This window comes from Pelodiscus sinensis, chromosome 22 (genome assembly GCF_049634645.1).
Source record: "Pelodiscus sinensis isolate JC-2024 chromosome 22, ASM4963464v1, whole genome shotgun sequence".
Taxonomy (NCBI): Eukaryota; Metazoa; Chordata; order Testudines; family Trionychidae; genus Pelodiscus; species Pelodiscus sinensis.
In genome coordinates, this window is record NC_134732.1 from 22565365 (window position 1) to 22626312 (window position 60948).

The 60948-nt window shown below is 48.6% G+C and overlaps 1 protein-coding gene across 2 annotated transcripts; it reads right to left on the reverse strand.

Annotated features, from left to right (window-relative positions):
* Positions 1 to 28858: 28858 nt before the first annotated feature.
* Positions 28859 to 53263, reverse strand: LHX3 (LIM homeobox 3). 2 transcript variants are annotated; one of them, XM_075905848.1, is made up of 6 exons: positions 52851 to 53263; positions 38560 to 38731; positions 35914 to 36116; positions 33594 to 33745; positions 32327 to 32498; positions 28859 to 30476 (listed from the first exon to the last, which is right to left on the reverse strand). In XM_075905848.1, exons 1-6 carry the CDS (start codon positions 52918 to 52920, stop codon positions 30058 to 30060), a joined length of 1188 nt encoding a protein of 395 aa, XP_075761963.1. In that variant the 5' UTR covers positions 52921 to 53263; the 3' UTR covers positions 28859 to 30057. The 2 variants fall into 2 exon arrangements, with proteins under 2 accessions (XP_075761963.1, XP_075761962.1); XM_075905847.1 differs by lacking the exon at positions 52851 to 53263 and adding an exon at positions 45475 to 45698.
* Positions 53264 to 60948: the final 7685 nt, after the last annotated feature.

Consider the following 60948-nt stretch of genomic DNA (forward strand, 5'->3'; position numbering starts at 1 on the left):
CTCCCCTTAGATCGCATTAATAAGTGGAGCATCCACACTACCAAACCCGTTATTTCAAAACAACAAGCCACTTAGGTTAGGTGTAAACTACAGTCCTTTGTAGCGCTAGTATACAGGGCTCCCCAAATGAACGAGTTTGCTCTTCTGCAAAAAAAAAGTGGAAGAGCAAACGCGTTCTCTGGACGTGGCAGAGTTTTTCCAGGATACACACCAGTCTAGATGTATCCTTATTCTGAAATCAGTACTCCTGCTTTCCTCGGGGAATAACGCTAACTTTCAAATAGTTATTTCGAAATGGCGCTAGTGTGGATGCTCCAGTGCCACTATTTCAAAATAACTAGAGTAATTTGAACTAATTACTCCCTGGTGTTTCCTCAGGCTCTAAGTCAAGATAAAGCATCCACATTAATGAAGCCTGCCTCCGACTAATTTTGAGGCTTCCCCATAGTGTGGACATGCTATTTTGATTCTGTTATTTTGGGAGTTATTAAATCGATTTTAGTTATTTCAAAATAGTTTCCTAGTGAGGACATGCCCTTGGAGTGTACTTTAGAGCCTGATCCAAAGCCCATTGAAGTAAAATGAACTCTTTTCATTGATTTCCTTGGAATTTTGATCCTGCCCTCAATCTGTGAATTCATTAGAATGGAGACTTTATTGTTTGATTGTCGGGCTTTTTCTATAGTACAGAAAAGGGCAACAAAATGATTAGGAGGTTGGAATGGCTGCTATATGAAGAGAGATTAAAAGACTAGGATTTTTCAGTTTAGAAAAGAGGAGATTAAGGGGGATATGATAGAGGTCTATGAGATCATGACTGGTCTGGAGAAAGTGAATAAGGAAAAGTGATTTACTTGTTCTCATAACATAAGAAACAAGGGTCACCCAATGAAATTAATAGGTAGCAGGTTTTTTTTTAAAAAGGAGGTATATCTTCACACAATGCACAGTCAACCCGTGGAACTCCTTGCCAGAGGATGTTGTGAAGACCAGGACTTCAACAAAGTTCAAAAAAGAACTAGATAAATTCATGGAGGTTATTTTAAGAGGAATAAGGGATCTTTCGGAAAAGGCTTTATTTTCCGAAAGATCCGCGTCTAGACTGGCGCTTTTTTCCGGCAAAGCTCCGAGCCGGAAAAAAGCAGCAGCCATTTTTATGCAAATGAAGCGGGGGGGATTTAAATCCCCGCTTCATTTGCAATTGCGATGTGTCTAATTCGCATCCCTTTTACGGAAAAGGGATGCAGTCTAGACACAGCCTAAGTGTATTGTTACTACCTATCAAAGTGAATATGGGATGTCACCTGACCTAATGGATTAGACAGGTGTTAAGAGACATGAGGCTACATTTTGGTACTTGGTAAGAAAAGCCAACACATACTAATCTGTCAACAGCCTATGTCTCTGTTTTGTCTCTGAGGCCACATCTCCATTTGCCAGAGGTTGGCCGCTCTGGTGATCGATCCTCCAGGATTTGATTTAGTGGGTCTAGTAAAGACCCGCTAAATCAAATGCTAAGGGCACACCCGTCAGCCCCTGAACTCGTCAGTATCACCAGGCGTAAGGGAAGTCAATGGGAGCATTTCTCTCATGGACCTTTGACTGGGGGGGTCACCTCAGAAAATCAGTGCAAGGTACATCAACTCCAGCTATGCAATTCATGGAGCTGGAGTTGTGTGTCTTGCATCGATTTTCTTTCGGCTCAAAACTCAGAGCTGGAGCTGAACTTTCCCAAACTTTGATTGATAGTTCAGTTAGCCCATTACAGAAATAACTGGGGCAGCCAGTGGGTGTTACCCCAGAGCCAGCAGCATAGAAACCAGCCAGGTACCCCCACTACGTCACACAACCATATATACCAAATAATACAATTTTAAAAAATGAACACATATGAAAAGGACAAATTTTTGTTTCAGCTACACCAGACTAACAACTAGATTAGGTTAATGGTCCCTTCCAGCCTTAAAATGTATGAACTTGTGGTGTCCAGAGGCAATGTAATGGGTTGAGCCTTTGTCTTCCAGCCCTACCCCTGCCGTTTTTTCAGAAATATCAATAGTGGGGAACATTTGCTAAACAGAAAGCACATGGACCCGTGGACGGAGCCCCATGCTAGAAGCCAAGGAAGTGGATTCTATTCCTGCCTTTTCCCTGGCGTGAAGGGTATGGTTGGTCAAATTATCTCAGCTCTGGTCATCGTAGTCTCTGTGCATTTGGAATAGCAGTGCTCAGCATCCCAGCTTTTAGATCTCTAGCTGTAACGAGCTCCATACCTATTTATTGTTGTTTTACAATAGTGTCTGTATTCTCTAGAATCACAGCAGGAACTAGTGTAGATAGTTTAGGGCCATGGATCAGGTACTCAGAAGCGCTGAGGGTGCTGGTGTCTTGCACCCTCTAAGAACCCAAATAGTACTTGCCTTCCTGTTATGCTCTAAAGTGGGTATCCCCTACTCACCATAACTACAGTGCTCAGAAACACCCAGTTAAACACCCAGTTGACACACCCAGTTTGTTATTGGCGCATAGTATGTTTCAAATGCTAGTTGCATAATGTAGCTTAAAAAGTCTGATCATGGGCCTAATTTTGCTCTGTCTTTTTTTTGTTGGGTAGGAGCTGCCTTGTTGACCTGCTAATATTTCTGTTTGGGGCTGATGTCATATTACATGAGAGAATAACCCTAGTATTTAGAATATTCAATATGCCAAGAATCACAATTTATATTTAATAGGTTATGTCAACCCGTATGTGTTAACGCTGTTTCCGTGTCAGTTTTCTTCCAGATTTAAACTTCTGTTGCCAGGGAAACATTTTTAACAAGGCTTAACATAGTCGTCTAAATAATTAACCAACTTTGAAACAAGATATTTCGAATGGGAAGCACAAAATGACCGAGAGGAAAAGAAGTGATACTGGGGAAGTCTGGAAACAAAACTGTTGTCCATTTCATTTAAAAAAACAATGTGCTTCTGCCCTGCTCCAGGCATAAAGTGATTTCTCTCTCAGCACACCATTAAGAGGAGAAAGGAGATACATTTGCATGCTTAGGAAATCCATAACAAGCTCAAGATGTACATGGTAAGATCAAGAATAACCTTGGTGGATTTTCTCCTGCCCTGAGATCTAGCGTGTGCCGAAGAAAGCGGGTTGGTAGTGCTGACCTCTGCCGTCTCACCGCCGCTACAAGTTACAGCACCCACAGGATCATAAAGCAGCTGAGACTTTGTGGAGCACGGTTGCATCCTACTTCAAGTCCCCAACATGCTCCCTCCCGGAGAAGAGATTAATGTAGAAGCCAGGGGGATTGGCTTTACGCCTCCGCTTCTGTCTGGGGAATTTTCATCTGGCCAAAGGAGGCCACAGAAGTTAGCTCAGGATGGGGGCAGAGAATCCAATCCAAGCAACAACATGGCCATTTATTAAACAGGTCATTTTCATGGCATTTAACAATCAGATTTGCAAGATTTGGTTCCTGGAACTTTGTGCAATATGCTTCTTATGGGAGAAAAGGTCTAATCTTCCCCATAAAACTGTCAAAAGGGCCTTATTTTGACTAAATGCCCCAACTATTTAGCTATCGCCCTTGGAGAAGATATCCGATTGACACACACTCACACCCCTTGCTCTCACTGCTCTGTCAATGTGCCTCAACCCTGACAAGGAAGGACCATCTCAAGCAATTGAGGGTTGTTTAAACTACATGGTCCATTCCATCCTGGGGCTCCAAGACTTCCAGCAAATGGGTTTGTTAGTACAGAAGCCATGGTGGTGTATTTGTAATGGGTCAGAGACTTGTGAATTCAGTTAATGGACCCACCATCAGGCCAAACTTGAGCAGATCTAAGCTACCTTTTGAATAGTCCTGGAAATGAATTATGAAATGGTACACATTTTGGAAGCAGAATTGTATGAAACCCCTATAGACAAAAAGAAAACCCCATAGCTATTTAGACTCTAAAGCTGTCTTGCTAGGATTCTTATTAGCATTATTAACTATTTATATTATGCTAATGGCTAGAGGGTTTATCCATGTTGGGGCCCCAAAGTGCTAGATACTGTGCAAACATTAGTCAAAGGAGAATACTCAGAAAGTAAGATCTGCTTTTTATTTCTTTTGCTGTACTGGAGCTTTGAAAAAGTAATTGATGAGGCAGGTCGGTTTCCTAGGTACCTGGCAGGCACACTTTTAATTATTCAATTACATTTTTAAAAAGCCAGCATTGCTGATTAACCGTCTTTCCTTCCAAGAGCCATCTACATTCATTCTGCATTGAAATTTGAGAGTGCTGTCCTATTTTGAAGACTAAACATGTTGGATCAAATTCATCTCAGGTGCAACGCCACTGAAGTAAATACAAATAAATCAGAGCTGTATCTGCTTCCGTTTCATTTTTTACATTCCCTTCTTTTGGCTTCTTTCTTTGTCTTCCTCGTCCCCCCCCCCCCCCCCTTTTCTCTTTCTAAGAGTTTGTCTACACTAGGAAATTATTTTGAAATAACTAAATTTGAAATAATAACTCCTGAAATAACAAAATCAAAATAAACTTAAAAAACAACAAATGGTCTGGTAGCATTTTATAGACTAACAAAACATGTAGATGGCAACATGAACTTTCGTGGGCGCAGCCCACTTCTTCAGATGACCAGAGAAGTGGGCTGTGCTCATGAAATCTCATGTTACCATCTACATGTTTTGTTAGCCTATAAAGTGCTACCAGACCATTTGTTGTTTTTTAAATTTATCCTGTACAGTCTAACTTGGTTACCTCCTGAAGCTTCTGAAAATCAAAATAGTGTGTCCCCACTATGTGGGGGCCTCAAAATTAGTCCGAGGCAGGCCCCAATATTATGGACGCGCTACCTCGAATTAGAGCCCCAGGAAGCACTGGGGAGTAATTACTTTGAATTACTCTGTGGGGTCGTGATTTCAAAACAGCAGCCGCGGAGAGTCCACACTAGATATTTCAAAATAAATATTTCTAAATAAGAGTTGTTCCCCGAGGAAAGCAGGAGTACAGATTTCGAAACAACCAGCCCGCTATTTCGAAATAACAGGCTTGGTAGTGTGGAAGCTCTGCTTATTATTTCAAAATAAGGAGGGTTATTTCAAAATAACTCCCTAGGGTAGACCAGGGCTAAATATCTTCTTCCAGCTAGATCACTAATACACATGGGACCATGACAAATTCCTCTCAAGAAGCCCACAAAACTATCAGAAGTCTTGACCTTGCAGCGTCCTTACTTAAAGCTAGGCTAGGCAAGTGGTCTGCTGGAAAGCCATGTATTTTAATGGCAGTATCAGTGCGAGTTGCTGTGTCTGATTTTAAAAGTCTCAAGTCGTGATCTCATTTGCATATTTTCTGCCGATCCGTTTTTGCACGAGGGGTTTTTGCATCAAAACAAGCAGTGTGGACATTTATTTTTTGCGCAAAACCCCCTTTTTGTGCAAGATCGGTATACCTCCTTGGTGGAGGCATAAGGATCGTGTGTAAAAAGGGGTTTTTGCGCAAAAAGGAAACGTCCACACTGCTTGTTTTGGGGCAAAAACCCCTTGTGCAAAAACGGATCTGCAGAAAATATGCAAATGAGCTCACGAGTTATGCTAACGAGTCCCTTATTAGCATATTTTCTGCCGCAAAAACGTAGATGTAGCCTCAGAGGTGGCTGTGTCAGTCTGTAACTTTAAAAACAATAGTCCTGTGACACCTTAAAGATCATATTCAGTTTCATGAGCTTTTGTGGGCAAAACCCACTTCTTCAGATGAGACGATCTGGTTTTGCCCACGAAAGCTCATGATACTAAATTCTATATATTTGTTAGTCTCTAAGGTGCCATAGAGACTGATTTTGTGCAGGTAAACAGAGTATAAGGCCTGGCCAGCCACTGGGGCACACAAGGGGAACTTCGCCCATCAAGAATGATGACGGATATCTTCAGTATTTCACAGACCAATAAATCAACCCGATTAAAACTTAACGATGTTCTCCCTTTCCCATTTTTGGCAGTGCCTGTTTGTTGTCCCATACCAGCACTGTCTCAGCTCCGTGGCTTCTTATAGAGGCTTGTTTTTTATCCTGCAAAAAATGATGAGCAAAATTCACTTCCCGTTTCATTCCCACTTTAAATCAAAGCGCTCACATGTCATTTATTTAGATTTAATACGAGTGATTGCATGTGAAATAATTACCCATTGAGTATAAGGAACATATTCCTTGAAGACTAAGCATATCTAGTGTATTACATAGCTGTAAATCCTTCACCGGAATGTTTGAAATAATTCTCTGGTGATTATTGAACTTGCTATAGGTGCCATTAAATATGACTAATTAGATTGCATAGAAGTTACTCTTCTGTGTATTGTTCAGAAGGCCATTAAAGACTGAGCATTTGCTCATGTGAGTAACTCTATTGATAGGGTGACCGTACGTCCCTATGCTGAATACGGGACGCCTAGTAAAATTATTCATAGTCAAGTGAGTTTAATAGCAATCAATCTCACCGACATTCAAATTATTATCAAGTCGACTGAGCCCCTGTTAAAAAGAAACAGCGGAGTGGGATTCTTTATGTTGATTGTCTAATCTTGGAAGGGTGACATATGTACACACCCATACACCTCTCTCGTACGGAGGGTGACTGGCTGATTCAACCCTTCCTGCCTGGCATTCTCTGGTCTCCATGCCTGGCTGGGCCCCCAGGACAGACCCACCTCTCCTCAGGTTCGTTTAGACAACACCGTATTTCCGAACGCGGATATGCAAATTCCACAGGAATGTCGTCTTCTGATCACCCTTTTGAAAGCGGAGCTTTCGAAAGTGAACGTAGTCGGGATGCAGGTTTTGTTCGGCAACCTCCCCCCGCCCTTTTTCGAAAAGCCGCTCTTCCTCAAAAAATGAGGTTTACGTGGCTTTTCGAAAAAGGGAGGGGTTGCCGAAAAAAACACGTCCCGACTACGTTCACTTTCGAAAGCTTTGCTTTCGAAAGGGAGATCGGAAGAAGATATGCAAATTCCCGTGGAATTTGCATATCCTCTTTCGGAACTTTGGCGTAGTCTAGACATAGCCCCAGTGCCTGGCACTGCATCTTCCAGTGGTAACGCGTGTGCGGGGGAGGGGGGGCATCCAGGATCACATGCCTCCCCCCCCCAGATTTCTGCCAGGTTCACACCAGAAGGTGGCTAGCAGCAGCCTTTCGGCACTGTTCAGGGAAGGGCTGGCAGCTGCTTCTGGCAGCAGGGGAGGAGGAAGGAGGGAAGAATGATCGTCTGGCAGAGCTCATCTCTTTCCTCCCACCACTGCTCTTGTGTAGCTGGAAGCAGCTTGTCCCTTCCTGCCTGCACAGCGTCCAACGGCAGCTGCTGCTGGCCCCCGGCCTCACCCCATCATCCCCTGTCCCCTGGCTACAATGTGAGAAAGACAGGGTCAAGCCTGAGAATGCATTGTGCACCAACGGCTAAGTAACCTAACTGCTGGGGCCTCAGCAAGCCAAGGCAGAGGGCTGGCTCAACAGAGGAGGGGGTGCAGGACACAGAGCAGCTCCGCGTTTCCTGGGAGCAGGAGTCAGGGCGGAGGGGGGTGGGGATGGGTGAAGTGGGGGGCTAAGTCTCTGCCCTGGAGCCTGCAGGATCGGGGTGCAAACAGGCTGGAAATCACTCCCCTCCGCACACCCTTCTGCGCTTAGCTGAAGGGCAGCCATGCCAGGGCTGTGCGGGGCTTTGGCACAAGCTCTCCCTGGGGCCAGCAGCCAGGCCTGGGCAGCCCAGCCAGCAACACTGGGGGGGAAAAGAGCCTGGCAGCTAGGCTGTGGGTGAGCTCCGTGCTCCAGGCAGGGGCTGGGTGCGGGGATATGGAGGAGCTTGTGTTTTTCAAGAGGGAAAGTTCTAAGTTCAGCTACAAAAAGAGCGACATCAGTTTGGAGCCGGTCGTCTTTAAACTGCTTGCTTTAAAACAGGATTAACAGAGAATGAATAACTGTGTCACATACAGAGAATCTACTTCCAGGAGCCAGAATCATTCCCGCTTCCCCTCCCCACCCCACGGCAAAACTTGGGGGGGGGGAATCTCTTTGAAATCCCCTCATAGTCTGACCCACTCAATCTGTGGCAGAGACTGGCATATCCCCTCCTCTCCTTGCCTCTTCACTGGTTCTGGCCCATGATGCCACATGCGCCTCAACCGATCTCCCTGGCAACGTGACTGGCCGTCTCTGCAGCTGCCCTTGGAACTTCTGATTTCGTGGCAGCTCCTGGGTGTATTATCTGGCCTGCTTAACCTCGCCTGGGCTGGGGGTAGGGGGATATTGTATCCGTCCTCCTCCCCCTCCCCCGTAATGTGATCCCCTGACCCATGCGGCACCCTCTTCCTCCCCTCCCCGCTAATGGATCTGTGGGGAAGGTGGCGGGTTGGTTATTATTTCTGGATAAGTCCACGCTTCCTAGGAGACTTAGATTTCCAGTGTGTGAGGAGAGCTGTTTTGGCCAGTGTAAAGGAGATGTAGAATCGGGACCTTTAAAAAAAAATTCCCCAAGACTCTGAGACAAGGGGTTCAGGATTCAGACAGATTCCAGCCCCAGGAATAATCAAACCCGCAATGGACTTATCACCAGCCCTAACCTATACACACACGAGGGTTGTGTCTACACTGGCAAGTTATTCCGGAAAATCAGCTGCTTTTCTGGAAAAACTTGCCAGCCGTCTACACTGGCCGCTTGAATTTCCAGAAAAGCACTGACGATCTAATGTAAAATCATCAGTGCTTTCCGGAAAAACTATGCTGCTCCTGTTCAGGCAAAAGTATTTTTCTGGAAAACTGTTCCGGAAAAGGGCCAGTGTAGATAACACAGTAGTGATTTCTGGAAAAAAGCCCCGATCGCGAAAATGACGATCGGGGCTTTTTTGTGGAAAACCGCATCTAGATTGGCCACGGACGCTTTTCCGCAAAAAGTGCTTTTCCGGAAAAGCATCCTGCCAATCTAGACGCGCTTTTCTGAAAATGGTTTTAACGGAAAACTTTTCCGTTAAAAGCATTTCCGGAAAATCATGCTAGTGTAGATGTAGCCAAGGACTTGCGAGAGAGAGGCTGCGTTGGGCATATACATGCGTGAACGTACACACACACACACACATACACACAGAGCCATTGCACACCCTTCATGACGTGATCTATTTTAACAAGGCCATTGAACTATTTGCATCCCTCGGGCCTCAGCCCCATCCGTGCATTCGTTTCAGTGCTGTGTGCCTCGCTGACACTGCTGGACAGGCCCAGAGAATTTAAGGGGTGAGACTGTCAGTCAGAGGGTCCCCTTTATACTGTTGCTGCCAGACCTCGCTGACTTGAAAATGCCACATTCTCCGCACACCCGCCGCATGTTTAATAAATCACTTCTGTACTCTGCTTTATTCAAAGGCCCTGACAGTTTAGGATTGACGACATCCAGGGCAACTTAATGTCAAGCACTCCTAATGAAAACTATCCCATTTTGCTCCCGCGCTACCAGCTGCCAACAGACATAATCTACTGGCATATGGAGAAGGCCATGTTAATCCCTACAAGGTCATTAACAAGAGGGTGAAAATTACATGCAAAGCGCCAGCTGTGGCATTCCCCACTACGCTAGCTTATACTTGATGGAGCAGGGGGCGTGGAGATGCCAAACAGGAGCATGTTTCACTACGCCAAGCATTCCTAATAAGAGCAGAGCTCCTTTTCCCAAACGGCTGTCAGAGCTGAGGTTTTGGATGGTTAAAATCCTGGGTCTCTTCTATGCAAAGCAGATGACGGCCTAGGCAAGAATCCAACTTTCCGTCATCATGACAAACAATTGTCATACACGTTCACTTGGGCACAGCTGTAATCCATGTGTCCGGGAATTCTGCTCTGGTGCAGGGAGAGAGTCCGGAGCAATTCAAACTCTTCACTCTTTCACACTTGAGGTAGAAAGATATTGAATCCCTCACCAAAATCTTTGCCCTTGGCAGGAGAAATTGTTTCCCTTTCAGGTGTGTAAAAACGGCCTTCCAAGGAAAGTATGTCAAGCCAAAGTCTGGATTGAAAGTCTTGGGTCTTTCTTTCTTTCTTTCTTTCTTTCTTTCTTTCTTTCTTTCTTTCTTTCTTTCTTTCTTTCTTTCTTTCTTTCTTTCTTTCCCCTTTACAGCAGGAACTGTGTGTCCCACATTTCTGGAAAGCACCTTGCCTATCTCTGTGCTAGATTCAATCAGAAGAGACTCATTAATTGTCCACCACCCTAGGCCACCTGGAAAGCTTCTGAGTCACTGCATTGTGCTGCTCAAAGAGGTGGACTTCACCGGTAAATCCTTTCTGCCTACAAGCCTGTATTTGCAGAGCAATGTTCTAGTCTATTACAGCCACTCCCCGAGTTACGAACAAGTTACGGACCAACGTTTGGTCCGTAACTCGAACTGTTCATAACTCGGGTCCCATAGAGTTACATGGCGACCGCGCTGTTCGTAAGCACGGATCACTGTTCATAACTCGGATCTGCATTTACAACCACTTTGGTCATAAGTGCGGATGGTCGTAAGTGGAGGTGGTCGTAACTCGGGGAGTGGCATATATTTAATGGCCTGGGTTTGGGTGAAAGTCACCCCTGCACAGGGGATGCACAAAACCATCTGCACTAGTACGACACGACACTGCTTGGCCATGTCTACACTAGGAAACTATTTCAAAATTACTAAATGCGACTTAACTCCCAATTTAACACATTCGAAATAGCATGTCCTCACTGTGAGGAGGCCTTGAAATTAGTCCTAGGCAGGCTCTGTTAATACGGACGTGCTACCTCCAACTTAGAGTCTCAGGAAGCCCTGGGGAGTCATTCATTCGAGTTACTCTGGGGAGTAATAATTTCGAAATAGCAATACCGAAGCATCCACACTACCATTCCTTCAAAATAACTATTTTGGAATTAGTGTCATTCCTGATGAAAAGCAGGAGTACAGTTTTTGAATTAAGCAGCCCGTTATTTCAAAATAACGGTCTTGGTAGTATGGACACTCCGCCTATAAATTCGACCTAAGGGGTTTATTTCGAAATCAAGTCCTAGTGTAAACCAGGGCCTTGAGTCTCCTCTAAACACTGTTTAGAAGGGTTGAATGAGATTTCAAAGGTCTTCTCCTGTCTTCTGCACTAGGGCAAATTTTGCCCTCTTAAATAATGTACTGCGTTCCATTTTCAATTTTTCCCCACACCCTGATTAAAAAAAAAATTAAAATCAAGCAAATGGGCAGGAACTCTGCCCCAAATTAGTTCCTCTAAGTTAATACCCCCTAAATTAGGACCCCGGAAATTCAAATATGTACACTCACACCTAACCTGACATAAATCATGACTCCTTGCCCTCCTCTTCTTTGCAAATCACCTGCCGCTTGGAAATGTAACTGGACTTTTTGTCTTTTAATTAGATCATATCAACATTGTTTGATAAGTAGTAAAGCAAAAAATCAAACGGCATTCAAAAAAAGGGAAAAAAATGTCCAGTCTACATCCGAGCCCCTATAATAATCAATTCCTTAAACCCCATAATTGTTAACATTACTTTGGGTAATGTTAAAAAACATTAATTTAAAAAAATGTAATAGGAAAAAAGCTCTTTAAATCGGCAAAGAGATGAATGATATCCCGCCGTATGACCTTTTTCCATACCACCGTGACATTGAATAATTTTAAAGTTATTTACATTTTCATCCTTCCTTGGAAAAATGTTGACAAGGCTTTCACTGTTCATAATGGATACTCCGCAGCATCTATGGAAAATGTAACTGCCTCGAAAGCCCTCCCTCAATTTTTCTTCATCTTCTCATGCAAAAGGGTTTTAATTAATGGCGGAGTGGTGACTTCATGCCAAGAGTTCTCATTAGCTTGACTCGCTGATCTGTGGTAGGTGACACAACTCAACCAAAAGGAGCTAATGGAATCTATGGTTATTTTTTACCCTGGACATATTCCATCTTGACCTGCTGTGTGTCTGCCGCTGCTTTTCAGAGCTGATGGCAGCCTCAAGTTGTGGAGCGATCAGTCAGTGGATGATAAAAAATAAAGTTTGAAAAATCTTCATAAAGCTTCTTGCATGTTTATGTAATTACCTGTTACCTTGTGGTGCATAAACACGGCCAATGTATCGATGAGATGGAGCGGTACAGCTGTAGCATGGTGTGTGTATCATACAATACACACAACAAGGAGTCCGGTGACATTTTAAAAACTAACAAATGTATTTGGATACTAGAGCATAAGCTTTACATGTGTGTTATGTACTCGCAGACTTACCTGGCATTGCCCCGGCCCTTCAGGGAAAGGGGCTGGTGGTGGGGATGGTGCAGGAGTTAGGGCAAGGCCTTGGGGATGTGTGTGGGGGAGGGAGGGATGCAGGAGGCTGGGGGTGAGGCAGAGCTGGATTAAGGGGGGGGCTAGCCGGGCAGCTGGCCCAGGCGCCAACCTATGGGGGGGCGCCTGATGGCAGCTGTAAGGGGTGCTGCACACCAAGGGGCGGGGCTGCACATGCACTGTTTGCCCGGGGCGGAGTCACGCATGCGTCGCACGCCTGCTGCCCGGGACGCAGGAATGGCTCGAGCTGGCCCTGGGGTGAGAGTGTGAAAGTGAGGGGGTGAGGAGGGGGTCAAGGTAGGGGGTCCCATCTAACATGGGCCTTTTCTCAGCCCCCCCCCCCCGACTGCCATGGGTGTTTTCTCCCCCCCCCCCCCCCCCCCCCCACACACAGCGGCCAACGGCTGGGAGGGGGAAAAGGGTTTGAGGCAGGGAGGGCTACTTACCGGTGTGGCAGACAAGATGGCGGAGTCGCAGCTCTGCTGGACACTCCCTTGGTAGCGTGGCTGCCCCCAGTGGCCACTCTGCAGGATAGCTCTCCACTCATATCGCACCCCTCCGAACAACAGCCCCTCCCTTTCCATGGTATGGAAAACAGTCCTTTTCCCAGGGCTTCCAGTTGTCCTAGCGCAACCAAACCCTGGCCTGGCTTTCAGTTAGGAGATGAGGAACATTTGGTGGTCATAGCACTTACCATTTAGGAGGAAATGTTGAACAATGTTCTATCCTCAGAAGTTCAGGAAAACGATTTTTCACCCTCCCCCTTATAACAACTCTTTGCATACTTAAGAATAATTATCATTACCCCTCTCAGTCTTCTCTTTCCCAGAGTAAACAAACCCAGGGTTTGTTTTTTTCAATCTTCTCTCACAGGTCCTTTTTCTAGACCTTTAATCATATTTGTTACTTTTCTCTGGACCTTCTGTTGTCCGTGCACAGCCAACACAGCTACTGGAGAATGAGCTGGATTCCATCCTGGCTCATGTATCGTCGACAGATTTGTTCAAGAATTTCCAATTGCAGAGCCAAACTCTACCTCCATGTACACTGTGTTGTGCGTCCCTCCCCCACTTTTGGCTCATTGTATCACTGTAATAAAAACACAAGGCTGTAGCTAGACTCCATGTGCTGAAATGTGATCTGCCTTTGGCTTAGTATCATATTAACGTCACGCATGGTGCCTATCTGCATAGCCACAAAAGAGATCAGTTTCCAACTGTTTTCCGCTCTGGCTGAATCAAGCTATGTCTGGGCTGGGAGGAACCTTTATAGCTTCAAAAATCTATATGATAAAGCCATATACAATATTGCAGATCTGGTACACAGAGTCCTCTTCATAGGTTTCACCACTACCCCTGCACCATCTCATCTCCCATTGGTGGTGATGATATTAGGCAAATAGGCTAAACTATCATATAATTATAACTATGACACAGGTCGAACAGGAGTGGCCCTAGACGAGCTGCCAGCAACTGGCGCCCTAGACAAAACGCGCAATCGGTGCGTGATGGGCGCGCGATCAGTGCTTCCGCCTCCAAAGCCCTCAACAGCTGTTTATCTTGGCACCTTAGGCGATCGCCTAGGTCACCTGTATTGACAGGCTGCCACTGAGGTTGAACCTCTTTACTCCAGAACTCTCTGGTCCAGAAACGTCTATTGTCCAGTGTGATATAAGTTAGCTGGATGTCCACTTTTCATGGGTGTGGCCAAGTTTCCTGTGGTCCCATAAAGTTTGTTTACAGGCACCAGTCCTGGCTCTCAGTGTTCTGGGCTGTTATTTAGCTCTAATTGTCCCCAAAATGTCTTCTAAGAACCCAGTAAGCAGTGGAAGTGCTGATGATGCGGCTAGACAATTTTGACCTCCCGTGGTTTGGCAAATTCTCTGGTTCAGCACCAGACAGGTCCTGAAGGTGCCGGACTAGAAAGGTTCAACTTATATTATGAAAATAGGCTAAACCTACTGGATTGATGACCAGGAACTCAGGATCATTAATGGAACCTTTCATCAGCTGGGTCCAACATTCAAATCCATCAGAACATAAGAACAGCCATACTGGGTCAGACAAAAGGTCCATCTAGCTCCGTGTCCTGTCTGCCCACAGTGGCCAATACCAGATGCCCCAGAGGGAGGTAACACAACAGGTAATCCTCATGTGATCCCTCCCCTTTAACCCATTTCCAGACAAACTGGCTAGGGACACCATTCCTACCCATCCTGGCTAATAGCCATTGATGGACCTAACCTCCAGGAATCTCTCTCGCTCTTTTTTGAACCCTGTTAAAATCCTGGCCTTCTCCGCATCCTCTGGCAAGGAGTTCCAGAAGTTGACTGTCTAACTTAAATCCAGCCTCTGTTGATCACTCTAAAGGGACCCCTCTAGCTCAGGATTGAGGTACCTGTGTGCAATAAATATGTGTGTGTTTTGGGGAAGCTTATGCTACTCTGCACCTACATTACAATGCCACAAAGGCCTTGTCTATGCTACTGTGGACCATCAACCTAAGTTACACAACTTCATCTACATGAATAACGTAACTGAAGTTGACGTTCTTAGATCTGCTTACCATGGTATTTTCACTGCAGTACGTTGAGAGCTGATGCTCTCTCGTTGACACCGCCTGCTCTTCCCATTTTGGTGAAATACCAGAATCACCAGGAAAGCATTCGGGGGTTGATTTATCACATCTATACTAGACATGATAAATCGACTCCTGCTGGATTGATCGCTGCCTGCCACGTGCCCAGAAAAGAGACAGACGTGTGTTTGCTGGTTAGGGAGTGAGCTGTACCTTTCAGATGAACAGGACTCATTTTTAAATCGTTGTTGGGATCCTGGGCACATACTAGTCCTAGGACTGCCAAGTTTTCAGGGTGCTTTTGGGTGCTTTTGACACTTCAAATTAATATAGTCCACTCTTGTATGTTACATTTACCTCTTAAGTTCTAAACTGAAATGTGTTTTTGCTGAAATATTTTCCCAGTTGTCCATATACACATGCAGCTCTTTCATTTTAGGGTTGCTTATGGACACTCGGCTGGGGGAGGTGGCTTGGTATTTTTATAGGGGTGCTTTTAAACAAATAGGTGGGCACACTGGTTTGTTAGACTTTTGGGCTTGGAAGAATTTGATTTTCTGTTTTAAGCTTTTTTAAATTCAATTGAAATTTTCAGTTGCAGAAAATTGTGAAAGGGCGGATTATAGGTGGGTCAGTCAGTAATGATTTAATAGCCACTAAGATCTAAAATAGTACAACAGACAGACTACAGTTCATCAGTATCACCTGTCAAAATACACAAAGTAAATCAAACTCCAACATGTCTCAAGTAGCGTTTTTCTTATTTTGATTATTTGTAAATTTTTTCATCATCTATGGTAATCTTTTACCATTCCAGTTTTCCATGTTGTGTGTATGGAGAAAGTCGCAATGCCCCACATTTACCAAAAAATCTCTGATCTTCCCTAGCCTCATTATAAATTTGCTCAAGAGCACTAAACTGTCACATGCTGGTTTATTTATTGTAGGGTTGCTTAAGAGCACTGAGCTGTGCATATTGGTTTGTTTACGTAGGGTTGTATATGAATGCAGGCCATTCATTATTGTCCTTTTACAACAGAAAAAAGAGTATTATATCTTTGCGGGGAAATGCATATACTAAGCCCAATGTCTCTATAATATAAGATGCTGAAGACAATTAGAAAAACATTGGAAAGAATAACTCTTTGAAGGCAAATAAGGTAAAAGTCTGGGTTTAGGGGTGTATATGGGGCATAGCAACATTATTATAGTACTATTTGCTGTGGAATTCCGGGAGCACAATTAGTGCCTTGCATTTTAATCCATGTGTAAACAAATGAACCAGAAAAGTGCTTGGGGGAGCAATTCTTTAAAATGTATCTTGATAATTGGATTAGTACAAATTAAAACCATAATCATTTCTAACTTCCCCACAGCCGCAGCTTCACCACCCAGTTCCAATGTGTAGCATAACGAGGGGATGTTTTAACTAGAATCATTAGGAGCATCCAAGGTAATTAATTTGGGAGATCACAGCAGCCTCCCATTAGGGACAGGCCACCATGAGAAGGTTATGTTCAGAAAATGAAAATGATGAGGCTGCATTAAGTGCGTCTGGTGGCAAAGAATGGAAGCAAACTCTGGCTCCAATCCTTCTAAATGAGTCTCAGGAAGCCCTGTTAAATATGGAGCCAATTCAAAATGATAAACTCAACCAGCTGGAACCTTTTTCCCAATCAGGAAGGTCTGCTTTCAAAATCCTCCCTAGTTTAGCCAAAACCGCCCATTGGCTTTGGATCAGACCTGTGCAATATGTTTGCAGCCAAGCAAGTCACTGAAGGATTCAGTTGAATTTTATTTAAATGAATCGGTCAGTTGCAAAAGCTTCACTATTTTATGTTTTTTTCCTTCTTCCTCCTCTTTCTGGCCAAAGCACTCTATAGCCTTCTCACTGCATATATTCTTGTTGTGGTCAATTAGCCTTGACCACATTTGGAAGTCAGTTGGACATAGAGCCCCATGCTGCTCAACTCACTAATACAGTCTCTTTGGTGTCACAATATATGAAATTTCTGTTCTATTTAAAATAGAAAGTGTTTATTTAAAAGAAAAAAAAACTATTGGCACAGACACACACAGGTTTCCACATAGCTTTGAGTTCCTACTTTGTCTCCCATTTTTACCAGGGACCACAACTCCTCTCCAACTGCATACAGCCCACAGTGACTTCTGTCAGCTAATTAATGTTCTCTGCAAGTACACACATTACAGTGGGTATGCCACTGGGAGTATTACTGGGGGCAACATGAGCAGGATTTGACCACCAGCTTGCTGAAAGTTTTACAACCTTGTGAAGGAACCTGGCTCAGTTTTGAACAGAACCTTGGATTGACTTTAGAATAAACAACCAACTAACCAGCTGGAAGCAAATCTGTGCCCACCATGGCACATGCCAAAATGTTTTGTTCATTGAAACCTAAAATCATTAGGTTGGATTCAAGCCCCACACAGATAAACTCCAGGAGCAGTTGGCGCATCAAGTTCTGCAGGGATCAAACCAATATATTCCTTATAAGGAAAGAAAATTCATCCCTGCGATTTTGTCTTGGAAAAACACCCTCCCCTCCCCTCCAACTCCAGTCTATATAACATACATTCAAATTCATTAGGATCTGCGCCTGGGGCTGATCCAAAGCCCACTGAATTCAATGAGTGGTGTCGGATAAGGTCCTTGTTGCATAAGGAAGGCCAGCTGCTGGTAAATTACAGCCACCTGGGAAAAGGTGCACCCAAATCCCATCTATTCAACTGTGGCTGATGGCTCCGTCTTCACCAGGCTGCAGGAAATGAAGATTGGCAGGCTATTGGATGTCTTCATTCACCAGCGATTTCCTCTCTTTGTGGTGGTGTGCCGGTGAGCAGTCCTGGGCACCTTGACAGTTTAATTTACCATTTGCCTCACCTGCTAGAGCTGAGTGTGAGTAAAAGGGGAATCCTCAGCACAGAGGAAGTAGCAAATGTAGGAATGAATGTGGGGCGGAGGGAGGTACCGACCCTGAAAATTGACATAGAATGGAACTCAGCGTAAAGCCCATGACGACACTGAAATACGGATGAAACTTACCGAATCGCTGCTCCATTGGGCAGAGGAGGGAATAAGCCTGCGTTTACCTGAGCATGGTCCCAGCCGTGCAATATGATGTAGTGAGGTTCTTATTGTGATGGTAATTTATCGAAAATAAATACAAATCGGAAAATCAGTTATCTGCCTTGGTAGTTAAACAACAATGCTGCCATAGGCTTAGCTGCTGGCCCCATAGTGCTTTACCAAATACAGGTTGAATCTCTAGTCCAGCAGCCTAGGGACCTGACTGGAGCTGAACCAGAGAATCTGCCGGATCACGGGAGGTCAATATTGTCTAGCAGCATCACCAACACTTCCACTGCTTCCTGGGCTCTTCGAAGACATGTAGGAGTCAATTAGAGCTAAATAACAGCCCAGAACTCTGAAAGCCAGGACTGGCGGCTGTAAACAATTGTATGGGACAATGGGAAACATGGTTGCACCCATGATAAGTGGATATTCGGCTAACTAAAATCATGCCGGACTATGGATGTTGCTGGACTAGAGAGGTCCAACCTGTGCAAACAAGGTGAAGGGCAGGAAGGTGAATAATCTTAGGAAAAGGGTTGTGGAATCTTTGGTGCAGAATGAAGCTTGTTTTGTTTAACATGTCAATCATCTCCCCGTGAAAAACACGGAGCATGACGTTTTCAATCTAATTCATGCGCAGAGTAAGCACCATTCCGTTTTCTTATTTGGATTGTAAATGCAAAAATGTCCCCCAACACCGACTCCCGGTATTTATAGCACCTCATGAATTAATTTTAAAATCGCACTCCAGTCGCTTCGACCCCGAACTGCCTGTTCTTCAAAATGACAGGCAAATGAACCACCACAAACTGGGTATTTACGCGCACTCGTTGGCTATTGGCATGAACTCATGGCCATTTAAACTCACGACTGAACTGTGAGTACAGCCGTGAAGGTGTGATAATTCTACGTGTTAATTATGCACAGAACTAAGGGTGACATTTTGAAAATTAGGCCCACTGGTATTCGACATTGGGTATTTGACTTTGGAGGAATGGCTTCACCCCAGAGAAAGCGCCACTGTATAAAAGGCCCCAATCTGTGATTACCTGAAATTAAGCACCAAAGCGTGTATCCGGACACTGAGATCTGGCTTCAGTTGGCAAACTTTAAGCCCTTGCTTTTAAATAGAAAACCCCTGTATTTGTAAAGTGCTTTCAGTTCACGATAAGACTTTTTGGAACCAGCAGTTGACAGAGGTTTGAGGGGGAGTTTTGCAGGAGTAAGAACTGTAAGATCAAGACTTGTAAGCAGGGTTCCACGATGCACCCCAGAGGTGTCCTTTGTGGAATTACTGGACAGTTTAGTCGGGTCCTTAACTCAATGAATGTTTGTTTCATTTGCATCATTGCTCTGGGGAGGAGGGGTTCAGGGTGCAGGCGGCCCTGGGGGAAGAGAACAACCCCACCCGTTCTCACTGCAGCAGCTTGGGGCCAGGTGAGACCCACCTCGCTATGGCTGCTGCATCCCCAGCAGAGGGGTGCATGTCCCCCAGCTGGGGCAGGTCCAGATTCATCTGCCCCTTGTGCTCCCCAGCCACAGTGAGGAACGGAGCACACTGGGCACTTTTCCTGCACTCCAGCCAGCAATGTACCTGGATGAATGGAGGGAGGTGTGGAGCTGCCGTGCCCACATTATCCATAAAGGATGCCTAGGAATTGGGAGGCTCGTGCTGGGGCAGTTCCAGATGGGGGGCGCCCCCAGTCTTCCCCTCCCCTGCCTGGTGATTCTGTTTCTTTTCTGTATGATTTTGTGCATTCCCATACACCAGGGTTGCCAACCCTCCGAAATTTCCTTTACGGACAAAATGGGGAAAATGTACGGACAATTTTTTTTTATGGACATAATTTTTATACTATGTTAAGACGGCATAAATGGCCAAAAGTGAAAAGCAATCATTGTCATTCAGACATCACAAGAACAATATGCCATTTAACTCACTTTCATTTAGTTAGCCACTGTCCTGGAAGTTTTCCATTTTGTGATCGTACCTCCGAACACTGACGCTGTTAACCATAGCTGCAGTAAAAAACAACTAAAACGTCCAATTTCCGCTGCGCCGCAGTAAGATGGCTGAAGCAGCACAGAAGAAATGTAATTGCTATAGAAGAATAGCTGTTTTTTGAAATGTTACTGCACTTTTACGAAATTTACGGACACCTACTTTTTTTTATGGACTTTACAGACATGTCCAATTTCAGCTAATTTTGTATGGACTGTCCGTAAATTTACTGATGGCTGGCAACCCTGCCATACGTAGTTGGAGCCTCCTCTCCGCAACCCGCACAACCACCTTACTTTAAGTTATGATAAGAGGATTCTCTTTACCAAATCCGGTGGTCCTCGCTCTTCCGGTTTAGCTGGCCTTCCTGTAGTGAGTCCTCATACGAACTGGATGGGGGAGAAGTGGGGTTCAGACTCTTCCCACCCACCCCCCAGCACACCCTGACCTTGCTTTGAGTTATGAAAAGAGGGAGCGTAGCAAATCTGGCGGTCCTCGCTCTGACCGGTTAGAAGGAGCTTTTGAGCAAACAGCCGGACGCTCAGACGGCGTCGCTCGCTTGCTCACAGACAAGCAAACTCTGTGTCTACACTTGCACCCTCTTTTGAGAGAGGGATGCAAATGAAGACATTCGAAATTGCAAATGAAACCAGGATTTAAATATCCCGTGCTTCATTTACATATTCACATTATGGTGCTATTTCGAAATAACAGATGCTGTTAAGACGTGGTTATTTTGAGAGAAAACCCATCTCTTGAAATAACCCTTATTCCTCATACAATGAGGTTTACCAATTATTTTGAGAGAAGGGTTTTCTCTCAAAATAACCATGTCGTAACAGCATCTGTTATTTCAAACTAGTGCCATAATGTGAATATGCAAATGAAGCACGGGATATTTAAATTCCAGCTTCATTTGCAGTTTTGAATGTTTTCATTTGCATCCCTCTCTCGAAAGAGGGTGCACGTGTAGACATACCACATCTATGGTGGACGCCATTAAGTTAATATTTTTCAGCGTGTATTGCTGGCCCACCGGGTGCCGTGTCAGATGCTTGGATGGTTGTATTTACAAAATGGGTCAAAATTCATGTGACTGGACTAGGCGTCACACCTTCAAAAGCAATTTAGGAGCCACCTAAGTCTCCTATTACCTTCACTCGGGAACCTCTGCTCCCTATTTTCACATATCCAGCTCACCAGGACAGGAACTGTCTTTTCCTTTGTGTTTGTACAGCATCTAGCACAATCAAGCCCTTGTACTAATTTAGTCCTTTCAGGGTGCCATCGTCTAGTTGGTATCAACAGGCGCTTTATTCTTGGCTACACTGGCAGCAGAGAAAAGTCTTCATTGTGAGTTACAAGATTACGGGTCGGATTCTCCTAAAATATATGCTAGTTTTACCCCGTTGCAGTGCGACTCTGCTTTCCATGGATTCCCTCCTGATTTGCACCAGTCTACGAGAAGAGAACTGGGGCTGCGTGGATGCCTGTTTTAATGAGCACTTGCCGGAGGTGCTGCTATTGTAATAGGTTAAGGACGACAGTGACCATCCGAAAAACAGAAGCCATTTCTGAATTAATTTAAACACCCTGTTACCTTGTGTACCAGCTGGAGATGGCAAGCATGATCTTATCTGTGAACAGTCCTCAGGTCCCACAGGGACACTTAGCACTTTATAAACCTGTCAGGACCCTACAGCTGATGACCATGCGGCTTTGCAGCTCAGCCCTGTTAGGATACACACACGCCCACAAAAAATCAGCCTTCGTGGTTTTTGCAAGTTTGTTTTGTGCTGCAATTTCATTTGGGAACAAGGGAAAATAGCATGGGCCGTGTGATTTATTTTAAAGCATCCAAGCCGCTGCAAACTGTAACGCTTCGGAAACATAATTGGTACACATGGAAACCAGAATTGTCTCTAGACCCATCTGCGTTTTTCCCTACCGAAAACATTCAGGCTGTGTCTAGACTAGCCAGTTTTTCCGGAAAACCAGGCGCTTTTCCGGAAAAACTTGCCAGCTGTCTGCACTGACCGCTTGAATTTCTGCAAAAGCACTGACTTCATACTATAAGAAATCAGTGCTTTTTGCGAAAATACTATGCTGCTCCCATTTGGGCAAAAGGGCCAGTGTAGACAGCTCAGATTTGTTTTCAGCAAAAAAGCCCCGATCGCGAAAATGGCGATCGGGGCTTTTTTGTGGAAAAGCGCGTCTAGATCGGCACGGACGCTTTTCCACAAAAAGTGCTTTTGCTGAAAAGCGTCCGTGCCAATCTAGATGCTCTGTTCTGAAAATGCTTTTTAACGGAAAACTTTTCCGTTGAAAGCATTTCCAGAAAATCATGGCAGTCTAGATGTAGCCTCAGTGTGTTTACAAGGCCATGTCTGAAAATACCTGCAAATCCTGTGGCAATCAGAGAGTGTCTAGTGGTCAGTTTGTCTTTCATTCTCAAAATATATTACTTTGCAGTTTGTTTGGGGGTTTTTTGGCCTACCCACATAAATATGAAAAGCTTATTTTATTTTCATTACTCTTATGGGGCGCTTCACAAAATATTTTAATGTGAATTATGCGGAGGCTTCATATATTAGAACCAGTGCTCCCTATAAGCTAGGGTTATGTCTACACTGGCACCCTTTTCTGGAAATGCTTAAAACGGAACAGTTTTCCGTTATAAGTATTTCCGGAAAAAGCACGTCTACATTGGCAGGATGCTTTTCTGGAAAAGCACTTTTACTGGAAAAGCATCTGTGCCAATGTAGATGCGCTTTTCCAGAAAAAAGCCCAGATTGTCATTTTCGTGATCAGGGCTTTTTTGCGGAAAAGAAATCTTTGCTGTCTACACTGGCCCTTTTCCGGAACAGTTTTCTGGAAAAGGACTTTTGTCCAAACAGGAGTAGCATAGTTTTTCCGGGAAAGCACTGATGATTTTACAGTAGATCATCAGTGCTTTTCTGGAAATTCAAGGGGCCAGTGTAGACAGCTGGCAAGTTATTCCGGAAAAGCGGCTGATTTTCCGGAATAAGTGGCCAGTGTAGACACAGCCCCTGTGTATATGTGGCTGCTAAAGTGCAGTTCAGATGCTGCCCAGCTGATTAGCAGCGCGCCCACGACACGGTTTTGTTTCTACAGGTGGTGCACATGACTCAGTGCACGTAAAAATTATTCCACACATGGATGGGAAAAAATCTGCAAGTGGATGGAAAAGTTGAGAGGGAACACTGATTAGAACTGTTTTGGTACAAACACCTCCGAGAACCTACAGTGCAGTGCACACAGACTGCAAGCGGCAATGACGTGTTCTGTGATTGTTTGACGACTGACTGTAGGTGACTGTGTTTGAAGGATGCCTCGCACAACGGGGTCTGTAACTGGGTCACCTCAGTCCTGCTGCAATACAGACCATAAAATGAGAATAGGTTTGCACAGCATGAAGCACAATAGTGGGAAGAAGAGCAATAATTGTAGCGCAATAAATGATTAAAGTCAATAATAATAAACACCCAGTGTGCAACAAATAAGACATTCGACGGAGGTTGTATAACCGAAATACGTTTGTAGCCACTGGACTGTTCTCTCTCTCTAGGCTGACACCTCACCTAGTATCTGACACGTCGTATTATGCCATTGATCTTTTTAAACTGAACCCCGCATGGAAATCAATGATCTGGCCCATTACGCTTGTTTCAGCCTAGCTGGGGCCTATTTGTTGTTGGGGTTTTTCCGGCCCACGCGCTGCCGGGTTTCTTGCCACATGGCAATTCTCTCAACCCAACAAGTCACCATCTGATTAAATCTCTGCCGTTTGGGGCCCATGGGGATTCGAACATGACTGCAGCAGGTCTCAGCCATTCTCTGCAGCCCAGCATGTTGCTGCTTCATTAAGCACCAAATTGTTACATTCATTCTAACTGCTCTGTAGAGATGTAACTGTCAGGAATGATTTACTCCCTCCCTGCTGACTGGGAGACTTTTACAAGCTTTTCAGTAAGAGCTGGAAGAGAGGATGGTATGGGCAGGTGTGGTCATTTGTATTAGTGTATTGAGTCTGGTGACAGCAGCAAGTGGCTTTAACCTCCCCTTAGAGATGGGGAACTCTCTAGTCCCCAGGGGAAAAATAATAACTGCTTAGCCAGAAGTTTATCTATGCTGTGGGCGCCGTATTACAAGCCACTATAAGCTGCCGGTTAAAATTCAGAGTGCTTTCTATAACGCTGGGTGAATTGTCCCTCTTGAATTTCACATGCTCTCATCACCTTCGCTGGGGGAGGCAAAATCCTTTTTTGCTAACGCTGCACGGGGAGGAGAATCCATGTAATTGAAGTGTGAGGACACATCCCTGACGAGCCACGATTAGGAGAGCGATTCGTTAGCTCACACATGTTTTTTCTCCAAAATGTATTTTCGTTGGTCACCACTGCCGGGTGAAGCTTTAGACTAGAGAGCCCAGAGATTTTAATGCCACAAACACATCACATTGTTCCACCCACCAGAGAGGACAAAAAATTGCCAGATCCCCTGTCTCTCTTATTGTAAGATTTACCCTCACTAGAAAGCCCATTCTTTTCAAAACAAGTAGTTAATGTAAAGCCTTTGTTTTCATATTCCTGATGTATGCCGCCATCAGAATCATTCCTATACAAGTGCCAAGCCTGGCTAATATGGTCTTTATTTTTCTACTCCTTTGAAAGTGACTCCATTTTAAAAAGAAAATTGAAACAAGAATGTTGATAAACCATCTAAAATGCCTTCCTGGTTAGAATCCAATAACAGGGCCATTAAAATAACAAGTGAGGAATGCATGGTTTGGTGAGGAATGCATGGTTCCATTTCTTAAATGAACTATTGCTACGTAGGACGCAATACATATTTCTATACTATTTCTACAGAAGTATGTGTGTGTAATATGTACCCAGCTGTACATGTATGCTATGAATAAGAGCTAAATTTGGCTCTTATAAAATACTTTTCACCCATAGATTGCAAAGTGCTGATTAGCATAGGTCAGTGAGAAAGAGAGAGCGAGCTCTTCCTGTATCCTAATTCTCTGGCTTTTTAGCCAGGTCTCTACCCCTGCTTATGTATCTATAGACACACACTTAATTTGCAGGCTAAAATTTTGTTTTCCCAACAGGCAATGCAATCCCATCCAAGTCAATATCCATGCAGGTAAGGAAGAGGAGGACTGAATGATAGAGTGGAGAGCCACAGAGTTTACTTACATATTAAAATCAAGGCCCTTCTTTGACTGATTAAAAACAAATACAAGCTAAAAAGTAAAGGATTTTAAAACATTATAAATAATGAAGAATAGCTATTTATATGGAGATCAATGTATTCTGCGTATCATGCACGCACGCATATGTACACGCATGGGTTTGTATGCACATTAAAATTATTTAGCCGAGAGGATGTGTGGTCCAGTGTAGGTATACATAGGACCTTACTTCCACCTCTCTCTATAATATTAATATGCACAAAACTTTGCATGTGCAAGCCTGCTCCAAGCAGAATACATTCATCTCCAGAATGTGGGGATTAAAATCCAAAGTATAAAATCCCAGTCTTATGCTGTTTGCTCAAACCAAACTTCCATGGATGCGTCTCTTGCCAGTGGTGGGTTTGAAAGAGTAAATCCAACAGAGCTGGGTCCTGTGGAGAAAATCTCTGTGTCCGTGGCCAACTTAGTGCCAATCCAAGGCAATGGAAGATATTCTCCTTCTGCAGGCCACAGAGTGCGTGAAGTGCTGATATGGGAGGGCTTCTTTAGCCTTGCTGTTGAAGTAGCCTCCCCCCCAACATTGGATGGAAGGTCACAGCATCCATGGAATGGCTGTCTGCCTGCAGTCTGTACCATGCAGTGCACTTCCTGCAGCGTTTCCCAAATTCTGCCCCCTCGTGCCCCATGGAATGGTGCCCTCCATGTTCCCAGAGTGCAGGAGAGAACAGGGTGTATTCCTATTCCAACCCCATAAAGGCTGGACATCCAGCCATTAGAAAAGAATGTGGCTATTCAGGGTAAACCCAGGATTCTATCCATGCCAGCTGATAAGCTCTGGAGTTCACCTAGGGTGCGTCTACATGGCCCCCGTAACTTGTAAGAAAATCGCGTAGCTTCTTTCCAGGCTATTTTGAAACAGAGCGCTCTTCCGAAACAGCCCTTAATCCTCGTGGAACGAGGTTTACGGGGACGTCGGACGAGCAAGCCCGTTATTTTGAAAGCTATTTCGAAATAACGGGCACGCTGTCAAGACATGGATTAGCTATTGCGGATTGCCGGAAGTATCCCAAAATAGCGCCGCTGTCTAGACGTGCCCCTAGAGATCTGTATTATGTGAGCTGACACCACCCCCTTGCCTGGAATAATTTGTACCGCAGGGATGTTGAGATCCCAAAACTGTAAACCTTGGCTATGATGGAAACCACTTTAAGGCAGGGGGTGCAGCAGCCTCTCCACATCTCTAATTCCAGCACCGATGCCCTGGCCTTTTATTTCCCCCATCTCACGTGGTCCAAAATCTGGACGTCCACATGGAACTGCTTGTGTTGTTTGTTTCCATTTGCTTGGGTTGTCAAGATTTGCCTTCCTTAGAAACTACCTGATGGGAGACTGGGGAGCAGGAGCAGGGAGGAGATTAGCAGCATGCCTGACACATCCGCCACCAGCTTTCTTCAGTCGTTTTCCACGCGCATCAGGTTACCCACCTGCTCCATGGAGCTGCCATTCCAGCCCTTTCAGCTGGAATAAATAGATCACAGGCCTGAACTGACTCTGTTTAGGAACTAAGCAGAAAATGTTTAACTATAAGACACAAGTGCATTTCCCCCATAGGGCTTGGAGAAGAAGATGTGACTTTAAATTGTGAAGGGGGAGCAGATTTTGAAGAAAAGGGTGGGAAATGGGGACCCACTCCTGCCTTTTTACGCACCCAGAACTCCCAGCGAAGGCCGGGTTGGGCAGGAAGCGCGGGATAAGGCCACAAAAGTGAGATATTTTTAAAAGTCAGAGATAAGGTTTTTCCCCCCTTGAAAATCCTTCCTATCTCCTGGTCGACAGATTCCCTCCAAGGTTAACAGGAAAACTCAGGCACCCGGTAGAGTTTGCTGATAGTAGGTTGTCTATTAGAGATGGCTCCGAATTCTGGAGCTGGCCAAAATTTTCAACAAACGTTTCGCCTCGCTCTGGCTTCCGAAACATTTCATTATTGATACAAAATGGACCCGTGCCAACAGGAGACATCGGACGGATCACTCGATAGCTACAGCCCTCTTGATCCAGGGCAGAGACTGGCAGCTGAGTCGCCTGTATCCCACATTAAGGCCGGAGCACCCAAACTTTCTGCTCTCCTGGGAGACTGTGAGTGGGTGGCTAGTGGTTTTTTCATAAAAAATAAAGGTCTTGTTTCCTGCCACATTCAAATGAAAACCAGCGTTGAAAGCTTGAACTTGAAACTTTTCGTGAGGACTGGAATTGTTGTTTCCTGTCCGGTCCAGCTGTGGAAATAAAACCCTTACAGAGTTGAAATGCTACAAGAAATACCTGAAATATTTGCAATTTCCTATCCATCTTTTTGAGGGTGGCTGGAGGAGTCTACTTTACACCATCTAGCCTGCTTAGCACGTCGTTCTGTTCCCCGCAACAGATTTTGCATGAGGACTGAAGTCTAGCTTGAGGGCCTCGTTTGAGTAAGGGCTTCAGTAGAGCTATTCCTGTTTATGCCAGCAATGAATTAGGCCCAGTGTCTGAGGCCAGGTCTATACTACAGTGGAAGGTGAAATTAACATGCAATTCCAGCCGTGTTCATTGTGTAGCTGGGCTTGACATACCTTCATTTGAGTTTCTGTGCCATCTCCACGGCAGGAGATCAACAGGAGCAAACACTCCTGTCAGCTTCCCTTACTCCTCACAAGAGCAGGAGTACGGCACATTGGCAGAGGCGCCCTCTGAGTTCAATTTAGTGAGTCTTAGCTAGACTCTCTAAATCAAACTCTGAAAGATCTGTCACGGCAGTGTCGATCTTCAGCAAAGTGAAGATGTGGCCTTAGTCACGAAGTGAGCGGTTGTAGCCGAGAGTGCTGAGCATACCGCACTTGCTGAAGTCCATCTTTGTAGCACCTCTAAACAGCGAGTCTTATTTATTTGCCTACCTACAGGCGTGGATGCTTTAACTTAGGCATTTGAGTCTGAACACTTTGGGGGAGATTGTCACTGGCACAAAGGGTAGTTAGGAAACAATTCTCGTGGACTTTTGGTGGGAGACGGGCACGCAAATCCCATTTTCACCTTTGAAAATCCCCCCCTTTCAGCCTTAATCTTTATTTAGAAACCTGAATAAAAGGTGCCTTGATCTGCATTGCGGTGCTTATTTGTATCTACATATGAGAACTGTGGCCTAGAGGAGGAGTAAACAGGTTAATTCTCATCCCGTTTTTTCAGTTCACTCCATCAAACATCCTCCTGCCACTTTTGTCATTTATTGTATGGACTTGGCAGTCTCAAGATGCAGAACACATTGCCCCAGACTAATTGGAAATCACAAACCCTCTGCAGGACTAGGTCTTTCTTCCCCCATCTCGGGGGCTAAGAAACAATCCTAGGTCATCAACGATAGCTGTCAGTCATCCGTACTAAGCAATCATTTCACAATTTCAGTTATAAACAGTTACCAAGGAGACCATCATTTTTAGCCTCAGTTCAGCAAAGCACATTTGAAATGAATGGGCTTTCTTGAAGTCTGGTGCTTTGTTGAATGAGGACCTCACGTCTTCAGGGACTTTTCAAAAATTTATTTTAAAGAAATTTACCCCGATGGGTGCTTTTCGTGTGAATTTATTTAAACTGTAGCTGACAAATTTATTTGAAGTCATAAAGTATTTGATCATCAGAGACAGAGAGAGAGAAAGAGAATATAAATAAGACATTGGACATACACAATCTACAATTAATTCGATATTCAATTTTACAGATAACAGTATACATATGGTTTTGCCTTTCTTCACAATCAGCTTTCACTATATCGGCTGTTGAAATACACAAATGCATAGAATGGAGAAAGTGTTGTGGGAGTGAACATAAGAATGCTCATTAGGTTGCCCTTCCAACAACATATGAAGAACAAACGTAGCGAAACCGCGCCTGACAAAACGTTGAGAAGGTATTTGGCAACAAGACATTAGGTGCAACTTTGAAAAGCGTTGCAATAAAGTTGTCACAGAGGAATCAGTAAAGAAAAACATCCGTTTAACAATGCAGAATGACCAATATTCTTGGGCTTTCTTGACCCTGTTGAAAAACAGTGGCTATTTGATAATAAATACATCTATTCACAGTTTGATGCTTATGTGGAAAGAATAAAGCTAGCAATCTACAAATTTGAAAAGGTGGATAGCAAAGTTAACAGAGGGCCCTCATAGTACAAATGAAAATACGATTATTAATAAATCATTGGCATGTGAAAAACCATTTCAATTTAGAAAAGCTAATATTAATTCAAAAATAAAACAAAAAAGTCTTACTGTGTCACTGCTTTTTTTTTCTAACCTGTTGGAAGAACAGAGAAATAGGTATGTGGTTTGCCACCGTGAATTTGTGAAGAGACCATTCATTGTTCACGTTTCTCCTGTAGAAATATAGACATTGCTGCTTCTTTTGCAATGGATGAGATCTTCATTTTTAAAAAAGCTCGAAGGGGGAGATAAGAGAGGAAGCGAGTTCTTCCTTTGGAGAATGAACTGACGACAGAAAACAAACCATGGTCTCAGCTCTGTAAAGCACAAGTCTTGGTGTTTGGTAGCGTTCTATAAAGACACAATGAGAGTTGCACTTGGACTTCTCTTAGCCAGTTGTTCTGACCCAAGTCCTTGGTCAATTGGCTTTTGCTAATCCACAGCTGGCCTCCCTCTTGACACGTTTGCCCACGTCGCTATCTTACTTTCTCCTTGGAAGTCATTTTTGCCCCGGATTTGATTCTCAACAGTATGTAATGCTTAATAGCCTGAAGTCTTTTCCCCGCATTGTGGCGGGTCTTGTATCAAAACTGGGCATGATCGACTTCATCTAGCCAAGAGGCAGGGCTGGCAGGGAAGTCCGGATAGCCTCCACTGCTCCCAGTGGACAGATCAGAACTGGGTCCATTCCCACCCAAGACTCTCATTGGCTGGGGCACGCCTTGTCCACCCTGAACTATGATGCCCAAACCATTGTCTGGATAAACCAAGCTTGAGATTAAAGGCTGGTGGGCTGGCAATGCCTGTAGAGAAGCTGGTGACTGGGGTATCCCGTAGGGGCTGTTGGAGCGGAGGTCGTGATACTGGTCCTGGGCGGGGATGCCACTGTGTTCCAAAGAGAAGCTCCCGTTGGTGCCGGCTTGCCTCCCCAATGCGGGAGAAGCCTCATTGAGGTTGCTGTAAATCCCATTGGAATGACTCATTTCTGACATAGACGGCTCATCTGAAAGGGAAACAGGGGCTTATTTTACTGGGAAAGCAAACTACAGTAAAACCTGTGTTATCCGGCACGCTCAGGGATTAGGGCGTTCCGGTTATCTAAAAATTCCGGTTATCTGAGGGTTCCATCGACCAATGGACAGTAACAGTGAAGCTCAAGTTTTTAATATTGGTAGTTTAGTAGTGTGAGGCAGTGGGTCTCACATTTCTATTTTAAGTTAAAGATGATTAGTACTTCTTACATAAAAAATTGTTAAGCCAATCATGGTAAACCAAGCCAGGCCTTTGTGGCTGGGGGCAATGCTGGTTAACAAAGTTTTCTGGTTAACAGGGTGCCGGATGACAAAGGTTTCACTGTAGTTGGAAACAATCTGATCAGAAATCTTGAATCATAGATAGATAGATAGATAGATAGATAGGTAGAGGAGGTGTATGGTAATAGATAGATATTTCATATTTTTGCACAGCTTATTTATACTATGTTGTCTTGTCACTTTCTAATTCCTTATTAAAACCATTTTCTATCTAGTGATGGATCTCAATCCAGGTCTTGGGATTTTTTTTTTTATCACAGAGTCTGATTCACTTGGGCTTTTAAAACCATGTATGTAATGCAGCTTCTAAGAAATTACCTTAAAAATAATTTAAGGGAGAAGAAAGTCTAGACCCTTGATCTGCCCAAGGCTACATCTACACTGCAACACTATTTCAGGATACCGGAGTATTCTGAAATAGCTACCCTGTGTCTTAACAGCAAGCCTGTTATTTTGGGCGCGCTATTCTGACATCCTTGTAAACCTCATTCCACGAGGAGTAAGGGACATTTCAGAATAGCAGGTTATTTTGAAATTTGGTGCTGTGTAGACAGCGCCAAAATACAAAATAAGCTATTTTGAAATAGCATTGAAATAAGATACACAATTTGTGTAGCTCAAATTGCGTCTCTTATTTCAAACTACAGTGCAGTGTAGATGTAGCCTAAGGTACCACAGGACAACCCATTGTTTTTAAGATGACAGGGTGATATTTCTCCTCGAAAGATGTGTGAAACTCTGAGAGCAACATCCCAAAACAAGGTGAAATAAAAATACCCCCATAATTATTCAGTGGAATAATCCTCTCTACCCTCAAAAACTGTTGAAATAAAAACACTTCCAGAACATCTCATGGGATATGAACACCCCAGAAACAAGTCAATGGGTTGAAGAGTGAATATTTGAATAAACAGTCTGATCAGTCGTTCTGGACTTTTTCGCTTTTAAATCTTTGTTTATAAAGTTCCTCAGAAAAAAAGTTTCTGTGATGTCAGCGGCCACTTGCCCAGACAAATGTCAAGTGAGAGTCTGTCTGGTTTCCTTGGATGGTTTCAGAGGTGATATCATGGGTATTATTTTTAAAAAATAGCTTTCCCCTTTAGTTTCTCAAATGTGATTGAGTCCAAATTGTCTCCTGCCCAGAAGAATTCTAAATCACTCACTGTAGTCGCAGTGGAGATTAAGTGACTTAGCAGAATGCAGACTCCATCATGGATTGCTCCAGTCCTTGCTGACATGCATTTGTGTTTATATTCCCACTTAAATTCACCTGTACTGGGCAGTTGTTTTCTTTGATTATTTTATGGCAGAAAATGCTGAGCCAAGCAAACAGTATTCGGAGAACAAAATGAACCTGTGATGCAAAACTAAATAGCTTTGCTTCGAAGAAGGCTGGGTGAAAAATGCACTTGGAAATTGATCGCTGTCTAAAGGGCTAGCATGAAGGCCAAGCACATAGAACTCCCGCTCAAGCCTGGAATTAAACTCTTGTGGTCTCCGCAGCGTCACGATATTGCCACGCAAAACTCCTTCCTCTTACCTGTAAAGGAGACTTCAGCATCGCTGTCTGGGCCTTCCTCCTGGATGCTGTCCTTGTCCGATTTTGAATTCCCCCGGGATCTTTTCATATTCCTAAAGTACTGGCCCCATCTCTGCCTCCCGGCATCTTTCTTTAGCCTTTTTTCCTTGGCCCTTCTGTTCTGGAACCACACCTGCCAAACGAAACGGAAGAGGTTACAGGAACAACTTGAGAAGCTTCTAGTTTTCTAGAAAAAAGTATCGGGGAGGAGAGGAAGGGGAAGGCTGGATGACAATTTTAATGGTTGCACCAGATAACATTTTTTTCAGCTAAAAATTGGATTCCAGTGAAATGCCTTTTTTCAATGGATAAAACTCTTCCTAGGTGGGGAAAAGGCCCAACCAGCTCTTCAAGCTATTCATTCTGCATTGAAGAGCCACTGCACCAGAGTCCCAGTAAAGTCAAGGGAAGGCCCTGGGTGCGCCTCTGAGGACAGACCCTTTCACTAGAGAGAAGTAGAGCGCCCAGGCACAGCTATTGGGGTGGCACCAAAAATGGGGGGGGGTGAGATATTGGAAACTTTCAGAGAACTGTCATTTCAATTGGTTTTTCTTTGTCAGCGTTCGGAGTGTTGATCATTGCTTCCGCCGCTGAGTTTGCAGAATGGGGATGACTTTTGCCAGCTTTAGAACTGGCCATGGGGAGGGGATGAATCTGCAAAAATTGTGGGGGGGGTTTACCGCCAAGTTTTTTGTGGAGGGGGGGCAGGGGGAGTTGGTCATTTTAACCAGCATTAGAACAATAAATGTCCTAGTTTGGATCATTTTACCCAGGTGTAGCAAATGGGAGGGGGGGGGAGCTGGGTCCTGTGTGTGTCTGCAAAACAATCCTATCTGACATTTGATAGGTTAGTTCAGGAAAAATAAACTTTTGGTGGCCCCGGTTCTGAAAGCACAAGGACTGGTCATGACTCTGGGTCTATTCAGAGAGAGCCACCACAAGATAGATGTGTATAATTATTCATTTAGTATTATTGGTTTGTTTTGTTTTGTTGTTGTTTGTTTATTGTTGTTTTTTATTTTTATTGTTTGTTTGTTTGTTTGTTTATTAGCCAATACTCTGTTCTTGAGTCACTCTGACCAGCCAAAGAGATTGTGGAGTCTATACCTGTCTATACCTGCGGTCCATGTGAATAAGAGTGATGGATGGGGATGGGGATGGGGATGGAAGGGGGATGGGGCTTGTGAAGGAGGCAGGAGCCCTTGGGTGGGACGCTCACCCCTCTCACCTGCACGACTCTCATGTCCAGCCCGGTCTCCGAGGACAGCTGCTCCCTGACGTGCCTGGCAGGCTTGGGGGAGTTGTTATACGCGTTCTTCAGGGTTTCCAGCTGCTTGGCGGTGATCGTGGTGCGGGGTCTCTTCGCTGTGGACTCGGCCTCTGTAGACACGTGCAAGAAAGCGGAGTTGGGGACCCGGAGCGACAATCCGCAGCCGAGCCTCCGCACACGGGTTGGCTTTGATCGCGTCCCACCGAGTCTGGAAGGGCGGCGGGGGGCAAATCCGGGTCTGCTTGGCCCATGAGTGGCCCCACAAGCAGCGAAGAAAGAGAGTTCGGGCTTAAGTTTGCAATCCCGTGGGAACTGCCTATTCTGAGGCTGCACCCTGGGGGTGATTGTCCATCGCCCATCTGTTACACGGCTCCTCGGAGGCGGAGCAATAGCTGTGTGTCTGTGTCTGACCCCCCCTCTCGGAAACGTCCCCGGAACAGCAGCTCTGAACTACTGAAACGGAGTAAAAATATTGAGTCTTGGAGCCTCTGGAATGGATCGAACACTGAGCATGTAAATGTATCATGATTATCCATGGCTGCGCTGGTCTGCTCCCCTCATGAAACACCCATGGGAGCGTTAACCCCCCTCCCCCATTTTATTTTGCTTCCTTCGCCTCCCGGATCTATCCTATTTGTGATGCACAAAACCGAAGCGGCGCTGGCGTTTACACTGCAAAATTGCACGAGTTCCGGCTGCCAGGAAGGGGTGCCCGCCCCATCACACCAGAAAAACCAAATTCTAGTCAATATGAAACTCACCCCCTCCAAGTAACCATGGTGAGGTTCATTCACCCCCCTGTTCATTCACCCCCTCAGTTTGCTCACAGGAGAAACGAACCCTCTGTTATAGTAGAACCAATTTTTTCGCCGATAGCCTCCAATATACTTCCAAAGGGAGACTTTTTCCACATGCCTTTCCCCTGCCCATGAATTTGCCAGGCTGCTTTCCTGGAGCATCAGTACCCAGCAGGGCTAATTGTGCACCTGAAACTCACCTGAGCACCTCTAGTCTGAGCGTGCATGTCTAGACATGGTGTGTTTCTCTTCCAAAGATTAGGACGCGTGCTCTGTAAATAGCCTATAGACAGTGCTGGATCTGGATGGGGCTGAATTTTGGATGCGGGGAGGAATGGTAGCAGGGACAGGTCCCATAGCGGGGGGCTGCCCGGCTTATGCGCCATCCAACGGGGCTGACTTGAAAGCAGGGAAAGTTCACAACAACTGGAAGTTTTGCCCGAGGATGGGTGCTCCCAAACTATCCCAAGTCCGAGTACAAAAACACAGACACTTTTCAGGCTGAAATGGGGGGTTTAAAGTGATTGTGGTACTTGGCTTTTGGAAAGTAGGGTTTACTTGCCACAAGGATTAAAATTGTTAATAATTCACTAGTAGTGACCCCACGTTTGGTGAGCCCTAGGTCTCACGACAAAAGAAGGAAGGGTCACCAAATGAAATATAGGGCACGTCTAGGCTACGTTTTAATTTTGAAAGAGGAAAAAAGTTTCGATCGCTTTTTCGAAAGTGAGTCTTTCGAAAGTGAAAGTAGTCTGGATGCGGTTTTTTCGGGGGGGAAACCCTTTTTCGAAAAACCGCATAAACCTTCTGTTTTTAGGAAGAGCGGTTTTAATGTCCTCGTTTGAAATTAAAACGTAGACTAGAATTGCCTGAAGCGTACAGGCAGAAGATTTAAAGAAACAAAAGGAAGTATTTTCCCCCACACGATGCACTCTTCATCTGTGGAACTCCTCGCCAGAAGATGTTATGGAGTCCAGGACTTTATCAGGGTTCAAAGAAGAGCTAGATCAATTCATGGAGGATGGGTCCATCAATGGCGATTAGCCAGGATGGGCAGGGATGGTGTCCCCAGCCTCTGTTTGCCAGAAGGTGGGAATGGGCGACAGGGGAAGGATCACTGGATGATTCCCTGTTCTGTTCACTCCCTCTGGGGAACCTGCATGGGCCACTGTCGGCCGACAGGACACTGGGTTGGACGGACCTTTGGCCTGACCCAGCCTGGCCGTTCTTATGTTCTTAGTTTCCTGGCTGGTTTGATATTTTGGGAAATACCCGTGTTTCGAAGGAGACATGCTAAACTGCAGCTCATTCCATTTTATCCAAACCTGCCTCGCCTCTGTGACTGACTCTTGCTTGCTCCTCCAGCTTGTATGGGAAGGAACTGGGATGGCTGGTGGCCAGGAGACAGCCCGCCCCCTCCCCCCCCCCCCAGCACAGTGCTAGCTAGGAGACCCCCTCCCCCGGCTGACTTGCCCCGTTACCTCTCTGCTTGGCCGTCTCGTAGTCGGCCTTGCAGACCAGCCGGCTGTCCTCCATGAGGTAGAACTCGTCCCCCGTGGCCAGCTGCCGCTTGCACACGATGCAGGAGAAGCAGTGTAGGTGGTAGACGAAGTCCTGGGCCCGTCTCACCACCTGGGTCGGGGGGATCCCCTGCTGGCAGGCGGCGCATTTCGTCCCAAACCTCCTGCGGGAAGAGAAGAGCAGAACATTGGGTGCCTGTCGGCGGGGCCGGAAAGGCCGGTGGGACGAAGCCCCTCGCTGGACTCCCAGGGGCTGGCCGGGGCACGACGGCCTGTCTCAGCGTGAGGTGCAGAGGGGGGTGTAAGGGTAGGATCTCAACACGCGCACGCGCGCACACACACGCACGCGCACACACACACACACACGTGCACACACATGGCCTTGTTAAGTGCTTGCGGCCCAGCACCTGCTTGGACTGGGGCAGATCCTCGAATCTAGGGCCTGCATGGGCTAGCGCCTGCGGAGAGGGGTCCGCTTTGCGCCTGGTTGTGGGTGCACCCTGGGGCTCTGCATGGGAAGTTATGTGGTGCGGGGGAGCAGGGGGGCCCCCACACCCTGGGATTTCGTGGGGGGCTCCCAACGAACAGGGATTCCTCAGTCGGGAAGGGGGGGGCACCCTCCAGGTGGAAGTCACGACGTTTGAGCTGGAGGCTGGACCGTGGGCACTTCGCTACGGGCCAGACAGTCCCCCCCGCCATGGCAGCCCCCGTGTGACCCCCCGGGCAGGCTGCATGCTGGGACCCCGCGGGACACGCTGACTCAGCGAACGTCTGTGGAAACGGGTCTGAAGGCCCCTCCTTGCTGCCAGCCAGCGCTGAGAGGGGAGGTGCCGGGGTGTCCCCCAGCAGGCCCTGCCCTGCCGCCGAGAAGTGCTCTGAGCATTGGCCTGCTCTGGATTCGCTTCCGAAATGTGTATTCCTCTCCCCCCCACCCCATCAGAACGCCAAGGGCCCGATCCTGGAGTGCGTGGCGTGTCTAACGCTGCCCCCACACACACACTTTTAGATCAACACCATGTTCATGAAGGGCCCCGAAGGCACCTCCCACCGTAGCAACAGCCCCTGCGCTGGGGGATTTAATTCTGGTCCTGACCGAGTGCCTGGAGGGGTTAGCTTGCAGGCTACAGGGCCGGGGAGGAGGGTCATTGGCTGTTTGCTTTGGATGCAAAATCTGCAAAACAGCAGGGCGAGCTCCGAGCTCGGGAATAGCGCAGGGGGAACGTCAAATACTCTGACATTTGCACGCCCCGCTTCCCCTAGTGCCAGGGAGCTAACCCCTGCCCAGGAAGGGTGTGGGGGTGGGGGGTTGTGTTCACTACATAAACCCGCCGATTTCATTAACGTGCCGATCCAAGATGCCGGCTTAGCTCTGCGTGGGCGGGCGCGTCTCCCTGGGCTCTGTCGGCCCTTTCTTTTTGGGGGATGATTTAAGCTTTGCTGCCAAGGCTGCTCTGAACCCTCGCGTGTCAATATTAACCCCTGCATGTACTATAGTGCGGCTGATGCAGGGCAGCCCCGCACCCTGTGTGCTCAGCCCTCCCCACCCCCGAGTCAGACTGGCATGCAGCTTTTCCCCCCTCCTGATCCCTCCCCCCGGCTGGGTCTTCATGAACTTCTCTGGAATCCATTGGTGGGCACGAGGTACAGAAAGATAAATCTATCCTCTCCCTCCCCCCGCCCAAGTCCTAACTTTTTAAAATCAGCCTCTGATTTATTCTTTATTCACCAGGCCCTTTTTCCGCATGGAGATCGTTCACAGAAGCAACCATGATCTCTGATCTCCAGCTCACCTGGGGTGTGTCTAGACAGCAAAGTTATTTTGGAATAATGGCCGTCATTCTGAAATAACTATGCGAGAATCTACCCCGCAATTCTGCTATTTCGAAATCATTTCAAAATAATGGACGGCTCATTCTGACTTCTGTAAACCTCATTCTGCAAAGTATAATGCCTATTCCGAAACAGCTATTTTGAAATTAGGTGTGTACAGACACTCCACTTCTGCTAAAGGGCCATTTTAAATTATTCCTGCTGGAGCTCTGAATCGAGATAGCACGTCGACACTAAGGAAGCCTGCCTAGGACTAATTTTGAGGCTTCCTTGCCATGTACACATGCTATTTTGCAATAAGCAATTTCAGAATAATAACTATTCTTTATTCTGAAATAACTGCAGTATAGACTAGCCTTGATGAAGTGAGTTTTGCACACAAAAGCAAATACATGGATGACTAATGTCTACTACCAGGTGATTTCAAAATAGGTTATTTCCCATAGTAACGTCCCAAATAATAACTACATAAAAAACTATTTCGAAATAGCTTGTTTCATACTTTGGCGCTGTCTACGCAGCACCAGCTTTGGACATAACCTGCTATTCCGAAACATCCCTTGCTCCTTGTGGAATGCGGTTTACAGGGATGTCGGAATAACGTGCCCAAAATAACGGGCTTGCTGTGAAGATCCGAGAGAGCTATTCTGGATGCTCCGGTATCCCAAAGCAATGTCGCAGTGTAGAGGTAGGCCCAGTGACTAGTTGCCCATGCGCCCCATTTCCTGGGCCTAAAATCTCTGCCAGGTTCCCTCCCCTTCCCCCCGCATGACTTACTTGAAGAAGTCCTCTTTGCAGTACACGCTGTCACCTCGGCTGAAGCATTTCTCAGCCAGCTGGGTCTGGCAATCGCTGCATTTCAGGCACTTGCTGTGCCAGTGCCGATCCAGCACCTTCAGGATGAACCTGTCCACGATGTGCTGGTTGCAGCCTGCGCAGAGGGGGATTTCTGGTGGGGGAGCAAAGACATCACAGGGCGGGTTAATGGCTCCGTCCCACAGCCCCGAGCCCGTGGGGTGGGAACCGGATTGGCTCAAACCTGCCTGGACCATTGGCCCATCTATTAAGCTCCATCACCTCACCCACCTGTCCTGGGGCCTGTCCCAGGCCGTTCCCACACGGAAACTCCGCATCCCCATCGCCTGTGGCTAACAAAAGCGCCCCACGAGGGACGGGAAAGTCCCGCACCTTAGGCCACGTGATATGCCACCCTCCTTTTTTTTAATTACAAATGCCTTGAACACTCGTGGGAGTGGGAGCGTTTGGGATTTATTATTCCTGATGCAGAGTGGCTGAAAAGTGCCTTTTTAAAGAATAAACACCAGAGGCTTGAGGGGAAAAAAGGCCTCCGGGGAGCTGCGATTCCTTCGGGTTTGGGTTTCCTATGTCTTGGGGGGGGGAGAGAGAGAAACGCTAGCACATTTATCTGATGCCCTTGAACGATCTCTGCTGTGTTTGGGGGTATAACCCCCTGGATCTAAGAAAAGGGATTTAAACACACACACACACACACACACACACACACACACTGCTCCCCCCCACACACACACATACACACTTCTCCCCCCCACACACACACTGCTCTCCCCCCCTACACACACACACAGCTCTCCCCCCCCACACACACACACTGCTCTCCCCCCCCCACACACACACACTGCTCCCCCCCACACACACACTGCTCTCCCCCCCCACACACACACACTGCTCTCCCCCCCCCCACACACACACTGCTACACACACACACACACTGCTCCCCCCCACACACATACACACACACACACACTGCTCTCCCCCCCCACACACACACTGCTCTCCCCCCCTACACACACACACAGCTCTCCCCCCCACACACACACACTGCTCTCCCCCCCACACACATACACACTGCTACACACACACACACTGCTCCCCCCCCACACACACTGCTCTCCCCCCCCCACACACACACACTGCTCTCCCCCCCACACACACACACACACTGCTCTCCCCCCCACACACATACACACTGCTCTCCCCCCCACACACATACACACTGCTACACACACACACACACTGCTCCCCCCACACACATACACACACACACACTGCTCCCCCACACACACACACTGCTCTCCCCCCCACACACATACACACTGCTACACACACACACACACTGCTCCCCCCACACACATACACACACACACACTGCTCCCCCCACACACATACACACACACACACTGCTCCCACACACACACACACACACTGCTCTCCCCCCCACACACATACACACACACACTGCTCCCCCCCACACACATACACACACACACACTGCTCCCACACACACACACACACTGCTCCCCGCAAAACAACAGAAGAGACGCGCTCAAACGCGCTCCAATCGCTCCTAAACAACAACTCCGTCGCTGGAGCGCAAACGCACCGGGCGTGGGCGGCTCGGCCCAGACTCCACGCTCCCGACCCACGCGTGACCCACCGGGCCCCTCGCACAGCCCCGCTGGCCCCGGCTGTGTCTGGCCCCCGCCCCGCATCCCCAGACGCCGGCCGGGAAAAGAGAAACATTCCCAAAAGTGGGTGGCGGAGCCAGACCCTGGCCGCCTCCCCGCTCCGGGGCTCGCCCGCAAATACCCGCCCAGCCCACAGCGCTGGTGCCCGCCGACACCCCCGCCCGACAGTGTAAACGGGGGGCCACGAACGGAGTTGTCGCTTCTTGAGACTTTGATTCGGTTTCTGCCCTGAGACTCGACTTTCCCCGCCGCAAACCCGCCTCGGGCGCATCGCCCATCCGAGCCCCGCGTCTTTCCCGGTTGTGTCCCGGGGCAATGTGCGCCACAAACAACCACAACCACCACTGGACAGTCCTGTTCCCTTGTGTCCCGGATCCGCCCCCCCGCAAAACAACCCACGCGCAAAGCCGCCGTGAAACACACACTCAATCAAACACTCCCCCCATCCAGCAAAGACACTGCAGGCGGGCCCCGAAAGCGGAGAGAAATCACTTGCCCGCTAGCGTTAGGCACCAAGGCTGGCACCCCATCGTCCCAGCCACTGGGCAGCCCAATTCCACTCGGCCCGCCCGCAGCGCCTTCTGCCTGACCCGAGCGCGCAACACCCGAGACCCACGCCGGGGTGGGGGCAAAGATGACGGCGGGGGCAGCTTAAGACTCCCAAATTACCGTCTCATAGGCAACGAATATTGCTTCCTTCTGCTCCGCCGCCGCCTAATCTGATTTTCGAAGGCAAAATACAATCTCTTAAATTAATAGAACCCCTCCTGGAAATTAATTTAGGGCAGACACACAAAGACACAGACACACACACATACACAGAGACAGACACACACACATACACACATACACAGAGAGACACACAGACACACACACATACACAGAGACAGACACACACACATACACACATACACAGAGAGACACACAGACACAGAGAGACATACACTCAGAGACACACACTCATACAAAGAGGGAGACACACTCAAACACACAGAGAGAGACACACACACACACACACAGATGCAAACACATAGAGAGAGAGAAAGGGAGAGAGAGATACACACAGACACAGACACACACACATTCAGGGAACAGAACCTTACGTTGCATTGTGAATCCAGCAGAGAAGAGGAGATGCCTTTAAAACGGGCCTCCAGGGCGCAGCGTCTTCCCTGGATTTACCTGCAGGCGCTGACCCCCATTTGAATTTTGTATTGTTCTTTGTAGCCCCTCCTGTCACTCCTCCCTCCCCCCCAAAAATATCCAAACTGCCTGTGACCCCGGGCCCGGCTCTGCCTCGCCCGTCTCTCTCCCTCGCTGCCACCAATTCTATCATTAGGCCCGAGTCAAATATTTCTGGTCCCAGCCCTTCCCCCGAACCAATCAGGGGTCCCCCTCCATCCTGGGTCTCTCTCCAAATCACGCCTGACAATTAGCACGGGAAAGGCTGCGGTAAACGTGGGGGAGGGGGGTTCATTCGCTAAACCGGTTTATTTTTAGACCCGGGTCACTTGAGCTTCTCTCCGTGGTGTCAGTTTTAAGAGCTTGGAAAGGGGGGGGCAGTCACGTGGGCCTGGGGGTTGTCACCCCCGGATGGCGGGTGCCCAGCAAGGAGCTGCCTGGAGGAGAGTTAGTTGTTCGTTCCTCGAACTTTTCAGGACTCAAGAGTCGAATTGTCTCGGTCAATCGGGAGTCGTTCGTCCAAAGAAAGAATCCAACAGCCCGGCGAGCTGGCAGGAGCCTTTCCTGGCGCCTGACCGCGGCACCTGTGTCCAGAGACCGGCAGGACAAACGCCTAAGCCAGGGCATGTGGGAGTTAGCAGGACCCCAGGTTAGCTGACCTCCGGCGCAAGCCGATATCGGGCTAGAAAGCGCTGCGGCTATGCCCGAGAAAAGCGTTCGTGTGCCAGGTGCCAGCTGCCAGCGCCCAAGCCACACAAGCACACTGCGCAACCCACGGGGAAAGGGACAAGCCTGGTTTAGTCACAAGCCACGTCCGGGTGGGACGGTGTCTGTTTCTATTCTAAGGGACCAGCGGATTTACCCAGCGTGGTCTGTAGCACAATTAATTTTTTTAACTTAATTTTAAAAAGTTAAAAAATGATTTTTACGAACTTTTTTTTTAAACTGGTGATTTCAACCCATTTTCGTTTGCATTTCTCATTTCTGTCTCCTTCATGTGTGTACTTGGAGTTTTCTGTGTCATCTATTAGCTCTTTTATTGGAGGGTGTGTTTGATCAAGAACTCCCCTAAAGGTAAGCGCTGGGACCAGGAAACAGGGACCTCCCGTTTTCTAAAATTGTTCTCCTTGACCCCTAATGTCAGGACAGGAAGCCAGGGGCTTAAACTGCTGCAAGGGAGGTTGAGGTTGGACTTTAGGAAAAACTTCCTAACTGCCAGGGCCGTTAAACACTGGAAGCAATTACCTAGGGGGGTTGTGGAATCTCCATTTCTGGAGATATTTAAGAGCAGATTGGATAAATGTCTATCAGGGATGATCTAGACAGTGCTTGGTCCTGCCATGAGGGCAGGGGGCTGGACTCGATGACCTCTCCAGGTCCCTTGAGTTCTAGGGTTCTCTAGTTCTAAAAGAAGGTAAAAGATTCAGGGAGGAATGAATTTGGCGAGACACTGAGGCGCATTTGCAAACGGCACCGCTCTCCGGCCGGGTTTGCCCAAGTCTAACACTCCCGGAGGTCGCATTTCTCGGGGGAGGGGAAGATGCAGGGAATGTGCGTTTCCGTCCCGACTCTCTTCCGAGATCCGATCCGATTGTGGGTCTGCCCTGGCCCAGAAGCCGGATCTGGCCCGTGAAGAAATAGCCAAGCGAGCTGCAAACGGAAAGAAGATTCGGTTCGCTCCTCTCCGGGAAGAGGGAAGGTCCCTGGGCGACTTCGTCCCGGAGCCGGGCAGGGCTGAGCGCTTCGTGCGGTGAAAGCCGCGCAGGTCGAGCTCGCCGCTCAATTATTTATCCGCCAGCCTCGCCCCACGCCCCATCCCTGCGCCTTTTGTTCGCACGGCGAGCGCCTGCTAAAACTTTCCTGGCCTGCTTTCCTACGGAGCCTCTGCCTAGCGGCGGGGCACGGACGCGGGGGGTGGGGAGGGAGTCATCGGGTTCAGACCTGAGCAAGGGGCAGGAGTGAAGGGGCCCCGAGGCGCTGCCTTGAGCCCCCCCCTTTATTCTGGGGCTGTTTGCACCCCGAGATCTCGCCGTTCGTCCAGACCTGGGCGCGTCCAGGCTGCGGCCTCGCAGGGCCAGCGAGCTAACTGGAGCCCTCTCTGCGGGGGTGGGGGTTAGTTGGGAAGGGGGCCAACTCCAGGGAACCCGGGTGGTAGAAAAACCCCTTCCTTGGCCGAGCCCTCGTTAGCCCGGGGAATCGAGCCCTGAATTCGAATCGCGAGAAAACGAGCTGCGGCCTTCGGCGCCTTCGGGCCCGTATCGACGCCCCGGCGCTTCTCGAGAGGGGGGGTCCACATGGTTCTAGCGCGGGGCCGAACTGCACGGAACCAAAGGGCAGCCTGAACCGTTGCGCTTTTATTCCGCGGCTTGGACTCCAGGTCCCCGCCAGCAGCCGCCCGTCGGCGGATCCGAACGACACCTTTCAAGCCGCCCGGTTTCAGCACGCTCCGGAAGAGCGCGGGGCGGCGGGGCGGGTCCTCTCCGCGCCCTGGGCAGGCGGGGGTCGTCGGTGCTGAATTTGTGGAAGAATAAAATGTTTTGCTGAGCCGCGGCTGGGAAACACCCGGTTCCTTCTCCAGCCCTGGCTGCGGTGCGCGGTTGGTTGGTTCTCATTTGCAAGCGCATGGAAATATCGAGTTTGCCGCTCCGATGTATTTTACGCCCCTTTTTCCAAGTCCTCCCGTGGCGACGGTACCCCACTGCCTAGCTGCCCTAGAACACCGGGCCCAATTCTCGGCTATTCCCCTCGGGGGTCAGCAAGGCGCTGGAGGGAGCGCACGAAATGGCCACAGCCAACGAGCTCCGAAATGTTCGTTGCTATTTAACTAACAAGCGAAAAACACAAAACAAAACAAACCGCCGGCGCAGCTGCCAAAAGAGGCTCAAACACGCGCCCCGGGAGTTATTTAGCTCAGGGATCGTTAATTTCAAGGGACAGCGACGACTCCAGACTTCGCCCGAGAAAAGACCGCAGGATCGGGGCCAAAGCCCTCCCGCTGGGCTCTCGGAGAAGGAGCCGCGGTGACTCCGAATTAACGGGCGACACGAGCAAGGAAACAGCCGGGTCTCTAGGCGGCAGGGAAGGCCTCACGGTCTTGCTTTTATAAAGAAGCAGCAGCCGAAACATATGTCGGCCTTGCCTCTCTGGCCCGGCCTAATCCCTGGCCCTCTGCCTGGGAGCGCTAATCCCGGGCAATACGGAGTAAAAAACCGCAGGGCACCCGGGAGAAATGATCCAACCATTCCAGGGAGCAGGGCCTCCCCACGCGAAGGGGATCAGTGCGATTCCGCGCCCCCCTGCCCGGACGCAGCAGGGCCGGTCGGGCCTCCTCTGGGGCGCACGGAAAGGGGGTGATTTCGTTTGCTTCTCGGCGCTGGGATTTTGCGGAGCTGCGCTCCAGAGGCGCGCAGCCGTGGGGGGAGACGGGGGCACCCCGAGAAGTTTCAGCCCTCGCCCCGCTGGGCGGATCGATGGTCCTCAAAGGCCAGGGATGTATTTCTACCGAGGGCGCCGGAGTCACCTGCCAGGAGCCCATGCAGGGCAGCCGAAATGTTATTTATGGGCGCCCGGCGCTCCAGATAAATGACATTTTCATGCAGTTCTTCCTACCATTAATTCGCCCTAGGCTGGTTTGCGTTTTTCAGCAAAAAAAAAAAAAAAAAAAGTCGCCCCTGATTGATGGCGACAGACGTACAATTAACTCGAGCGGGGATACATAAATTGCGCGGGGGGGGGAGAAGGGAGGGGGCTGCTCGCCAGGTCTCCTGCTCCTGCCTTTGCGTTAGAAGTCCAGAGATGCAGGAAAGCGCATTCAAATCAGCCAGGTAATAATTAACCCGATCCATCTCGCATTTGCCTTGCCCCCCCCCCCCTTGCTGCACCGCGCCGCGCTCTGGGGTCTGGTCAGTTGCACCTGTTCTAAGAGCCCCTAGGGCCCCCACCTGCCGGCAGACCCGTGGAGAAGCGCCCCCCCCCCCCCCCCCATCTCCAACTAACCCTGTACCTTTGCGCACGTCTTCGTTCTGGGCCAGCAAAGCCAGGAGCATTTCTGTGCTGGAACAGTCCTTGCCCGAGCTCAGTCCTTTAAGCGCATCCATCTTGCATCGCCTCCCTCCGCCAACTCTGCCAACACGGGGCACCGCGGCCCACAGCGGGGTCTCCGAGCTGCGCGGGGCTGCCAGCCCTCTCCCCTCTCCGGCGCCCCCTGCGCTCTCCACGCAGCGAACCATACGCCTGCTCCGCACCGCACCCCCGCCCGCAGTCCAGCCGGGGTCCGCACAATCCACCCCCACCCCCGCCGGAGGTGCCGTGCGCTGGCGGCGCGGGAGAGGGAGTCGCACACTGGCGCACCCGGGGCGGAGGAGCAGCCCGGCTGACTCAACGTCCAGCCCCTGCCCAGGAGGGGGGAATCTCGTTCCCAGCCCGTGGGAGGCGGCCGCTCCCCTTTGGGCCCGAGGCAAAAGGAACCATTTGTCCTTTGCAGGTGGGGAGGGGGGTAAACGCCTCCGGCCTGAGGATGGGGGGGGGCGGGCTGGAAGGGGCTTCCCAGGGACTATCTATCTAGCTCTGCAGGGCTCCATAGGGGCTGGCAGCGCGCACAGGGAGCCTGGGCGCAAGAAGCGCGCAGAGGAAATGGCGAGGGGGGAATCCGCTGGGGGATGGGTTGGTTCTGGTTTCAGCGATAGCACCCTCCTGCCCTGGTTAGCCCAGCACTCTCCACGCCCCCTTCCCCTTCCATTTTGTGGATAAATCGCTGTAACGTTTCCCTATACCCATGTATCATTCTCATATCACTTTGTATTAACAGAAACTTGGTAAGTCCTTTTATAGAGAGATCTTGTCCTCCTACATAGATAGATCCTTATGGTAAGCCTTCTTAGAGAATCCCTTGTATTAAGAGAAACCTGGTATCCCGTCTTTTCCATAGAAACTTTGCATCAAGCCCTTTATGTTGTAGGATGTAGGAATAGTTAAGGTAAAGAAAAATGTCTTTTTTTTCGGGGAGTAGAATAGATCTCTCCCCTGTCAGGGATTGCCCTGTTGAAATGAATGAGGCGTGAAAGGTGAGCACCTCCAGCAGCAGCTGCAAGGGTGGAGAGGGGCTGGGAGCCAAATCCAAACTCAATAGGATTTGGGAAGTGAACTTATGGAAAAGAAAACTGGACCTAGAGAGAGGGCCTTGGGAGTCAAGCAGCAAGTGCCTGCCCTCGGGAGGACCCTCTTTGAACCAGCATTAGAAAGGGGCCACAAATATCTCACTGCATATTTAGGTGATGACTATCTGGCTGCCTGAGAGGGATAATTAGGAGTCATCTTGCAAGGGGACCCCTTCCTCTTGTCAACATCCTAGCATCAATCGGGATCTGCAGAAGCCAGGCTCCACCTTCCCCCCCCCCCCCCCCATCTAACTCACCTGGGCAGTGCAGTTAGGAGGAGCAACTATTGGTGACAACAAGGTGTGTGTGTGTGTGTGTGTGTGTGATCACATGCATCTGATAAAGTACCCATTGATCTATGTATGCTCAATAAATGTGGCTTGTTGCCTTATCGCCCTGAAAAAGATCCCGGGTGCTTCTTTTAAGCACAACAATTTTTCCCTGCAAAATAAAGAGTGAAAGCAAAGCCTGCATGTCTCCAACTTTCCAGGCGAGGCTAGGATTTTGGGAATGGGGGGGGGCCTCCTCGAATCCGGAAGTATAGAAGGAAGACCCCCCCCCCAATGTGTTGATTTTTGTATTTGGTGCCCCCCTCTCCTGCGCACTTGGCAAATACACATTCCGCTGAGTTCCTCTCCCGGCCCTTTGTGTCCAGAGGGGGAAGAAATTGCTCCAGCGTTCAGCGGAGGAAACCAGCAAAGGAAATGTTTGATGGACGCTCCATGACGCTCGGGAGGGTGGGAAAGTTCACCCCGCCCCCCCCTCCCGGAGACGGGGTCGCCCGGCATGGGGCAGGGATTCTCCTTAGCCCCCCTGCAGCAGGCGCCCCCGACCGTGTTTCCTTCCAGGCAGACATTAGGCAAATCAGATCAACGTGCAAAGTACCGGGAAAGCGTCTTATCTAGGGACACCCCACCGGCCTTCCTCTCTGCGAAGCAACCTCACTTTTCGAGGAAGAGGCTTTTGCCCAGCAAGGAGGGTGGGGGTGGAGGAACAGTCCCAAGATTGGAAAGTAAATGGGCCAGATCCTGAATTCAAAGGAATCCCCTGCAAATGGATAAGGGCTCTATTGAGGTGGATGAAATCCTCTCTTCTTTTGGACCAAATTGGTCTCCGAGGGAGAAGTCAAGAGGGGATGGCAGAAGTTAAGTAAATAGGAACCTGAGGTTTATAATTATTTCTTTGCATTTATTAGAGGAGAAATTCCCATCTTTCCCCCCCTTTCATCTGAATGCTGGTTGCGCTTATTTCTAACCCCCTTATTTGTAGACAAGAAGCAGAGCCTCCCCCGAGCCTGTGAATTTTGACTTCATTGGCTTGTAATTTCGAAATAATTTCTGCCTGTGAAGGGGAATAAGATTATTTGTAAATAGTTATTCCAGGAGGCATACCAGCAAATTTAGTTATTTCAAAATAAGCTTATTCCTTTCCACAAGCAGGAATTATTATTTCAAAATAATCATCCCCTTATTTCAAAATAACAGACTTGTTTGTCTACACTACAGAGACATCGAAGCTGCCGCTGGTGACCTTCCAGAGTACAAATGAGTAGGTCTAATTAAGATATACTAATTGGAACTCAGAGGGACCCTCCTGTTGATGCCAGTAGTCCTGCTTCCACAAGGAGTAAAGGAAGTTAAAGGGTGAGTGTTCTCCCTTGGAATTCCTGCCTTGTGGACAGCACCAAAAGTCTAGATAAGGTACTTCAACTTCAGTTACACAATTCATGTAGTGGAAGTTGTGTATCTTAATTGGACCTTATCCCCTAGTGTAGACATACCTGCAGTGTGGATGCTCTGTTCTACACTAGGGAGTTATTATTCAATGTAAGTTATTTCAGAAGTTATTATTTTGAAATAACTCTCAAAATAAGTTATAATTTCAAGGGGTACATCTACACAGCACCCTTAGTGCAAAATAAGCATTGCAACTTGCAAAGCTTATTTTGAGTATGTTTCAAAATAGCTTCTTTTGTAATTTGGCACTGTATGGACAGCACCACATTTTGAAATACACCACTATTCTGAAATGTCCCTTAATCCTTGTGGAACGAGGTTTACAGGGACATCAGAATAGAATAGCACCCATTATTTTGAAAGATATTTTGAAATAAGGTCATGCTGTCAAGATGCAGAATAGCTATTTTGGGATACTGAAAGTATCCCAAAATATCACTGCAGTATAGATATACTCTAAATAAGTTATTTCAGGAGCTATTATTTCGAAGTCATTATTTCGAAATAATTTCCTAATGTCCACATGCCTAATTAGCCTTGGTCTACACAGCAGTTATTTAGAAATATTATTTCAAAATAATAATGCCAGAAATAACTATTTTGAAATAACTTATTTCGAAATAACTGATTTTGGGGGAGTTATTATAAGGAAGTATTTCGACATAACTCCCTATTGTAGACCAGGGCCACGCTTAGAATTTTGGGAGCAGCTGTGGGCAGACCTGCTCCTCTTCCTTTTCCACAGGGTCGTCTGCTTCCAAGACGTGGCCACGCCAGTGTGGGGACCCAGGACCCTTACTAATAAGGGCGACGTCCAATCCACCCCCTCTTCTATTTTTTAAGACAACTGTTTACTTTGGGCAAGATCGGCAGCTCAATAAACTGCTGAGCGCGGCACCACCCTGATACATTTTATTGACACTGATCTTTAGAGGCAAAAGGTGTCTGGGGAAATCAAGCGTAGTGCTCCTGCCGTCCCCTGCAGATGAATTCAAAATCAATGCCCCATTTGCCTGCGTTTTCCGAGGATATGAAACGCATTTTGGTGAAAGGTGTGCGATGCTTCAATGTTCTTCCCAACTTTTAAGCTCTAATAATAATTTTATGCCTTATTGATCGCCTTCTCTGAAGGGGCCGAGAGACCGTAATGGTATCAAATGAGAAACACTTACGGCCGAGGCATGCTGGAAAGGGCAGCCGGGGCGCTATAGGGCTAGCTATAGGCGCCGGGCTGTTTATCACAGAGCAGGCTGCAAAGGGGGGAGTGTTTGTGTCAGCTGCTTTTGCAAGCACCCAGCTTCCCAGAGCACCGTTCCCACCCACACAGAGGAGCGCGTTTTTATTCCAGCCAGGGGCCTGGAACGACACTGACCATGGCGGAGCTGGGGGGGTGGGGGGGGGGGTCTGTTCTTCCTGAAGTGAGGAACTTGCGTTGCGTTCCCAGTTCTGAGAAAATCAAGGCTCTCGTGTTGTCTTAGGCAGGGCATGGGGCGCTCTTGGCTTCTCAGGGAAGGGTGGGTTTGTTTCGTTCTGCCTTGTGATGCTAATTTAATTCCCCTCCCCCCTCCAGCCTCATCCCGGGACCCCCCCCAGCTCCCCCACGGGCGTCACAACCTGGGATTCGGTGTATCTATGAACTCCAGCTCCAATCCCCCGGCCTCGGAGAACTTTTTTCGCGCGTTGGATCAGGGACACCCACTTAATTTACCCAAATAACCAAACGCAGCTCCAACCGCGAGCGGTTTACTCCAGATGCGCTCCTGAAACGCTCCTGTATTTGCCTAGAGCGGAAACCCTTTTTCGTTTCGTGTCTAACGGGGCGTCTCTGGTAGGAAAGCGCCATGAAGAACGCGCCGCAGCGGTGTTTTCTTAAGCTCGCTGTTCTCCGGCGCCCCTGCGATTTCCTTCCACCCCCCAATGAATCAAGGACCTCGAGGGAGTATAATTTGGGGGTTAACATTCCGGGTTATTTTTCTTTCCTTGTTGAAACAGGCTAAAGAGCCCGGGGGGCGGGAGAGGGAGAGCCCAGTCTAGAACCTGAAAGCAGAAACGGAAAGTAACGCGGGGATTTTAGTCGCCTCCTTGTAGCCAGGTGCATCCCTGGTGGATTTCACACGATTTTCTCTCTTCAGCCCCTAACCCTCCTAGCTCGCTAACGTCGCCTGGAAGTACACTGCAGCTGTAGCTATCAGCTAGGCTCGGCGGAAGGAAGGGCTTTGAAAGGTGAAAATGCCAATTTTCTTCCACAATTTGATCTGAGGAAGTGGGTCTGGCCCACGAAAGCTCATCCCCTAATACACCATCTTGTTAGTCTTTAAAGTGCTACATAGTCCTGTCTTTTGTTTCAGCTACACCAGACTAACACGGCTGCATCTCTATTACTACAAAACTAGAGTTTCCCCCAGAAGAAGAATGGATCGCCCAAATGAGCAAAAATCAACTGGCTTTCTCTGGGTTACTTACTCTCCAGTCAGGCAGTTTGTCTTCTTGCTCTGTCCAAACGGAGCAGGGATTGCAGTGTCTACATTTAAAAAACACACGCTCCTTAGAACAGGACAGGGGTTCACTTCGCATGTACTCCGATTGAACTTTGCTTCCAATAGGAACGGGCCAGAAAAAACGACCCCCCCTTTCGTTAACACTCAGCTCCGATGGGCATTTAACCGGGCGAAAGGGCTGGGTTCGGTGCCCTGACGAGCGATAATCCATTACAAGCGGCGCGGCTACATCGGGTCTGGGTCGAATTTTTATTCATGGAGGGAGAAGCGGTTTTAGCCGAATAGACACATAACGGAAGCGAGGGGAATGGATCGGATGCTGCCTGGGCTGGTGGGATGTGTGGACGGGAGACCTGCCAGACGCGGTTTAGCTGCTTGTTTGATCCTTGGGGCTACTTATGGAATTATATGAAATTCAAGGTGTCAGGGATCACGAAGAACATCACGAGACAGCTCGAACCCGCAAAGCGAGCGTACGAACCCCTCGAGTTCTCCCCCCCACTCCCACTCCAGAACGTGGGAGTGTCTCGCCAGCGCTGCAATTTGGAAGGGAAAGGCCCCGATCCCGCGACTCGGCGATTGCAGCGTGGCGGGACCGACTGGCCCAGCCCGGATGGGGAAGTGGGAGGGAAGGGGTGCCCGGAAATCGCCCTCCCAATACTGGCGCCCCGGGGTGCCCGCAGCGTGGGACAGGACGCGCGGAGTGGGCTGGCACCCCAGAGAAGGGGGCCCAGGGAGCCCGCCTGTCTATGACTGGGACGGGGCCGAGGCTTTGGCTGGAGAGGGGGCGGGGGCGGGGGAGCGGATCTCTGGCAGATGACAGCAGCGAGTGATGGAGGAGTCCGGGTCAGACACGCGCTCTACAGCTGTCCCGAGCAGCCAGGAACAATACCGCTCATTAGCCATTCCTGGCGTCTGTGGCAGGCACCCGCCCCCCTCGCTCCCCTCGCGCGCGCGCACACACACACACACACACACACACACACACACACACACACACCGTTAATTTGCTTTTTGTTTGCTTTCTAAACGGCCTTTGCGGGAAGCTCGCAGGATCTGCCTCGCCAGGTAGCGGTTCCCTCCCGCCTCCCGCGGTCACAGGGCGACATCCGCGAAACAGCCCCGCTCTTGGAGGCGGGCAGATCCCTACCAAAATATCACCTCCCTCCAGCAGCCAGGGAGCCCGGCCCTGAGCGCTCGGGAGCAGAGCGGGGTAGCCGCCCCAGAGACCAACCTGCTACAAACCCCTGGTACCCAGGTACCTAGAATGGAGTTCCTTTCCCCTCCACGCTGGTATTTCAAGATCGATCACACTCACACCCTTCCAAGATCACACACACCTCCAAGATCACCCCCCCACACATACACATACCTCTCCAAGATCTCACTCACACACACACACACACACCTCCAAGATCACCCCCCCACACACATACACCTCTCCAAGATCTCTCTCTCTCTCTCTCTCTCTCTCTCTCTCTCTCTCACACACACACACACACACACACACACACACACACACACACACACACACACACACCTCCAAGATCACCCCCCCACACACATACACCTCTCCAAGATCTCTCTCTCTCTCTCTCTCTCTCTCTCACACACACACACACACACACACACACACACACACACACACCTCCAAGATCACCCCCCCACACACATACACCTCTCCAAGATCTCTCTCTCTCTCACACACACACACACACACACACACACACACACACACACACACACACACACACACCCCTCTCCAAGATCACACACACAAGATCCTGCACCTGAGCTCCCCGATTTGCAATTGCAAAGTCGCACGAAGGTGCCACGATGTGGCCCAAACGCCTCTTCTCCCTGCAGAGCGGGGCGGCCCTGCGTGGCCATCTCTAAGGCGTCCGCGTCCCGCAGCGCTGACCGGCCGCGGAGGGAGGGCGGGAGGCGGGTGCTGTCCCGCCCCGGGAGGAAAACGAGCGAGACTCTTACCTGGGACCCTGCTGAAGGGGCAGATCTCAGCCGCCTTCTCCGAGCTGGCCCGGACTCGTTCCAGCAGCATCTCGGGGCTGGGCGCGGCGGGCACCGGCCGGGCTAACTTGGGGAGAACTCGGGGGCGTCGGGCGTCGCTGGGCGGGGGCCTTCCGACCCTGCGGGAGCCCCGTCTGGCCGGCCCCCGCTCCGGAGCCGCGGCAGGCTTTTAACCGAGCGGCTTGGGGGAAAGGGGCCCGGCTGGGCGGGCGGCTCTTCCCCCTGCTCAGTGCCTGGCGTCAGTTGACCCTTCGTGCGTGGCCACCGAGGGGCTTTTTAGCATGACAAAGCCAGGGAGGGACGGGCGGAGGCGGCGGCGGCGGGGGGAGCTGTCCATGGTGCTGACACGACGCGCAAGCCAGCCAGGCGTGTGGTCCCCCCTCCCCCCCCCCCCACATACCCATACACGTGTCCAGCCCTCAGATCGCACAAGGGGGGCTGGGCGCCCCCAGCGCCGGCCCATTGTCTTCATGCAGATCGGCCCTTTCGTTCCTTTGTCCCGTCACAAAAGTCCCCCTCGCGCGTGTGTCCCCGTCGCTGCTCGCGGACACGGGTGGGCAGCCTGCCCGGGGGAGGGGGGGGGGGCTGCCGGCCAGATGCTAGCAGCGGAGCCGTATACAAAGGGATGGGGGGGCTGGTTTCCCCACCGCATAAACCCGCGGGGTGATCCGAGGGAATCCAGGGTGTTTCGAACCCAGCGCGCCCCAAAGAAACCATCCCCCGGGCGGAAACGTGAGGCCACCTACACACGAACCGTTGTGTTGGCGCAACAACCCACTTGGGCGCGTGTGAAAAACACACCTGGCGCTTGACCACGGGGCCGCGGCAAGTTCCACCTGGACTCCGCTGCCCGGCCGGGACTCGTCGCCGGGCTGCAGAGATGCTGATGGAAAAGGGAAAGTGCTTAAAAGCGAATCGGGCTGGTAAATGAAGCGGCTAAGTAGGACCCTGGCCAAGCGAAAAGCACCTTCCTTCAAGGCAGCGCCATCCGTGACCCTTCGGGCCCCAAAAGTGCCGCCAGCAACGAGCACAAATGGGGTTTTTTTTTTGTGGTTGTTTTGTTTGTTTGTTTGGAGCGGGCTCTAGAAATCAGATTTTTTCCCCCCTCCGGGAGTTTCCCGATTTCTGACCTTCTCCAGCTTTGCCAGGAGGGACCCATCCACCTAGAGGAACGTCACACCCCCGGGATGCTATTAATAACACCCCCGTTCCTTTTCCGAGGGCGGATTCGAAACTATTCGCCTTCCTCCTCCCCAAGGAAAGCTGCTTTTCGTCCTTCCCCTGGAAGAACCTTCCCTTTCAGGAGCGGCCATTCGCTCCCCCCACCCCGCCCGCCTCCAGCCCCCGGGAGCTTTGCTAGTTAAGTGTGGCTGGTTTGTTTGTTTTAATTAGTTAATGAATTTGGGAAGCTAATGCGCTTTGAACCGCCGATTTAGCCACGTGCGGGTGTGAAGCCTCGCGCCCGGCCCTGCTGAGTCCCCCTCCGGGCTTTCTAGCCGCGGTCCTTTAATTAGCTTCATTTGCAGCGGGTGACCTGGGGACAAATACCCCCAGGTGCAGACGCAGCTTTGGAGCGTCCGCGGGACCCGGAAAGTCACCAGCGGCCCTCGACTTTGGGCCCGGCCGCCAGTTCTGCGGTTGCCGGTCCAGGAAGGAAAGTTTGCCAAGGGCCCCAGGGACATCTGACGGGGGCAGATCCATCTTCCGCCCCCCCCCCCCCCGCTAGGTGGGATCGCCCCGGGCTTTGGGTGGCCCAGGAGGCGCGCGCCGCTCCCAAAAGACATCTCCAGTTTTGTTTTGTTTTGTTTTGTTCTCGGGCCCTTAGTTGGGAGCCGGCTCCCCCCGCTTCCCCTCGGATCTAGGTCACAACTTCTCTCCTCCGAGCCTGGGCAGGGCCCATCGGGCTGCGACTCGCCCCTGTTCTCCCACCAGGCATGAGGCGTGGGGGGTGCGTTTCCAGTGGCCCGCCGTGTTTCACCCACACACAAGCAGCCCACGCGCGCGTGTGGGGGGGGAGGGCTGTTCCCCCCACCCCCCCAGACGCAGGGGCTGATAATTATGGTTGTTACTGTGAGCCGGTTAATCCGGACGAATCCCTTTACCTCCTCCTTTGAGAGGCTTACAAATTAATAACAGCAGCTCAACGCAGGCAGCCGGCTAGCACATATGGTAGGTGCTCGGCCAAAGTAACACCCGAGGACAAGGGGGACAAATCAGAGGGGCCAACGGAGAAGTATGTCAGCGAGGCTGGAAAACGCGGTGATGACCCTGGACGTGGAAACTCGGTGGAAACTCCTCAGTGCTCCTGTCTTGGCGGAGGGGAAATCAAATGTCGAGGCTAGGAAATTATTTGGAAATAACAACAACCGAAATAAGTAATAATTTCGATATAACTTCTTTCCGGAATTATTATTTCGAAATAAGTTATTTAGAAATAAGTTATTTCAAAATAATAAGACCTGAATTAAGCTATTTCAGGAATTATTATTTCAAGAATTACTCCTGAAATAACTCCCAAAATAACCATTTCAAAACAATTCCCTAGTGTAGACCAGGAAGGTAGCCGGGGAAGGGATTGAAGGTACATCTACCCAGCACCATATAGAAGCCAGGCTATGTCTACATGTCTGGTTTTGGGGCAGTGAGTATGCAAATGAGGCATGGATTAGCATAGTGTGGTTCCTCATTTGCATAATTTAAGCAAGCTGTTTTTGCGCAAAGGGTTTTTGCAGAAAAAAAGTGGCGTAGATGTTTTCTTTTTGCACAAAAAAACCCTTTCCCCACCAGACCTTTATGCCCCCGAAAAGGAGGTATACCGATCTGGTGGGAAAAGGGGGTTTTGTGCAAAAAGAAAACGTCCACTCTACTTTTTTTCCCCCTGCAAAAATGGCTTGCATACATTATGCAAATGAGGCAGTGTAGACATAAAATAAGATGTGCAATTAGCTTCAAAATAAGAGTCGCAATTTGTGTTGTGTAATTTTAAAATAGCTTATTTAGAAATTTGGCCTGTCTACACCGCCAGCCTTTATTTCAAAATAATGTGGAGTTGGAGGATTTCTTACTCTGACTCCTGTAACCCTCATAAAGGGAAGTGGAAGGGAAAGTGTTCTTCCTTGGGCTTCCTGCTGTGTAGAGAGTGCCAAAATCTGAAATGAGCTACTTCAATTGTGCAGCTTCAGTCAAAATAGCTCAAGTCGCATAGTTTAATTTGACTTTAGCCTTGCTGTGTAGACATGCCCTAGAGGGCTTGGCTTTAATTAGCAGAGGAGCTAGAAAATGAGGAGTACAGGCTCTGTCGGACCCGGCATTTCTGTTGAAAATGCCCTATCTAAACTGCCATGTCTTTCAAAAAGACCCATTTCAAAAAAAGTGGTGGCCACCATTATGCAAATGATATTTAAATCCCAGCTTCATTTGCACTTCTGATAGCTCTAATTTACATCCCTCTGCCAACAGTCTAGACACAGCCATGATGTCCCTGAAAACCTCATGCCAGGAGTCAGGGGTGTTTTGGAATTGCAGGTTATTCTGAAATTTGCTGCTGTGTAGACTGAGCCAAAGTACCAAATAAGCTATTTTGAAATTGTCTGAAAATAAGCGACGCACTTAGCCATACAGCCAGCGCCCCTATCCTCCAAGACTGGAAGCCTTTTGAGCGATGGGTGCACTGTAGCTCCACTCTCAAACAAGGGACACAATTGAAGCTATGCAAAGCCCCAAGCCTGCCCCAGAAGAACCAGGTCAGGCAGAGGGGTGAGTTTTGGTTCCTGGTGGCAGGGTCTATTCCAGCCAAAGCGCTCCGGGCTCCATTCCAACCCGGTTAAAATGCATATTTTGGCCCCTGCCCATTAGCCCGACCAGGGAACCTGCTGACGATGCTTTTCCTCGCCCCAAACCACAAGCTTATTTTTAAAGCCAGCGGAGCTAGGGTGCTCCAGGGCACGCCAGTGACTGTAGGAAGGCGGCTACCCAGCATGCCGCTGATTAAAAACAGGTCCCGGGCGAATTTCTGGCAGGTCTTTATTTTTTCCCCCAAATCGTGAAGAACCCCCCCCCGCTCCCGAAATGTTGGGAACGGGCAGGTCCGGCGAGTGGCAGGGACTCCGCTCCGGTTCATCGCAACGTTCCGTTCACACGCGCCAAAAGCCAGCGGTGAACGCGCGTTTCGCTCCGCTCTGCCCCGGGGCAAACGGGGTTTTTGCTGCTCCCGGCAGTAACGGGCTGGTTTGACCTGGTCAGTTGCATGGGAACGGCGCGGCCCTCCTAGCCGAAGTCGTGTATATTTCAGCGGCGAAAGGCCCGCCCCGCCCTGTGCCATGCATTATTCAGTGTGAAACCCACGCTCGCTTTGTCTGCAGCCTGCTTTCCTGAAGGCAACTTTTCCATTTTGCGCTTTCCAGCCTGCCCTGCGAGCAGGACTCAAATGTCTCCAATTACCCCCCCTCCCCCATATATATAAATGCGCACACGGTGAATACTGCTTCCACCGAAAGCAGATCAGGGACCAGGCAGGCCCGTTCAGTTGCACAGTCAGAAGAGGTTCACTGGGGGGTGAGGGGGCGGATCGTGACCTGGGTTTGTTTTTCAAGCAGCCACAGTGTTAACATTCACAAGCAGGCAGCCCTGCTCAAGTAGCGCGCTCTGCACCCCACAAGCAGATGCGGGGAGACTCCAAGGGACCGGCGAAGCCAGCGCGTTTCTCCAGACAACGGGGAGGCTGGCCCAAAATGTGTCAGCTGAAAAGCAGCAAGGCGCTGACAGCCCGTGGACCCAAACTGTAAACCCTGCATGTCTGGCACCCTCTTCAAGCCAGGGATACAGCCCCAGTACCCCAGGCTCCGGCACGGGAACTGTAGTGTAGTAAGTTCTTGGTACGTTACAGCTAACAAGCTCAAAGAGCCTCCCCTTGCATGTTCGTGTTCTTTTCTCTTGAGGCCCCGAATCATGGCGGCTGGGTTTAGCTTGGAAAAAAGAAACCAGCAACCAGCAATGGAGATGTCCAAGAAAAAATCGAAAACGTAAAAAAAAGTAGTGGTAGTCATGGCTTGCTTTCTGTGCCTGGCACAATCACAGATAAATATCAAAGCCAGGACTGAGCCAACGTTAAGGAAGAGTCATTTCTCCTCTCCCAACCGATGTTCCCACTCATCCTTCCCTTCCAGGTGCAGATTTTTCCCATCCATGTGTGGAATAAAATTGTGTGCACAGAGGCATGTGCAAATGTGCACCACCAACAAACACAAAACCAAACTGTGGTGCTCTGCTAATTAGCTGGGCAGCATTTAAATTGCTCCTGAGTAACCACACAAACACAACTCTCAGGCTCTGTCTAGACTGGCAAGTTTTCCGCAAAATCAGCAGATTTTCTGGAAAAACTTGCCAGTTGTCTACACTGGCCACTTTAATTTCCGGAAAAGCACTGACGGTCTCATGTAAAATCATCAGTGCTTTTCCGGAAAAACTATGCTGCTACCGTTCGGGCAAAAGTCTTTTTCCCAAAAGGGCCAGTGTACACAGCATAGTACTGTTTTCCGCAAAAAAGCCCCGATCACAAAAATGGCAATCAGGGCTTTTTTGCGGAAAATTGCATCTAGATTGGCCATGGACGCTTTTCCGCAAAAAGTGCTTTTGCAGAAAAGCATCCTGCCAATCTAGACGCACTTTTCCGAAAATGCTTTTAATGGAAAACTTTTCCGTTAAAAGCATTTTCGGAAATTCATGCCAGTGTAGATGGAGTTTGGGAACAGCTCCCTGTGGCTACATCACCCACTTACCAAAATCAGTAGTTCTGTGGCACATTAGGCTACGTCTACACTACATATTTCTTGCACAAGAAGCCTTGTGTGCAAGTGTTTTTGGCACAAAAACTTCTTACACAATAGCACATCCACACCTCAAAGCTTTTGCAATGTGCTTTTGCACAAGAGAGCATCCACAGTGTATGGATGCTCTTGCACAAGAAAGCTCTGATGGCCATTCACAGAATGGGCATCAGAGCACCTGCGCTTTTCCCCTTGCTCAAGAAATGCCTCTGGAGCATCCACACTTGCCTTCTTGTGCAATAGCTGTAGCGCTAAATGCAGTTATGCCTCAGAAAAGGAGGTTAAATGGCAGAACAAAGGGCTTTTTCCGCTGTAGGTAAGCTGCCCATTTAATTGCACAACAGCTATTTTTGCACAAAAACCTTGTAGTGTCGATGCAGCCTTAGGGTCTGTCTATTACTGCAGAGGAAGTCTCAGAGATGTTGCTAGGCACCCTCTTGCCTCCTGTCTAGAAGAGTTTGCAATCTAAAGCCCATGCCTGGCAGGTACGCTGGGGAGGCGTGGCACCCGTGGATGGGGAAACTGTGATTTCAATATCTTTTCTCGAGCAAAGCAGATACATTTGGGCTGTGTCTAGACTGGCCAGTTTTTCCAGAAAATCAGCCGCTTTTCTGGAAAAACTTGCCAGCTGTCTACACTGTCCGCTTGAATTTCTGCAAATGCACTGACTTCCTACTGTAAGAAATCAGTGCTTCTTGCGGAAATACTATTCGGCTCCCGTTCAGGCAAAAGTCCCTTTTGTTCAAAGCTTTTGCGCTAAAGGGCCAGTGTAGACGGCTCAGATTTGTTTTCTGCAAAAAAGCCCCGATCGCGAAAATGGCGATCAGGGCTTTTTTGCGGAAAAGTGCGTCTAGATCAGCATGGACGCTTTTCCACAAAAAGTGCTTTTGCAGAAAAGCGTCCGTGCCAATCTAGATGCTCTGTTCCAAAAATGCTTTTAACGGAAAACTTTTCCGTTAAAAGCATTTCCAGAAAATCATGCCAGTCTAGACACAGCCATGCTGAAATACCATCCCACTGGTGCAGAAGCATAGAAACCAGCCTCACTCCTCCTTTTAACCTGTGTTTACTACTGTCCATTGGTAACTTGTTACAAAAAGAAGGAAATGGCTTGCTCCAAGTCACCCTATGCTAAGAACGGTCATGCATTTGTTGGCATCACTGACACCCAGGGCTGGATCAAGACCTCTAGAGGCACTAAGCACTGAAAAGATTATAGTGCCCCCCCCCCCATATGTAATTCAAAATAAAAACAATACTAGACTGTCAAATCTTTTTTTTTCTTTTTCTTTTTCTTTTTGTGCCCTAATCACGTGCTTAGTCTGCCTATTGGGTAATCCAGCCCTGCTGACACCAATGTCTCCTCTAATCTTTTTCACCCATGTGCAGAATAAATAGTATGTGCACCAAGGCACGTGCCAATGTGCACCACCAACATAAACAAAAATATTCACTGTGGGCACGCTGCTCACCAGCTGGGTGGCACTGGACTGTCTTGAGCAAATGCACAGCTTACAGGGAACGCTGGTCTGCAGCAAACGGGGCAAGAAAGTAGGTGCATATTTAGTGTAACTGGGGAAAGGCCCTTTCATTGCAAAGGGCCTTACTGGTATCTCTGTTGCCCAACACCAGCTGTCATTCAACCCAGGGTTGGGGTCTGAGATTGGTTTTCCTTCTTCCAGTTAGATGGTCCTCCCAAGTGAACAGGCCCCCGATGCTCTGAGCTCTGTTTTTTTAAGGTGCCAGAAACAAACCTTTCAACCCCCTTCCCTCTAATGCAATTTTGGTTGTCAGCAGCTATTATAGACACCCCATTTTATATGCCATGTTGCTGTGTCTGTCCCAGAATGTTAGAGAGAGTCACCCACTGCTTTTAACAGGCATTCACAGGTGATGGGAGCTGGGGTGGGATTGAGAATGAGCTATCACAGCATGTAAATTGGGAGCCTCCCCTCTCCTCATAACTGCCTCTGTTTTTAATTGACCTCCCTTGTATCTGCAACGTTAACCACCTTGCCATTGCAGATCACTCACACATAAAACACAAGGCCCAGTACAGATCCGTGGGACAACTCAGTTAATTTTCTACCCTGGTGACAGCTGACCATCAATTCCTGCTTTCTGATCCAGGAATTCTTAATTTTCCTTATTTCTCTTATGGACTTTGTCAAGGGCTTGTAGAAAGCCAAATAAATTATGTCAATAGATTCGCCTCTGTTTTGTGACCATGCTTG

Bases quoted from the DNA above. Each gene is read 5' to 3' on its own strand.
- LHX3 (XM_075905847.1), bottom strand. From the start codon at position 45,568: ATGGATGCGCTTAAAGGACTGAGCTCGGGCAAGGACTGTTCCAGCACA. The intron at 38,732-45,474 runs GTACAGGGTTAG...CTCCCCCACCAG, and splicing joins GAACGAAGACGTGCGCAAAG to AAATCCCCCTCTGCGCAGGC. The intron at 36,117-38,559 runs GTAAGTCATGCG...CTCTTCCCGCAG, and splicing joins TGCAAAGAGGACTTCTTCAA to GAGGTTTGGGACGAAATGCG.